This window comes from Bos mutus, chromosome 28 (genome assembly GCF_027580195.1).
Source record: "Bos mutus isolate GX-2022 chromosome 28, NWIPB_WYAK_1.1, whole genome shotgun sequence".
Taxonomy (NCBI): Eukaryota; Metazoa; Chordata; class Mammalia; order Artiodactyla; family Bovidae; genus Bos; species Bos mutus.
The window spans coordinates 41,283,044-41,355,132 of record NC_091644.1 but is presented as its reverse complement, the minus strand read 5'-3'; the positions used below and the strand labels follow the sequence as shown (position 1 = coordinate 41,355,132).

Here is a 72,089-nt window from a genome sequence, read left to right as displayed (position 1 = left end):
AAGGGCCCCCACCCCTCCCACCCAGGATCTAAATACGGAAAGCTGGAGGCGTGCCTGGGGGTCACTGACACATGTGCTTAAGCAGAACAAAGGAGTACCTATACATCAAGCCCAGGACAGGAATGTGCATTCCCTCACAAGGCTGAGAGCCCAGAAGTGAGGGCTTTCATCTCCCAGTAAGGAAGTGTTCGGGACCACGGGCCATTCTTAGGCAGCTGAGCAGAAGCTGGCAGACTGTATGTACATGACTGCCTTTCTAAATAAAACTGACAGAATTACAAGGAGAAATAGGCAACTCCATAATATTAGACAGATTTTCATACACTTTTATCAGTAACTGATAAAATAAGTAGATTCTAAAAAATCAGTAAGGATGTATAGAAGATTTGAACAATATAATGAACAAACTTGGCTTAATTTACATTACAGATCATTGTACTTAACACTTACAGAACACGGCTTCTATTCAAAAACACAAGATGAAGCAAAAATTCTAATGTGTGTTCAGTTGCTCAGTCGTGTTCAACTCTTTGTGACCCCCCTGGATCGTAGCCCACCAGGCTCCTTTGTCCAAGAAATTTTCCAGGCAAGAATACTGGAGTGGGTTGCCATTTCCTCTTCCAGGGGATCCTCCCAACCCAGAGATTGAACCTGTGTCTCCTGGAATGCAGATGGATTCTTTACCACTTCATAATTATTAAAGAAATTCAATCCAAAATTTAAAACCTTCACATACACACACAAGCAAACACGGAACTCATGGACTAATTATTTCAGTGTAAATTCCAATATTTAGAGAATAAATCATGCCAATATTAAGTGAATTCTTTCAGAGAAATAAAACAGGAGAAGAACGACTTCCTAATTTTGTTTTATGAAGACAGCATCATCTTGATACCAAAACCTAACAAGGATGTCATAAAAAAAAAGTTGAAGGACAATCTTTCTCATAAAGATAGATGTGAAAATCCTAAACAAAACAATAGCAAAGAAAATTCACCTTTGTCTAGAAGGATAACGAATTCCAATAAACGTGTACTTACTTTTTTAGTGAGAGCTTGGTTTGACATTTGCTATAGCAACGGAGAAGTCAATGGCACCCCACTCCAGTACTCTTGCCTGGAAAATCCCACGGACGGAGGAGCCTGGTAGGCTGCAGTCCATGGGGTTGCACAGAGTTGGACACGACTGAAGTGACTTAGCAGCATAGCTTCCTAGGGTGGCGCTAGTGGTAAAGAACCTGCCTGCTAACTAAGCAGACATAACGGATTTGGGCGAGTTGGGACGATCTCCTGGAGGAGGGCATAGCAATCTACTCCAGTATTCTTGCCTGGAGAATCCCGTGGACAGAGATGCCTGGCAGGCTATGGCCCTTTGGGTTGTAAAGAGTCAGACATGATTGAAGTGACTTGGCACACATGCACACACATAGCTTCCTAGGTGGCACAATGGTAAAGAATCCACCTGCCAATGCGGAAGATGGAACAGATGTGGATTTGATCCCTGGGTTGTAAGATCTCCTGGCGGGGAAATGGCAACCTACTCCAATGTTCTTGGCTGGAAAACTCCATGGACAGAGGAGCCTGGTAGGCTATAGTCCACGGAGTTGCAAAGAGTCACAATTGAGCAACTGAACACACACATACATGCTAAATATTAAGACTTCATATAGGGCTTCCCTGGTAGTATAGTGGATAAAAATCCTCTTGCCAATGCAAGAGACACGGGTTCAATCCCTGATCTGGGAGGATTCCACATGCTGTGGTGCAACTAAGCCCGTAGCCACAACTACTGAAGCCTGTGTGCCTAGAGCCCGTGCTCCACAAGAGAGGCCACTGAATGAGAAGCCCACGCACTGCAGCAAAGAGTAGCCCCTGCTCGCCACAACTAGGAAAAGCCGGGATGCAGCAACAAAGACTCAGGACAGCCAAAATAAATAAATCAATAAAAATTTTAAAACGTCATGTATAGTTATGATAATTTAGACAGTGTAGTATATGGATGGTTACATAATTTATGACAAAGGTGACACCGTAGAGCAGTAGGGAAAATGAATTTTTAACAAATTATACTTAATTTGGATAGAAAATGAAATGTGACTCTTACGTTATACTCAGTAATCAGTTCTAAGTGGAGTGTAGCTTTAAGTTGAAAGGCAGAATAATAAAGCTTCTGATAGTTGATATAGGAAAATATCTTCATTACTTTGGGATAGGGAAACACTTCTTAAAGGTGAAAAAAAACTTAGCCATAGAAAAATAGACTTTAAAAATAAAGACTTCTATTCTTTAAAAGACACAGTTGAGAGAGTAAAAATTCAGCCCAAGACTTGAAGAAAGTACTTTAATACATATAACTGGCAAAGAATTTGTGTGCAGAATATACTCCCCCCCAAAAAAAAATTCTACAGAGTGATAAAAAATTACAAGCATTACGCAAACCAAAAACTTCCAGACTTCCAAGCTGGATTTAGAAAAGGCAGAGGAACCAGAGAGACCAAATAGCCAACATTTGTTGAATCATAGCGAAAGCAAGGGAATTCCAGAAAAACATCTAGCTCTGATTCATCGACTACACTAAAGCCTTTGACTGTGTGGAATCATGACAAACTGTGGAAAGCTCTTAAGGAGATGGGAATACCAGACGACCTTACCTGTCTCCTGAGAAACCTGTATGCAGATCAAGAGGCAACAGTTAGAACCCTGTATGGAAAAACTGATTGGTTCAAGACTGAGAAAGAAAGGAGTACAACAGGGCTGTCTGCTGTCATCCTGTTTGTTTAACCTATACGCTGAGCACATCATGAGAAATGCCGGGCTGGGTGTGTTCATATAGGCCTTCCCTGGTAGTACAGAGGGTAAAAGCTGGACTCAAGATAGGTGGGAGAAAGCAACAACCTCAGATATGCAGATGATCCCATTCTAATGGCAGAAAGCCAAGAGGAACTGAAGAACCTCTTAATGATCGTGAAGGAGACTGAAAGAGCCGGCTTAAAACTAAATATTAAAAAAACTAAATATTAAAAAAACTAAGATCATGGCATCCAGTCCCGTTACTTCATGGCAAATAGAAGGGAAACAGGTGGAAGCAGTGACAGACTTCCTCTTCTTGGGCTCTAAAATCACTGCGGATGGTGACTGCCGCCACGAAGTCAGAAGATGATTGCTTCTTGGCAGGAAAGCTATGACAAACCTAGATAGTGTGTTGAAAAGCAGAGATATCACTCTGCTGGCAAAGGTCCGTGTAGTCAAGGCTACGGTCTTTCCAGTGGTCATGTATGGTTGTGAGAGTCGGGCTGTAAAGAAGGCAGAGCACCAAAGAACTGATGCCTTCTAACTGTGGTGTTGGAGAAGACTCCTGAGAGTCCCTTGGACTGCAAGGAGATCCAACCGGTCAGTCTTAAAGGAAACCAACCCTGAATACTCATTGGAAAGACTGAAACTGAAGCTCCAGTATTTTGGTCACTTGATGCTAATAGCTGACTTTGGAAAAGTCCCTGATGCTGAGAAAGATTGAGGGCAGAAGGAGAATCTGGCATCAGAGAATAAGATGGCCGATGACATCACTGACGCAATGGACATGAACTTGGGCAAACTTTGGGAGATGGTGAGGGACAGGGCAGTCTGGCGTGCTGCAGCCCGTGAAATAAAGGACTCAAATTCTCGTGAACAATAGACTGGATAAGCAAATTCTCAGTAATGAAAATGAACAAACTATGGCTACTTTCATCAATATGGATGAATTTCACGAATATAATGTTGAATGAAACAAAGCCATACATAAAAGAATAAATACTCTTTTATAGAAAATTTGAAACACAAAAACTAAGCTAGAAACATTGTGAGTCAGTTAAGTGTTTACATTTGAGAGGAAAGACGGTGACTGGGGAAGGCAGCAGGGAGGGAGGGCTTCTGAGGTGCTGCTGATGCTCTATTGCTAGACTGAATCGGAGGCACATTGAATGGATATTACACCGGATGTTATACAGGATGCTACAGTGGATTCATGGGGAATGTATCATGTTTTGTGTATTTTCCTCTGTATGTGAGTTATATTTTGCAATTTAACAGAGTTTTTTTTGAAGGAAGAAAATGATCTCACAAGGAAAATCTAAGATTAAGGAAGATATGAAGAGAAAAGAAAGTGGTAACAAACAATGAATAAACTGATGGTATATAAGAAGAATCTAAATTGTAGGCATTAGAAAAATAGTAGACAATGTAGGAGACACGATGTAATGCAATTCAACCGAATACAATACAATGCATGTAAGTCTGGAAGAAAGACTTGGGATTAATATGATGTATTTCTTACAGATGAAGGATACACTTTCTTGGTATTGTTAAGTATAAATATTACAATTTCAAGGAAGACCACCAGATATAGATATATATATTTTCCAATCCAGTGGGAAAGAAAGGTTCAATAAGAAACAAAACCCACAATCAATTTTTTAATAATGGAAGTAAAGACGGAAGATTAGAAAAAGTTAGAAAAATAGAAAACAAAACACTTTGGTGGAAATAAATCATCAGTAATCATAATCAATATCAATGTATTTAATTGTCCAGTTAAAATGCATGTTGTTAGAGTCGATTAAAAATAAAAACTCCTTGTTGTTTATAGGAGATGCTTCTAAAACGTAGTGCAGGGAAAATGATGAAAAGTGCATGACGAAAAGAATATTCCAAGCAAATCAAAAGAAAGATGATATAACTCTCTTAATTTTTGACAAGTAGAGTTCAAGACAAAAAGGATAACTCAGTATAAAGAGCATGTATTCAATTTTGTTGTTCGCTGTTCAGCTACTCAGTCATGTCCAAGTCTTTGTGGCCCCATGGACTGCAGCATGCCAGGCTTCCCTGTCCGTCACCATCTCCGGAAGTTTGTTCAAACTCACGTCCATTGAGTTGGTGATGCCGTCCAACCATCTTGTCCTCTGTCATCCCCTTCTCCTCCTGCCTGCTATCTTTCCCAGCATCAGGTTCATCTAAATGCTTATATAAAGAGTATTTATATAATAATTTAATATATATTAGATAATTACAAAAGGCAATTTACCAAGAGGACATAACAATTCCAATTTTTTTCATACTCAATGATGTATCTTAAAAAAATCAATAAAATACATTTTGTCAAAAGTGGAAAAATGAAAAAGTGATATATCTATCATTACAGGAGAAGATTTTCATACACTTTCCCCAGTAATGGGAATGCCAAGTAATCAAACAAGCAGTAAGGAAGATGGCACTAGTGATGAAGAATCAGCCTGCCAGTGCAAGAGACGCAAGAGACGCGGGTTTGATCCCTAGGTCAGGAAGGCCCCTTGGAGTAGGAAGTGGCAACCACTCCAATATTCTTGCCTGGAAACTTCCATGTACAGAGAAGCCTGGTAGGCACCAGTCCATGGGGTCTTGAAGAGTTGGACACAACTGAGTATACACACACACAAGTACAGAAGAGTTGAGCAGGACAGTCAACAAGTTAACTATAATGAACCCTGTAGAACTCTCACCCAACAGTTGTAAAAGGTGTAAAACATTTATAAAGACAGAAGATATATTAATTATAAAATATATCTCAACAAATTTTAGATTTGGTATGAAAAAGACCACCTTTTCTGACCAGAATGCAGTTAAATGTAGAAAGTAATATCAAAAGGTAGCTAAACCCCACAAAAGATAGCATACATTTGGAAATTTAAAAGTGCTTTTAAAATAAATAACCTACAGGTCAAAAAAGAAGTCACACTGGAAATTTAAACTGCATCAACAGAAAGAAATGAAAAATTACAATGAAATTCGGGGGATGCAACTAAAGTGATGTTTAGTAGGATAAATGATTCATTGAATTCAAAACATTGTAAAAGAAGTAAGGCTGAATTTTTGTGAGCTAAACAGGTGGTTTCTTTGAAAAAGAAAAAAAAGGGTCACTTGCTCAAAGAAGTTCGATTTTCAGGCGTGGCACTGTGACTTTCCTGTTGTGAGTTTCAACAACTTCTTAAGAGCATCGAAGTCAACTCAGTTCTTTGAGAAGCAGCAGGTCTGCTGAGGCAAAAGGCACGAGTGCCAGAATTATTTGTATTGTAGCCTGGAGAGCCAGAGAAGTCAAACCTGGCAGCTTTCTTAGTCACTTGGTGAGTGTATTGAAGCAAGAAAACAAGAAATTATAAATGCTGCCTCCAGGATTCAAGGAGGCTCAGCAAAGGGACTTCCCTGGTAGTTCAATGGTTAAGAATCCACCTGGCAATGCAGGGGACACGGGTTCGATCCCTGGGTGGGGAACTAAGATCCCACGTGCCTTGGAGCAATTAAGCCCATGTGCCACAACTAGAGAGTCTGTGCGCCACGAGGAAAGAGCCTGAGTTCCGCAACCAAGACCTGATGCGACCTAAAAAATACATATTTTTAAAAAAGAGGTCCGGCGAATATTGTACCACCTTCCCTGCTTGTGAGTGAAAGATATTAGAGTAGAATATCTTTTTGTGACATGGGTGAAAATAGCTTGACACATTCTAACCTACTAAAGGTGTAATTTCTATGATGTAGCAGAATCTTATATTTTCATGGATTTTTGTTTTCAAATCCTGTAAATATGAGTCATGCATTGCGTCTTGGGTCCTGCTATTATTAGCTGTCTGGATCCTATTGGCATGCTTTCCTCGGTGTAGTGAATTAATGTTCTGTCTTGAAGAAGAAGAAGGCAGTCAGTCAGTCACATGTGGCAATGAACAAGAGCTACTATCTTGAGTCAGGATAGTAGAGGTGTACTGCTGTCCATATCAAATGCAAGCAAATTCGTCTACTGTTATTTTTAAGTTACTCACAACCATTAAAAACAACCAAACTACCCTTCATGATTCCTACTTCTACATTCCCTTTGAATTGGCTCATTGCGGTACCTACGTGGTCCCCTAGAACTCCGGGGTCAGAGGGCACACAGTCCCAGATGGCCACAAGTAATAACATTTCACCACAGTGTATTATGAGCTGCTGCCTTCCCATCCTGCAATGTAAAATATGATTCTCTTCTGCTTCTTCTTACCCTTATAACCAATACTGCGTTCCCCACAGTTTCCTGCAATCTGGGCTGTGGTTATGACTTTTGAATCAATTAAAGGTTTTAATGTGGCAAGCAATGCAAGATAACTATAATTTAAACAAGATGAAAGAATTTATTTGAGATTCTGGAGAACAACCAGCATTGAAAGAAAAGATGGACAATGGCTCTTTGGGGAGAATAGGAATCAGAGCAGTTTCAGGGATCGTATTCTTGGGAAGTCCTGGATCTGCAAATGACTCAGCTAAAATCATCTATCCTCCTAGGGTGTGTCTGTTTCAAAGTCAAATTCTGGGAGAGAGAACAGATTTATTTAGGATTATATGTCATAGAGAAGAACAAATGCATAAAGGAAGTGATATTGGGCAGGGCAAAAGCAACATGTTATATAATACCATAATATAATAATATAACAATACATTCAAATCCAAGCCCATTTTTGGAAATATGAAAAATGTAGGAAATCAAGGCATGGGAACCTACTATGCTTCAATAACCAAAGATATTCACGGTTATTATTTTTCTAACTATTATTTTCTTTAATAGAGTAGGAAAAACACTATAAATAATTTGAAATAATTAAAATGTATACAAAACATTAAAATTGCCAATAAACATGCAAATACATTACATTTTGATGGTATTCGTTAAAAATTTTAAAATCAAAAGATTTTTTAAATTACAAACATAATACATGCTGGTTACATTGCAGAAATTATGCAAGGTGAAGCAAATGTCTCCTATAATTCTGACACCCTGAGATAATCACTGTTAAAAGTTTGAGATTTTTCCTCATTATTTCTACATGTGCACATATTAATTTAATGAAAATTGAATTCTGTTGTTTCTTTGCTAAATCTTGTCATTAAATATTTCATTAAATTCCACTTAACTCTGTATCTTGGAAAGTATTTCCATGTTAGTATATTTACTCTAACCTTATTAAACAGACCTATATTATTCTATTAAATAGGTATACCATAATTTATTGAACTAATCCTATTGATAAACATTTAAGTCATTTCAGATATTTTACTATTACAAATAGGCTTCATTGTAAAAATCCTTGACCTATGCTGATTCAGGTTTCTGGGTCGGTTTTTCTATAGAAATAAACATATTTAATAGATTGACATCATATTAATAGTATATGTAAATGTATATCAAGCTTTATTAGTTAGCATATCACTGATTATTAAAATAGTATCAAAATGTGAGCTAAATGTAATCTTTATGTAAAATTCCATTTCATATAGGTGTCATAATTTAATTAACGTAATAGTTCCTATATTTTAGAGTTTTAATTTGTTTCCAAGGTTGGGTAATAGAAGTAATTCTTCATTGAACATTTGTGTTTCTAAAGCTTTAGTTGCAGTTCTGAATAATTTTAGAGGATATTCCTGGAAGTGAAATCTTTGGAACAAATAATATGAACATTATTTAAGGTTCTTGATGTATATTGACAAATTATTTTTCCAAAAAGTTGTGGAATTTACATCAACAATATGACTAGGATTACTTGACTCTTAACCATTGATTGTATTGTTAATAACTTTTTCTGTGCATAGTTACATTGTATCATTTATTCACTTAGTATAAACAACTTATCAAGGCATTTCAAACTCTTGGTAAATTTCTTTTCATAATATATTACGTAAGTGAAGCACGGTTTGGTTTATGGCCTTGTTGTTGGATATTTTGACAATTTCTTGACTTACTCTTGTAAACGATGGAACTCAGAACACCTGAAATCATTTAAAAATGTTCTTTAGGTCCCACTGGCATGATGATTCTCTCAAAGGGCAGACCAGAGCCACATCTTATGTGAGACAGTGAGATGAGCAAGATCTCTGCAGACTGGATTCTTTCACAGACACGATCTTGAAGTAAGAAAGGGAGTGTGCTCTGGTGTCCCTGTGAGGCAAAAGTAAATAGTCAGATCAATGGGCATAATTTCAGATTCTGGGAGTGGTTTTGATTTGTCTTAGAAGAGAGACCGTATTTGAAATAGCAGCTGCAATTTGAGTCACTACCTAATTACACTTAGGATAATCCACTCTAATTACCCAAGACTCATTTTGCTCTAGAAAAAGAGGGAAGTTAAACAGGGTTGTGCTAAGAATAATCAGGTCTCTGATGGTGACACAGTCTCTGATTTCCCTAGAAATGTGGTGTTGCTCTGGCTTTGTATTTTGGTAGGAAAGTCTTCAGACTTCCACTTGGCCCTTCCTATAGCCACAGTATATACGTCATAGATCAGAAGGTCAGTGTGAAAATTCTTCCAGATTTCAGTACTTGTATTCCAACTATCCACTTCTTTATTCAAGAAACAATTATGGAATGGGCTAGGAATGCCTTTGAACCCACCACGAGCGTGCCTCAGATAAAAGCTTTATTAATCATCTAGTGTCAATAAGCCCCACACTTACCAGTAGACCATAGTAACCCTCTGGTTTCTAGCTAGTCTTTGCCATAATTATCCCAGTAAGTGAACACAAGTCCTTTAGGGAAGACTAGGGGGTTAATTTATAGAATGCATTGGTGATGTTATTGCTGGTATCTTCTTCCAGAGTATCTCACCTCCTGTTTTCTCCAAGACAGTCTAAGTCAATAAACTTACTCCGTAAGGGAATTAGGTGAGCGGCAGTGATATTTGATTACGGACACTTGAGTAAAGCCTTATTTGCAGGGAATTTTGTGGGCAGTTTGGTTCTGGGGTCTGTGTGACCTACAGCCATTCTGATTATTGCCCCTACAGTGCTGTCTATTATAGTAATCATGGCCACTTTGACTTTTTAAGATTGATTTTTTTTTAAGTTTTAGTTTTGGGTGTGGTGGGGCTTTGTTTCTGCATTTGGGCTTTTTCTAGTTGTGGTAAGTGGGGGCTGTTCTCTAGTTGAACTCCCGTAGGCTTCTTGTTGACTTGGCTTCTCTTGTTATGGAACACAGGCTCTAGGCTCATGGGTTTTAGTAGTTCTGGCTCAAGGGCTCTAGAGTCCAGGCTCAGTAGTTGTGGCTTATGGGCTTAGTTGCTTGGCAGCGTGTGGGATCTTCCTTGACCAGGGATTGAACCAGTGTCCCTTGCCTTGCAAGGTGGACTCACTGAACCACCAGGGAAGCCCCCTCCCCCACCACCCACCATTTTTATTTTTAACTGTTTCTTCTGGCCACTGACTAGGATTCCATTAACCTCGTCGAAATTAAAAAGCCCATTTCAATGGCAGAGTCACCTACCTGCATCCCCAGATTATTGAAAACAGTTACTAGAGCACTTTGAAAATATGATACATCCTTCACCATTGTACTTCTCAAGCTGTAATGAAGAGAGTGTATTCAAAGTCCTGTTACTGGAAATAAGGAAAGGGTGAGTGAGTAGATAGATATGATAAATCCATTCTAGCATTCCTGTCTCCCCTCCTCTATTTTATAAAAAGGAATTTCTTGCAACTTATTCCATTTAGTGCTGGCCACCATTGAGTCCAAGTTTAGTTCAGTTCATTTCAGTTGCTCAGTCGTGTCCGACTCTTTGCGACCCCATGGACTGCAGCACTCCAGGCCTCCCTGTCCATCACCAACTCCTGGAGTTTACTTAAACTCATGCCTGTTGAGTCGGTGATGCCATCCAACCATCTTATCTTCTGTCATCTCCTTCTCCTCCTGCCTTCAATCTTAACCAGCATCACAAGTAAGTAAACAAACTATTAGAATCCCTCCCATCTACTTGAGTTGTTGTTCAGTCTCTAAGTCGTGTCTGACTCTTTGCAACCCCATGCACTGCAGCATGCCATGCCCCCTTGTCCTTCACTATCTCCTGGAATTTTCTCAAATTCATGTCCACTGAGCCAGTGATGCTCTCTAACCATCTCATCCTCTGTCGCCCCCCTTCTCTTTTTGCCTTCAATCTTTTCCAGCATCAAGGTCTTTTCCAATGAGTCAGCTCTTCACATCAAGTGGCCATTGTATTGGAGCTTCAGCTTCAGCAACTGTCCTTCCAGTGAATATTCAGAGTTGATATCCTTTAGGATTGACTGGTTTGATCTCCTTTTTGTCCAAGGGACTTTCAAGAGTTTTCTCCAGCACCACAATTCGAAAGGATCAATTCTTCAGCACTCAGCCTTCTTTACAGCCCAGCTCTCCAATCTGTACATGACTACTGGAAAAATCTGCTTGAGTACCTTTCAATAAATTTGTTTCTACCTAAAAGTAATCCTCTTGCCCTAGCCTAAGACTTACCAAATGCATTGTCATTATATTCTTTAGGTTTTTACCATGTAAATGAACAAAAGTTCTTGTTGTGTGAGGGCTTCTCCATTCGAGTTTGGCTTTGTAGCTGGCTTCTGGATGCCTGCTCGGATTTGACCCTGTTAGTAGACACAGGGGTAAATGAGAGGCCATGAGAAGGAAGAATAAGGAAGAATGATTCTTAAAGGCAAGATCATTAAAAAATTTCCAGGCAAAGCAGGAACATCTCCATCAGATATGTGGGGTGGGAGATTGCACTTCTACTTACAAGAAATGCTCAGTGAAGTGTGGAGGAGCCTAAGTTATCCCAATACTCCCCTGTTTTCCCATTTTAGTTATTGGAGTCTTCCATTCTATCTCAGTGAATGCCTGAATTTTGCATGCAGTCTGCTGATGCTGTAAATACAACTGAACTTTGCAATTTTGCAATCCACAGGTTCAAGAGTTTTTTATTTTATTGAGGTACAATGTTGTGTTGGTTTCCGGTGTGCAGCAATGTGATTCAAGTGTATATATATACACATACGTATGTATACACATGCTACCCAGCTGAACCTTGTTGCTTATCCCAGGTGTCGGTCTTTGGTGCAGGTTGGAAAAGAATTTCCAGATGTGAGGCAGAATGAGAGGAGAATAGAGTTTATTAGAGTGGGAGACACTGTTAGAACAGCAGGGTGGCTCAAGAGAGGGCGGACCCCTTTCATAAGCCAGTTTCTATAGCCTCCAGACAAAGAAAACTTCTGCTGGAAGGGTGGCATTAGATGACTGGTTAGGATGCTGAAAGGTGGGCATTTTACCTAACATGGGGTCAGCGAGCTGGCTGGTTTAAGTCGGGGGGGATCAGGGGAACAGTTGCTATGGGAATGAGTCAGTTCTGGAGGTGGCCTTGCTACAGGGCTCCACATCTGTGGCCTTGGTACAAGGCTTTACACCGATGACTTTGGTGTAGGACTCCACAACAGAATCAAATTTGATCCTGATTTTATGCTACCTCAGTACCTAAAGTTCTCATAGCACAAAGACAGCTCCTGGTTCTCTACTCTTGGTCAAGAATTTTATCTTAGGCCTGTCATCATCTTTCTGTTTGCTCCAAACATTGCAAAATGCATTTATGATGTAAAGTCTATTCTTCATTAACAATTTTCTGAAAGTGTAAAATACTCCTGCTTGATTTGGGCTTTATTAACATTAATTTTTTTTCTGTGAAAGTTATCAATGAGATTCTTAATTCTCTGTGTTTATCGACCTGCAGATACCATTTTTTTCATTTTCTGTTATTTTTCCTTTTCCCTGCAGAGTCCTAACCATTGGACCACCAGGGAATTTTTGTCCTCTATTCCACCCAAAGTTTATGATTTCTATTCTTAGGCATCTAGAGAGATTCAACTTCTCAGGAAATTCTTATTTTGAATTTAATTTTTGTGACACTTATAAGACCAGTTCAGTTAAGTCGCTCAGTCGTGTCCGACTCTTTGCGACCCCATGAACCGCAGTATGCCAGGCCTCCCTGTCCATCACCAACTCCTGGAGTCTACCCAAACCCATGTCCATTGAGTTTGTGATGCCATCCAACCATCTCATCCTCTGTCGTCCCCTTCTCCTCCTGCCCTCAAACTTCCGCAGCATCAGGGTCTTTTCAAATGAGTCAGCTCTTTGCATCAGGTGGCCAAAGTATTAGAGTTCCAGCTTCAACATCAGTCCTTCCGATGAACACCCAGGACGGATCTCCTTTAGGATGGACTGGTTGGATCTCCTTGCAGTCCAAGGGACTCTCAAGAGCCTTCTCCAACACCACATTCAAAAGCATCAAGTCTTCGGTCCTCAGCAGCTTTCTTTATAGTCCAACTCTCACATCCAGACATGACTACTGGAAAAACCACAGCGTTGACTAGACAGACCTTTGTTGGCAAAGTAATGTCTCTGCTTTTGAATATGCTGTCTAGGTTGGTCATAACTTTCCTTCCAAGAAGTAAGAGTCTTTTAATTTCTTGGCTGCAGTCACCATCTGCAGTGATTTTGGAGCCCCAGAAAATAAAGTCTGACACTGTTTCCACTGTTTCTCCATCTATTTCCCATGAAGTGATGGGACCAGATGCCATGATCTTCGTTTTCTAAATGTTGAGCTTTAAGCCAACTTTTTCACTCTCCTCTTTCATTTTAATCAAGAGGCTCTTTAGTTCTTCTTCACTTTCTGCCATAGAGTGGTGTCATCTGCATATCTGAGGTTATTGATATTTCTCTCAGCAATCTTGACTCCAATTTGTGCTTCCTCTAGCCCAGTGTTTCTCATGATGTACTCTGCATAAAAGTTAAATAAGCAGGGTGACAATATACAGCCTTGATGTACTCCTTTCCTGATTTGGAGCCAGTCTGTTGTTCCATGTCCAATTCTAACTGTTGCTTCCTGACCTGCATACAGGTTTCTCAAGAGGCAGGTCAGGTGGTCTGGTATTCCCATCTCTTGAAGAATTTTCCACAGTTTATTGTGATCCACACAGTCAAAGGCTTTGGCATAGTCAATAAAGCAGAAATAGATGTTTTTCTGGAACTCTCTTGCTTTTTCCATGATCCGGTGGATGTTGGCAATTTGATGTCTGGTTCCTCTGCCTTTTCTAAAACCAGCTTGAACATCTGGAAGTTCATGGTTCACGTATTGCTGAAGCCTGGCTTGGAGAATTTTGAGCATTACTTTACTAGCGTGTGAGATGAGTGCAATTGTGCAGTAGTTTGAGCATTCTTTGGCATTGCCTTTGTTTGGGATTGGAATGAAAACTGACCTTTTCCAGTCCTGTGGCCACTGCTAAGTTTTCAAATTTGCTGGCATATTGAGTGCAGCACTTTCACAGCATCATCTTTTAGGATTTGAAATAGCTCAACTGGAATTCCATCACCTCCACTAGCTTTGTTCGTAGTGATGCTTTCAAAGGCCCACTTGACTTCACATTCCGTGTTTGGAATGTCTCCACTTCACAAGTCTGGCTCTAGGTGAGTGATGACACCATCGTGATTACCTGGGTTGTGAAGATCTTTTTTGTACAGTTCTTCTGTGTATTCTTGCCACCTCTTCTTAATATCTTCTGCTTCTGTTAGGTCCATACCATTTCTGTCCTTTACTGAGCCCATCTTTGCATGAAATGTTCCCTTGGTATCTCTAATTTTGTTAGACCAGGGATAAAAAGTATCCCACGTAACACTGTGGGCCACTGCTCTCTAAGTTCAGGGGCCTCCTACAGTTCATTTCTACCATAGTGTGTGGTCAGTTCCTTCTCCATACATGTGGGAAAATGGTAAATGCAGTCACCATTACACTGTAGATGTGATGGCATGGGTAAAGGAAAGGAAAGAAAATATTTTTTATATAATTACAGCAAGCCGGGAGATAGAACCTATAGTTCTTGTTTCTGCTAGTCCTGAGACTGTAACTGGCATTTTCATCCCCTGACACCGTTACAGGAAGAGTCAACTATGACTCCGTGTTGGATCTGTTGTTTTTCACTTTAACCTCCACTTCCTCTTGCTTTTGTTCACTAAAAAATACTGTTTATACTTAATGAGCTGCCTTGGGGAACCCTGCCCTTCTACCTAAATATTAAACCAAAATGGCTTTGTTCAGGACCCTGTCCACCTGTGGGTGGCTACAGGAAGGAAGAAATTAACACATCTCCTCCCTGAGGCTAGCCATTTGAGGAGATATTTGCAAAATTAATGGCCTTTTAACTTCATTTCCTTACCTCCCCCTACTCTGTTTTATAAAAGAACCTGGCATCCAGACCCAGCAATAAGATGGTTAATTTGAGACATTGGTCTGCCATCTTCTAGGTCAGCTGGTTTTCTGAATAAAGTTGTATTCCTTGCCTTAACCTCTTGTATTCCTTGCCCCAACACCTGGTCTTTCGGATTTATTGGCCTGTTGTATGGCGAGCAGAGTGAGCTTGGACTCGGTCATACCTCTGATTCCATGTTTTTCCTGTCTTTGGCTCACACTATAGTTGGCTTAAGTACTCTGCCAAATGGGGCAACCAAAACCTTAATTTCTGTGGGGCTTAAGTTCCTAGTGGTCCTGCCTATAAATTTAGTCTGCTGATAATTTTGACCCTTGCACACAATATACAATAAAGGACCCCTGGGATCTCCTGTGTTGCAGCTGTACTTTCCCAGCATCTATTGTGAAAGAGCAACCTTATTTCCTTTTCATAGTCAAGGTCAGTTAGTTAGTGCCCCTCCTAACTTCCCCCTGCACCTGTTTGTTTAGTGCTGAGTTTCTCAACCTCTGTGCTATTGACATTTTAGACCAGATAATTCTTTGTTGTGGGGAGCTGTTCTGTGTATTGGAAAATGTTTAGCTGTATCCCTGGCCTCTACCCACTGCTGCTGCTGCTGCTGCTAAGTCGTTTCAGTCTTGTCCGACTCTGTGTGACCCCATGGACTGCAGCCTACCAGGATCCTCCTTCCATGGGATTTTCCAGGCAAGAGTACTAGAGTGGGTTGCCACTGCCTTCTCCTGTAACTGCATAGTGATACACCAATTCAAATTCCTGCTATGGGGGAAACACACCATTTAATGAGACGTGAAGACAAAGCACAAACCCGACTAAGGGGACACACGCTGTGGACCACAGCACGGCTATGACCAGAGCAAGTGGGGGGACGGGGGAGGGGAGATGGATGGGTAAACTACGATGCCAGTAATAACCCTCCTCCCACCGTCCCAGGTGTGACAACCAAAAATGTCTCCAGACATTGTCAAATGTTTCGTAGGAGGAAAATCATCTTTTATTGAGAACCATTGGTTCAGTTGTTTGAAGAGTCCCCAAGGGACAGGGGAGAGTCTTAGTCTTAATGATGACCAGTCTCCCTCTGAGAGTATTCTTCTCTGGTTACTACCACTGCTGACCAGCAAAATCTATACTTGGAATGTGAAGATCTCCAAACAGCAGCCACACGGGCAGAGCTGGAGGGCCATTTACCACTAGAGTAAAGGGGTAATGTGTGTAAAGTGTGCTGGGCAGAACAAAGGGATAGAAGTTCATTGCATTCATTTTACATTAAGCAATGACCTTGTTACAGAAAATTTTAAATAAACAGAGAGAAGGGGGAAAAAAATCTCCATATACCAACATTTGAAGCCAAGTACTATTAATACTTTAGAAATAACATTCTCCCTTACTATAAATACAATGTAGATTTGCCGTAGAGAGTTTGAAAAATGAAAATGAAACTTCCCATAATCATATTATTCAGAGAAAAACTCCACATTTAACACTGAAATATATTTGCTTCAGTCTTTACAACAAAATTTAAAACCTATATTTTTTTATAACATCTAAGCATTATAGGACTTTGTACTTTACAGAGTGAAAGTTCTCCATATTTCTGACTCCAGATATAACCACTGTGAACATCTGGAATATTCTTTCTCATATTTTTTTTCTATATGGCAACATAAATTACATTTTAAAAAAATTATGAAATAAGATCTCACTCTAAGTACTGTTTTGCAACTTGCCTTTTTTACCAAGTGATATATCTTGACTATCTGTTAATGTAAATAACATCTTATTCTTTTAAAAGTCAATATAGTATTCTGTTGTATAAGTGTATACAAATTTAGCTAACGAATGTACTCAGTTCAGTTCAGTTCAGTTCAGTCACTCAGTTGTGTCCGACTCTTTGCAACCCCATGAATTGCAGCACGCCAGGCCTCCCTGTCCATCACCAACTCCTGGAGTTCACTCAGACTCGTGTCCATCGAGTCAGTGATGCCATCCAGCCATCTCATCCTCTGTCGTCCCCTTCTCCTCCTGCCCCCAATCCCTCCCATCATCAGAGTCTTTTCCAATGAGTCAACTCTTCAATTGAGGTGGCCAAAGTATTGGAGTTTCAGCTTCAGCATCAGTCCTTCCAATGAACACCCAGGACTGATCTCCTTTAGAATGGACTGGTTGGATCTCCTTGTAGTCCAAGGGACTCTCAAGAGTCTTCTCCAACACCACAGTTCAAAAGCATCAATTCTTTGGCACTCAGCTTTCTTCACAGTCCAACTCTCACATCCATACATGACCACTGGAAAAACCATAGCCTTGACTAGATGAACCTTTGCTGGCAAAGTAATGTCTCTGCTTTTGAATATGCCATCTAGGTTGGTTATATCTTTCCTTCCAAGGAGTAAGTGTCTTTTAATTTCATGGTTGCAATCACCATCTGCAGTGATTTTGGAACCCCCAAAAATAAAGTCTGACACTGTTTCCACTGTTTCTCCATCTATTTCCCATGAAGTGATGGGACCAGATGCCATGATCTTTGTTTTCTGAAGGTTGAGCTTTAAGCCAACTTTTTCACTCTCCACTTTTACTTTCATCAAGAGGCTTTTTAGTTCCTCTTCACTTTCTGTCATAAGAGTGGTGTCATCTGCATATCTGAGGTTATTGATATTTTTCTCAGCAATCTTGATTCCAGCTTGTGCTTCTTCCTGCCCAGAGTTTCTCATGATGTACTCTGCATAGAAGTTAAATAAGCAGGGTGACAATATATAGCCTTGACGTACTCCTTTTCCTATTTGGAACCAGTCTGTTGTTCCATGTCCAGTTCTAACTGTTGCTTCCTGATGTACTAGTGGACATTAATTTCCAAGTTATTTTATTTTTTACTGAAGTATGAATGAAAGTTGCTCAGTCGTGTCTGGCTCTTTTCGACCCCATGCAGTAGACAGTCCATGGAATTCTCCAGGCCAGAATACTGGAGTGGGTAGCCATTCCCTTCTCTAGGGGATTTTCCCAATCCAGGAATTGAACCCAGGCCTCCCGACATTGCAGGTGGATTCTTTACCACCTGAGCCACAAGGGAAGCCCAAGAATACTGGAGTGGATAGCCTATCCGTTCTCCAGCAGATCTCCTCACCCAGTAACTGAACTGGGGTCTCCTGCGTTGCAGGCGGATTCTTTACCAACTGAGCTATTTTTTTTTAATTGAAGTATAGTTGATGTTTAATACTATATGTTACAGATGTATAATATAGTGATTCACAATTTTTAAAGGTTATACTCCATTTATAGTTTTTAAAATAAATATTGGTTATATTCCTTGTGTTGTACATTATATCTTTATAACTTATTTTACACATAATATATGAAGTTTGTACCTGTTTGTGTCCTGCCCCTATATACTCCTTCCCCTTCCTATTTTAACATACTATAAACAGTGATGCCAGGAGCATCTTGCATGTATGCACGTGTACATGTGTACGTGTGCATACACACACAAATATTTGCACAAATCCTGGTGGTTCTTAACTAGCCTTTATAAACATAAAAACATATTACATCAGTCACCTGTTTTTCTGGGTTGTGTTTGCAGTGAGTAAACTTGAGAGATGATGTAACATCTCTAAGAATAAAGCAAGCTTGAAAGTAAGTGAATGTGTTAGTCATGTCCCACTCTTTCGACCCCATGGACTGTAGCCTGGCAGACTCCTCTGTCCATTGAATTCTCCAGGCAAGAATACTGGAGTGGGTAGCCATTCCCTTCTCCAGGGGATCTTCCTGATCCACAGATTGAACCCAGGGATTAAATCTGCAGGCAGGATTCTTTACCGTTTGAGTCATCAGGGAAGGCCCAAACACTTAGTGTGCCAAAACTACTTACTGCTGCTGCTAAGTCACTTCAGTCGTGTCCAACTCTGTGTGACCCCATAGATGGCAGCCCACCAGACTCCCTTGTCCCTGGGATTCTCCAGGCAAGAACACTGGAGTGGGTTGCCATTTCCTTCTCCAGTAAACTACTTACTGCTTACTATAAAAGCAGTGGAGCCTCTAGTTCAGTGTCCTTCATCTGTGACAAAAATTTGCTGTGTGCACGGAATTCATCTGGGCTCCTTTGCATTTCTCCTGTGAAAATTGGGAAGCAAAGGAAACCAATGCTACATGATACATTGCTTGTTGTGAGTAATTCAGTTTTTTATCTCTGCCCACAATTCTAACCTTCTCTGTTAGCATCTGTGAAATAGTAAAAGGCTAATGTTGTTAAAGTGCTACACTCAATATGCCAGTAAATTTGGAAAACTCAGCTAGTGACCACGGGACTGAAAAAGGTGTTTTCATTCCAATTCCAAAGAAAGGCAATGCCAAAGAATGCTCAAAGTACTGTACAATTGCACTCATTTCACATGCCTAGCAAGGTAATGCTCAAAATCCTCTAAGTTAGGCTTCAACAGCACTAGAACTGAAAACTTTCAGATGTACAAGCTGGATTTAGGAAAGACAGAGGAATAAGAGATCAAATTGCCAACATCTGTTGGATCATACAGAGAAGGCAATGGCACCCCACTCCAGTACTCTTGCCTGGAAAACCCCATGGATGGAGGAGCCTGGTAGGCTGCAGTCCATGGGGTTACTAAGAGTCAGACACGACTGAGCAACTTCACTTTCACTTTTCACTTTTGTGCACTGGAGAAGGAAATGGCAACCCACACCAGCGTTCTTGCCTGGAGAATCCCAGGGACGGGGGATCCTGGTGGGCTGCCGTCTATGGGGTTGCACAGAGTTGGACATGACTGAAGGGACTTAGCAGCACCAGCAGCAGCTGGATCATAGAAAAAGCAAGGGAATTCCAGAAAAACATTTACTTTTGTTTTCTTGACTACATTAAAGCCTTTGTCTGTGTGGATCACAATGAACTGTGGAAAATTCATCAAGACATGAGAGCACCAGACCATATTACCTGTCTCCTGAGAAACCTGTATGCAGGACAAAAAGAAACAGTTAGACCAGACATGGAACAATGGACTGGCTCAAAATCAGGAAAGGAGTGCGTCAAGGCTGTTTATTGTCACCCTGCTTATTTAATTTCTATGCAGAGCACATCATGCGAAATGCCAGGCTGAATGAATCACTAGCCGGAATCAAGATGCTGGGAGAAATATCAACTACCTCAGATATGCAGATGATACCACTCTAATGGCAGAAAATGAAGAGGAATAAAAGAGGCTCTGGAAGAGGGTGAAAGAGGTCAGTGAAAAAGCTGGCCTAAAACTCAGCATTCAAAAAACTAAGATCATGGCATCCAGTCCCATCACTTCATGGCAAGTAGGTGGGGAAAATGTGGAAAACAGTGGCAGGCTATTTTCTTGGGCTCCAAAATCACTGCGGATGATGACTGCAGCCACAAAATTAAAAGATGCTTGCTCCTTGGAAGGAAAGCTATGACAAACCTAAACATGAATTGAAAAGCAGAGACATCACTTTGCTGACAAAGATCCATATAGTCAAGGCTATGGTTCTCCCAGTAGTCAAGTACAATGTGAGAGCGGGGCCGGAAAAAGGCTAAAAGCCAAAGAACCGATGCTTTCAAATTGTGCTGTTAGAGAACACTCTTGAGACTCCTTTGGACAGCAAGGAGATCGAACCACTGAATCCTAAATGAAATCAACCCTGAATATTCACTGGAAGGACTAATGCTGAAGCTAAAGCTCCAATAATTTGGCCACGTGATGTGAAGAGCCGACTCATTGGAAAAGACCCTGATGCTGGGAAAGATAGAGGGCAAGAGGAGAAGGGGGTGACAGAGGATGAGATGGTTGGATGGCATCACTGACTCAGTGGCCATGAGTTTGAGCAAACTCTGGAAAATAGAAGGGCAGGGAAGCCTGGCATGCTACAGTCCATAGGGTCACAAAGATTCAGACAGGACTTAGCAACTGAACAACAACAACTTATTAGCTTTTGTAAGTAATGTAAAATTTCATAGCTTGACAAAAGTATTATATTATAACTCTGTGATAAAAACACTGAAGTGTTTTTGTCAAACGTGTTTATAATGGTTACATAATTACCATTCCGATGGATACATCATAATTTATACAACTAACCCTTGCTTATTCTTACACAGAAAACTGTTTCCAAATTTAGCTAGTCTCTAGTACGTTGAATCCATATCTAAGTCTTTGTTTACATTTCTGAGTAGCTGCCTAGGATAAATTTTAAAAAGTGTAATTGCTCAGGTCAACTGGTATAAACATTTTTAAAAGTCTCTTTTTTAATTGAAGAATTGTTGATTTACAATATTATAGTGGTTCAGGTGTGCCGCTGGTGCTGCTGCTGCTAAGTCACTTCAGTTGTGTCCGATTCTGTGTGACCCCATAGACGGCAGCACCCCGTCCCTGGGATTCTCCAGGCAGGAACACTGGAGTGGGTTGCCATTTCCTTCTCCAATGCATGAAAGTGAAAAGTGAAATAACTGAGAAGTTATTTCTGAGAAGTCACTCAGTTATGTCTGACCCTCAGCAACCCCATGGACCGCAGCCTTCCAGGCTCCTCCGTCCATGGAATTTTCCAGACAAGAGAACTGGAGTGGGGTGCCATTGCCTTCTCTGAGTAATTCAGGTGTACAACATAGTAATTCAATATTTATAGATTACATTTCACTTAAAGTTTTACAAATTAATTTCTATCTTTCTTTGTGCTGTACAATATATCCTTGCATCTTATTTATTTTATACATAGTATATTTTAACCCCCTCCCTCATCTTGCCCCTCCTTCTGACTCTCTCCCTATTGGTAACCAATAATTCTTTTTTAATTGGGGAATAGTGAATTTACAATGTTGTGTTAGTTTCAAGTGTACAGCAAAGTGATTCAGTTAAATATTTTGTTCTTTATATCTGTCTGTTGCTGTTTCATTGTATTGATTTCTCTTTTAGATTCCACATATGCGACAACATACATTTCTCTGTGTGATTTATTCCATTTAGCAAATACCTTCCAGGTCCATCCATGTTGTTGCAAATAGCAAAAAAAAAAAGATGCTGGGAGAAATATCAACTACCTCAGATATGCAGATGATAGCACTCTAATGGCAGAAAGTGAAGAGGAATACCTTCATTTCATTATATCACATTTATGTATCTATTCATCTATTTTCTGTGTTGATGGGCATTTGGGTTGCTTCCATATCTAGGCTATTGTAGATAATGCTGCTATGAATGCTGGGGTGCATGTATCTTTTTGAATTGGTGTTTTTTTTTTTGTTTTGTTTTCTTTGGGTATATACTGAGGAATGACATTGCTGGATCATAAGCTCATTCTATTTTTGGTTTTTCTGAGGACTGTGTTTACTGTTCTACACAGTGGCTTCTCCAATTTACATTCTCACTAATAGTGTATGCGGGCTTCACATCATTTTAAAAAGTCTTAGTACCAATTGCCAAAGTGCTTTCTAGAAGAGTTGCTCCAAAATGTATTCTCATCAACTTTGTCTCCAACTCATTATACACATGTGAGCAAAACACATTAACATGTTTTTCTGTGTATTTTTTAATACCGCTTGAACTTTTTTTCACTTAACTAATATACACTTTTCTGTGTTACAATACCTTAATATCATTTCCAAATTCTCACTTCAGTCTTTCATTTATTATTAGACACTCGTTTCCCCTCTGTTATACTGCAGCTATAAATATCTTAAACATCTTAAAAGTGTACCTTTGTGCATAACACTGCCCTCGATACTGCACAAGATAACTACACAGACTTAGTATTCAAGCTTTGCTGACTCAGAATAATGTCTACCTACTAGTCAGATAACCAGTTTAATATAAAAAAAAACCCCACTCATAGCACTTCAAAACTGTAAAGTTCATCAGCTCAGTTGCTCAGTCGTGTCCGACACTTTGCAACCCCATGGACTGCAGCACACCAGGCTTCCCTGTCCATCACCAACTCCTGCAGCTTGCTCAAACTCATGTCCATCCAACCAGCTCATCCTCTGTCGTCCCCTTCTCCTCCTGCCTTCGATCTTTCCCAGCATCAGGTTCTTTCCCAATGAGTCAGTTCTTTGCATCAGGTGGCCTAAGTATTGGAGTTTCAGCTTCAACATCAGTCCTTCCAATGAATATTCAGGGTTGATTTCCTTATGATTGATTGGTTTGATCTCCTTGCAGTCCAAGGAACTCTCAAGAGTCTTCTGCAGCACCACAGTTCAAAAGCATCAATTCTTCGGTACTCAGCCTTCTTTATAGTCCAACTCTCACATCCATACATGACTACTGGAAAAACCATAGCTTTGACTAGATGGACCTTTGTTGGCAAAGTAATGTCTCTGCTTTTTAATATGCTGTCTAAGTTGGTCACAGCTTTTCTTCCAAGGAGCAAGTGTTTTTTAATTTCATGGCTGTAGTCACCATCTGCAGTGATTTTGGAGCTCCATAAAACAAAGTCTCTCACTGTTTTCATTGTTTCCCTATCTATTTGCCATGAAGTGATGGGACCAGATGCCATGATCTTCGTTTCCTGAATGCTGAATTTTAAGCCAACTTTTTCACTCTCCTCTTTCACTTTCAAGAGGTTCTTTAGTTCTTCACTTTCTGCCATAAGGGTGGTGTCATCTGCATATCTGCAGTTATTGATATTTCTACGAGCAATCCAGTTTGTGCTTCATCCAGTCCAGCATTTCGCATGATATACTCTGCATATAAGTTAAATAAGCAGGGTGACAATATACAACATTGACATACTCCTTTCCCTATTTGGAACCAGTCTGTTGTTCCATGTCCAGTTCTAACTTTGCTTCTTGACCTGTATACAGATTTCTCAGAAGGCAGATCAAGTGGTCTGGTATTCCCATCTCTTTAAGAATTTTTCACATAGCATAAAGCTAATAAAAATATAATGAACCTAGGAATCAGATCAGATCAGTCGCTCAGTCATGTCCGACTCTTTGAGACCCCATGAATCGCAGCACGCCAGTCCTCCCTGTCCATCACCAACCCCCGGAGTTCACTCAGACTCACGTCCATCGAGTCAGTGATGCCATCCAGCCATCTCATCCTCTGTTGTCCCCTTCTCCTCTTGCCCCCAATCCGTCCCAGCATCAGAGTCTTTTCCAACGAGTCAACTCTTCGCATGAGTTGGCCAAAGTACTGGAGTTTCAGCTTCAGCATCATTCCTTCCAAAGAAATCCCAGGGCTCATCTCCTTCAGTATGGACTGGTTGGATCTCCTTGCAGTCCAAGGGACTCTCAAGAGTCTTCTCTGACACCACAGTTCAAAAGCATCAATTCTTCAGCGCTCAGCCTTCTTCACAGTCCAACTCTCACATCCATACCTGACCACAGGAAAAACCATAGCCTTGACTAGACGGACCTTTGTTGGCAAAGTAATGTCTCTGCTTTTGAATATGCCATCTAGGTTGGTCATAACTTTCCTTCCAAGGAGTAAGTGTCTTTTACTTTCATGGCTGCAGTCACCATCTGTAGTGATTTTGGAGTCCAGAAAAATAAAGTCTGACACGGTTTCCACTGTTTCCCCATCTATTTGCCATGAAGTGATGGGACTGGATGCCATGATCTTCGTTTTCTGAATGTTGAGCTTTAAGCCAACTTTTTCACTCTCCACTTTCACTTTCATCAAGAGGCTTTTGAGTTCTTCTTCACTTTCTGCCATAAGGGTGGTGTCATCTGCATATCTGAGGTTATTGATATTTCTCCCGGCAATCTTGATTCCCAGTTTGTGTTTCTTCCAGTCCAGCGTTTCTCATGATGTACTCTGCATATAAGTTAAATAAACAGGGTGACAATATACAGCCTTGACGAACTCCTTTTCCTATTTGGAACCAGTCTGTTGTTCCATGTCCAGTTCTAACTGTTGCTTCCTGACCTGCATACAAATTTCTCAAGAGGCAGATCAGGTGGTCTGGTACTCCCATCTCTTTCAGAATTTTCCACAGTTTCTTGTGATCCACACAGTCAAAGGCTTTGGCATAGTCAATAAAGCAGAAATAGATGTTTTTCTGGAACTCTCTTGCTTTTTCCATGATCCAGCGGATGTTGGCAATTTGATCTAGGAATAAATATAATCAAAGTTAAGCAAAACTCAATCAGTGAAGGACTTTAAAAAAAGAAATAAATCAGGAGAAATTACCATAGTTAATAGAGTTAACTCATTGCCATAAATTCTCCCCCAATTACTCTATATACCCAGTGCATTTTAATTAATAGATTGACAAGGTTTTTCATAGACCTTGGAAAGCCAGTTTCAAAATAAGTAGGAACCATACGATTTAGCAGTTCTGTTCCTAGGTCCATACCCAAGAGAACTGAAAGCGTATGTTCACACACAGACTTGCAGGCAAATGTTCACAGCAGTAGTACTCATAATAGCCAAAAAGTGGAAACAACCCAAATATCTATTATCTGATAAACAGATAAAGCATAGCACATATATATATATTACATATACACATCTTTACAAATGAATATTATTCAGCCATGAAAAGATTGAAGTACTGACATATAGTATGAGGTAGATGAATTTGCAAACATTTTGCTGTGTGAGAGAAGCTAGACACGAGAAGGCACATATTGTATGATTCCATTTGTATGAAATATCCGGAATAGGCAACTCCACAGAGACAGAAAGTAGATTAGTGCTTTCCAGGCACTGAAGAGGGAGGATGGGAAATGACTGCAAATGTGCCACTGGTATACAGACAGACAGACCAGTGGGACAGAATAAGAAACTCGAGACAGAGCCAAGCATGTATGCAATACTGATGACCTCTGTGTTGCTCTAAATCAGTGGAGAAACGATAAAACATCAATATGTGGTCGTAAGATAATCATTTATCAATATATACACTTATTTCAGGTAGAATAAAAACATAAATGGAAATGCAAGTTTTATACTTTTATAAGAAAATATAGGGTGATATTTTCATAACCTAATGTGAAAAGTGAAAGTGTTAGCCACTCAGTTGTGTCCAGCTCTTTGTGACCAAATGGACTGTAGCCTGCCAGGCTCCTCTGTCCATGGAATTCTCCAGGCAAGAATACCTGGAGTGGGTAGCCATTTCCTTCTCAGAGGATCTTCTTCACCCAGGGATTGAACCCAAGTCCCTGTTTTGCTTCTTTACTATCTGAGCCACCAGGGAAGCCCCCAACCTGATATAGGAAAGACTTCATTAAACAAGGCATCCAATACACAAATACAAAGGAAAAAATTGATAAATTTGACTACATTAAAATTTAAAGCTTCTTTTCAACTAGTTACTATAACAAAACTGCTATCATCACAAAAGATGATCTACAGATGGGGGCCATGTAGCTGCATATCATTTGCTCATTCTTTCAACAAATATTGAATGTGCATGCTGTACCAGATACTATATGACAGCCAGTTTGTCTGGTGGTGGGAATGATGCAGAAGAAAATGAACAAAAAGTATACATAGGAGAGAAAGGGAAGAATTCCTGGCACACAGAGCAGGGCAAATACCCCAGATATTTGCATGGCCCATTTGTTCTGCTCCTTCAGACCTATGGCACATGCCCCCTTCCCATGAAGGCCTTTTCTGACCATCCTCTCGCAGTTGCAACTCTTAACCCCATCTCAGGAAACCTTCATCTCTTCTTTTCTTCACTTTTTCTTTATAGCCGTTATCACTTCCTAGTGCCAAATACTTTATTTATTTTGTCCTTCACTCGTCTCCTTTCACTAGAAAATAAACTTTATAAGACCAGGGATCACCAGTACTTAGAACAGCATCTAATAGGTTGGTACAAAGGTAATTGTGGTTTTTGCATTGTTGAAATTTGCCATTTGATATTGGAATACTTTCTGTATAAATTTGGTTTGATATACATCATTTTAATGTGCATTTCTCACTTTATGTTTTTTTCCTAATGACTTACTTATTTGCTGTTTATTTTATATTTATTTTAGATTATGGAAATGTTGTTAGACAAAAAGCAAATTCAAGCAATTTTCTGATTTGAGTTCAAAATGGGTCGTAAAGCAGCAGAGACAGCTTGCAATACCAACTACGCATCTCACTTAGGAAATGCTAAGGAACATACAGTGCAGTGGTGGCTCAAGTTTTGCAAAGGAGACAAGAGCCTTGAAGTTGAAGGAGCACAATGGCAGTGGCTGGCCATTGGAAGTTGACAATGATAATTGAGAGCCATCATCGAAGATGATCCTCTTACAACTACATGAGAAGTTTCGGCAGAATTCAACATCAACCACAGTTGATGTTGTGGTTTACAGTTGTTCAGTATTTGAAGCAAATTGGAAAGTTTAAAAAGTTCCATAATTGGGTGCCTCATGAGCTGACCAGAAATTAAAAAAAAAATCATTTTGAAGTGTCATCTTTCCTTATTCAACATAATACAATGAACAATTTCTGGATCAGACTGTGATATGTGACAAAAAGTAGATTGTGTATGACAACCAGAGATGACCAGCTCAGTTGCTGGACTGAGAAGAAGCTCCAAAGCACTTCCCAAAGCCAAACTTAGACCAAAAAATCATGGTCACCCTTTGGTGGTCTGCTGCCGAGCCACTGCTGGTGCTCCTCCGCAGCCTGCTGAACCCCAGTAAAACCATCAGGTCTGAGAGGTATGTTCAGCAAATTGATGAGATGCACTGAGAACTACAATGCGTGCAGCGGCACCGGTCAACAGAGGGGCCCGATTCTCCGCAGCAGTGCCCGACTGCACACTGAACCACCACCACTTCAAAAGTGGAACATTAAGGTTTTCCTTCATCCACTGTATTCACCTGACCTCTGGTCAATTAACTACCACTTCTTCAAGCATCTCAACAATGTTTTTCAGGGAAAATGTTTTCATAAAGAGCAGGAGGCAGAAAAATGCTTTCCAAGTGTTTGTTGAATCCTGAATCATGGATTTTTATGCTATAGGGATAAGCAAACTTATTTCTCATTGGCAACAATATGTTGATTGTAATGGTTCCTATTTTGATATAAGATGTGTTTGAGCCTAGTCATAATGATTCAAAATTCATGATCCAAAGCCACAATTATGTTTGCACCAACCTAATATAATATGGTAGGTGCTCAACAAATACTTATTGAATAAATAAGAAAATACTTGTGTCCTTAATGGCACAAATCATATTGCTAGGAATAAGCTATGCACAGAAATAGTTGTTGAAGATTACCTGATCCTTAAAGGAAAAATATTTTATATATATTTTATTACAATTATAACTGTGGTGTTGGAGAAGACTCTTGAGAGTCCCTGGACAGCAAGGCAATCAAACCAGTCAATCCTAAAGGAAATCAACCCTGAATATTCATTGGAAGGACAGTTGCTGAAGCTGAAGCTCCAATACTTTGGCCACCTGGTGTGAAGAACTGACTCATTGGGAAAGACCCTGATGCTGGGAAAGATTGAAGGTAGGAGGAGAAGGGGACAACAGATGATGAGCTGGTCGGATGGCTTCACTAACTCGATGGATGTGAGTCTGAGCAATCTTTGGGAGTTGGTGATGCACAGGAAAGCCTGGCATGCTACAGTCCATGGGGTTGCAAAGAGTCAGACATGACTGAGAGACTGAAAAACAACAACTAATAACATTGAAGTATGTCTACATATCTACGTGTATATATTTACAGAATTTGAACAGATTGTTTCTCTTCACTTTTCTAAAAAACTTTTCATAGCTTTATTGAAATATAATTCACCTATTTACAGTTCATCCAATACAAATGTTTTTACTATATTCACAGATATGTGCAAGCATCATTAGTCAATTTTAGAACATTTTCATTACCTCAAAAAGAGATCCAATGCCCTTTAGCTATGATTCTTCTATCCCCTGCTCCCCACTTCTCTCAGTCCTAAGCAATGAATTTTCTGTCCCTATGGATTTGTCTGTTCTAAACATTACAAATGAATGGAATCATATGTATGGGCTTCTGTGACTGACTTCTTTCACTTAGTATAATGTATCTGTGTAGTAGCATGGATAATATTTCATTTCTGTTTGTTGCCAAATAATATTCCATTGTATTGCTGTTGTGCAGACACTAAGTCATGTCTGACTCTTTGTGACCTCATGGACTGCAGCACACCAGGCTTTCCTGTCCTTCACTATAACCAAGAGTTTGCTCAAACTCATGTCCACTGAGTCAGTGATGCCATCCAACCATCATATTCTGTTACCCCCTTCTCCTTCTGCCTTCAATCTTTCCCAGTATCAGGGCCTTTTCTAATGAGTTAGCTCTTTGCATCAGGTGGCCATGGTATTGGAGCTTCAGCTTTAGCATCAGTCCTTCCAATTCAGGGTTGATTTCCTTTAGGATTGACTGATTTGATCCGCTTGCTGTCCAAGGGACTCTCAAGAGTCTTCTCCAATACCACAATTCAAAAGCTCAATTCTTAGGTGCTCAGCCTTCTTTACAGTCCAATTCTCACATCCCTACATGACTACTGGAAAAACCATAGCTTTGACTACATGGACCTTTATTGGCAAAGTTATGTCTCTGCTTTTTAATACACTGTCTAGGTTTGTCATAGCTTTCCTTCCAAGGAGCAAGTGTCTTTTAATTTCATGGCTACAGTCACAGTATGCAGTGATTTTGGGGCCCAAGAAAATAAAGTCTGTCACTGTTTCCCCTTTTCCCCCATCTATTTGTTATGAACTGATGGGACCAGATACCATAATCTTAGTTTTTTGAATGTTGAGTTTTAAGCCAGCTTTTTCACTCTCTTCCTTCACCCTCATCAAGAGACTTTAGATCCTCTTCACTTTCTGCCACTGGAGTGCATCTGCATATCTGAGGCTGATATTTCTTCCAGCAATCTTGATTCCAGCTTGTAATTCATCCAGCCCAGCGTTTCTCATGATGTACTCTGCATAGAAGTTAAATAAGCAGGGGACAATATACAGCCTTAATGTACTCCTTTCCCAATTTGGAACCAGTCTGTTGTTTCAGGTCCAGTTCAAACTGTCGCTTCTTGTCCTGCATACAGGTTTCTCAGGAGACAAGTAAGCTGGTCTGGTATTCCCATCTCTTGAAGAATTTTCCATAGTTTGTTGTGATCCACACAGTCAAAGGCTTTAGCATAGTCAATGCAGCAGAAGTAGATGTTTTTCAGGAATTCCTTTGCTTTTTTGATAATCCAACAGATGTTGCAATTTGGTCTCTGGTTTCTTTACCTTTTCCAAATCCAGCTTGTACATCTGGAAGTTCTCAGTTCATGTACCGTTGAAGCCTAACTTGTACATTTTGAGCATTACCTTGCTAGGCATGTGAAATGAGTGCAATTGTCCAGTAGTCTGAACATTCTTTGGCATTGCCCTTCTTTGGGACTGGAATGAAAACTGACCTTTTCCAGTTCTGTGGCCACTGCTGCATTTTCCAAGTTCACTGACATCTTGAGTGCAGCACTTTAACAGCATTATCTTTAAGGATTTGAAATAGCTCAGCTGCAAATCTAACGCCTCCACTAGCTTTATTCATAGTAATGCTTCCTAAGCCCCACTTGACTTCACCCTCCAGGATGTCTTGCTGTAGGTGAGTGACCACACCATCACAGTTATCAGGGTCATTAAGACCTTTTTTTGCATATTTCTTCTGTATTCTTACCATTTCTTCTTAATCTCTTCTGCTTCTGTTAGGTCCTTGCTGCTTCTGTCCTTTATTGTGCCCACCTTGTATGAAATTTTCCCTTGGTATCTTCAACTCCATTGTTCTGATATACCATATTTTGTTTCTCCAGTCATGTGCTGATGTAAATGTGGGTAGTTTCCACCTTTTGCTTATTATGAGGAGTGCTGCTATGATCATTTGTGCACAAGGTACACACCTAGAAGTAGAATTATTGGGTCATATGCCAACTCCACGTTTAAGTTTTGAGACTGCCAAACTGTGTTCTATAGTGATTGCACCTTTTTACATCCTTCCTACCAACATATGAGACTTCTAATTTCTCTGTATCCCCACTAATACTTGTTATTTTCTGTAATTTTTTTTATTATAGCCATCCTAGTGGGATGTGAAGTGGTATCTCATTGTGGTTTTGCCCATCCCTATTACTCCCTCTAATATCAACTTCCTTCTTCAGTAAAGATCTAGAACATTAATTTCCTATTACTTTCTAGCATTGCTTGAAAAATATATCTGTGAAATGGTATGTGTACACTTCACGATACCACTTTAGATCCTACAAGTATCTTTTAAATATTGTAGTTATCATTTTCGAAATGGTCACTCAAGTTTCTGGCAGTTTCTCACAGCTCCCTGTCCCACCTCGTTCCCTGGTCCCCCGCCCCCCGTGCTTTATGTAATAAACACACAATAATGTAAACGCGGAAGCGCAGACCCTTGTGCTGGCCTGCGTTTCATCTTTTACTTGACTTTGTGCTTTCTTAAGTAACCAAAACCAGTTTTTGCATGCAGTACTTTTTCCTGTAAAGGTGACAACATGTGAGGATTTATGGACTGAATAAAAACAGGTGCATTTAAAAGGTGTAGGACTTTATTCAGAGTCAAATATGGCCAGATAGAATGCAATATGAGGAGGAAAGAACACCATTCCAGATGTGGACTCCTACTGAAAATCTTTTACCTTCCTTTCCCCAACTTAGGGTGGTAGCTTTCCCTTAAAAACAAAAGAAAATATGTCCCACTAAGTACCAAAACTATGTTTATGCATTTGAAACAATAAAACAAGGAGACACGGTGGAGATGCCTTCTGCAGGTGCCACACAGGTTGAGAGGCATTTCCTGCCAAAGGAGTAGCTACAGTTGGGACACCTGGGGTAACGACATATGCAAATGAGTACTGGGAAAGTATTCCTGGGATTCACCTCCATTAAGTATTATACTCTGAGGCATCATTATAGGTTATGAAACATTATAGGTTAGAAACTAAGTTTCTAATGAGAAAGAAGTGAAAAGCAGTTCAATGAAACCCTGCTGTAGTTGAACAGATGAACAGGAGTGGTGGTTGGAGAAAGGAAAGGATATGATAGATCCAGGTTTTGGAAAGTTGAGGTCTTGTGAGCTGCTATACCAGTGGAGTGGGGAAAAATACCTTTTCCCACTATGTAGTTCAAGTAAGCACTGACTCTTAATAATGTTGTAAATAACTGGCTTCCTTAGATGTAGAAGGAGTCACGTTAAAATGATTACAATTACATGAAAGTTGTCTCTCTCTCTCTCTCTCTTTTTGTCATGGTCAAGTAGAAGACCACTGGCAGATAAGGGTCAGTAGGATCAGACTTCACACAAATTCGAAATTTTATGACCAACATCATCAGCAAAGCAGTTCAGTACATCAGCAAAGCAGTTCAGTCCAGGTCTTCAGGAGCCTACTTTATTCACAAGGAATCTGGCTAATTGATGCTGCTGCTGCTGCTGCTAAGGCGCTTCAGTCGTGTCCGACTCTGTGCGCCCCCATAGATGGCAGCCCACCAGGCTCCCCTGTCCCTGGGATTCTCCAGGCAAGAACACTGGAGTGGGTTGCCATTTCCTTCTCCAATGCATGCAAGTGAAAAGTGAAAGTGAAGTCACTCAGTCGTTTCTGACTCTTAGCGACCCCAAGGACTGCAGCCCACCAGGCTCCTCCATCCATGGGCTTTTCCAGGCAAGAGTACTGGAGTGGGGTGCCATCGCCTTCTCCGTGGCTAATTGATACATGTATTCAAAGCTGCAGAGAGAAATGAGTGTGTTTCCCAAGCATCTTGCTCCAGAGCTGAAGAGACCCTAGAGATGAGCTAGAACAGAAAATCTTCCTATGACACAGGTCTGTCAGGTGCTTGAAATCACTGCCAAGTTATTTCATTTCAATCACTGTTCCTTTTGTTAGGTAGGTAGAATAGGGAAAAGGAGTCCAAAATGGCGGTGGCTAAAAGACAAAGGGAAAAGCCCGCGAAAATAGATCAAAAGAAGGTCCGAGGACCTGAGTGAGGACCTCAGGTAAAACAAATAACACTCCTGGCTGGCCCAATTTACATAGGACAGACCCAGGGAGAGAAAAACATATAAAAAGAGGAGCCAAAGCTAGCTCTCTCTCTCCCACACGCTGGGTGCTCTTCTCTTCGGGTCTTTGGATCTACATGCCCTCACGCCTCAAAGACGGATTTTCCTGCTATCTTCTAAATAGAGCTGTAACACTGAGCTGTAACACTGATTTGTCTAAGAGCTATAACATGGCCCTTTTGAGACCTGAGAGCTATTAATGTCGGTCATTCCAAATCTTTGTTGTGATGAGACAAAGAACCGAGGAACATACACTCGCGTGACACTTTGTTACTAAATAAACAAGGAGCAAAGACTGTGTATATAAAGTGTCTACAATAAAGAGGTTATTTAGGGAAAACGTACTAAAATATAGTACTTGTGTTTTCCCAATCAGCCCCAGGCCGTCCAGCCTCAGCCTGAGTCCTACCCTAGAGGATGCTGTAGCACATGTTCCTTTTGGAAAGCGACGGTGGGAGAAGGGTATCAAAGCTAATCTTTAACTGAGACTTTACTATGTGAGAAACTCTTCTGCGGTTCTTAGTGGTAACTCATTTAAGGGTCAAATAATCCTACGAGGCGGGTCCAAATTTACCCCTATTTTTCAGATGAAGAAATTGAGCTAGAGATGAATTACTTCCTTAAGGTCACACAGTCACTCAGCGACGGAGACCACTGCGAAAGCAGGCATTCCGGAGAGGAGCATAACCGAGGCCACAAGAAGAGGGAGGGAAAGGGGGAGAGGAAGGGGCGGGAGGGGGACACACAGGGGAGAAATAACCAGCAACGTCTTGCACTGATTGATATGCATATTTTCATCACTTTAGCTTCTGGCGTCACCTCCCGAAACGGAAAAGACTTCTATCTCTGCAAGGTTCAGCCTCGATAACAAAACCCTTGCAGAGGAGACGCGGGGAAGCTCCTTTCCTCATCCGCAGGTTCCCCGGCGCCGCAGAGCGGCCTCCAGCGGCGAACTACAACCCCCACTATGCACCGCGCGGGGGCCAGGGGCCCATGCGGGTGCGCACGCGAGGGTGTTCCAAAGGCGCCTTGAGAAAAAGAAAAAAAGCATACATCTTCCGTTCGCCTCCAGCCTTCACACTGCTCTCACTCTCAGAGGGCTGCAGTCGTCTTTTTTATGATTAGTTAATACGGAAAAGCGTGTAAAGTCGCTTCTGTTTTCAGGCACAACAGAGGGCAGCTGCGACAACAGCACCCGGGAGCGAGGTCCTCGGGCCAAGCGCGGGGCAGAGCCAGCGGAGGCGGGGCGGGAACGCGGCCGGAAGTGTGCGCGGGCGGAGAGAGAAGCCTGAGTGGTTGCTGGCGCGCGCTTCCGGCTAGTGCGTTAGACGTCGGCCGGCTGTACAGGGTGCCGCTGAGGGCTCTTCGGCCGCCGCCGCGCGTACCGTGCTGTCCCCCAGGCGCTTAGTCTCCTCTCTTCTCGCCGTAGGCCGTGACGACATGAGCAGCAAAGAAGGTGGCATCCTCAACAGCTTTGGGCGTGATTTATTTATTTAATCCAGGCTTTTTGTCGCATTTTCCACTTCCCACCCTTGAAAGATGCTTTCTCCCCGCGCAGACTCGGGGGGCGGCGGCCCTGGTGATTTCCCCGGCCACATGGGCCCTATTTACCTCTTTTCCTTAATCCTCGAGCCATTTTTATCTTAGTTCGGTAATTGCCCCACCTTGTTCCAGATCAGGGAACCTATTATGGGAGGTTTGGATGAGCTTAAGGTTTGGGAGGTGGTGGGGGACGGTAGGGCTGCTTTTCTGTCCGTTTGCTGAGAAAGTCTCTGCGATGACGGCCCAGGGGAGGTCTGGTTTTAAGGAAGAAAGGGGTTTACCTCTATTATGTGTTGTCAAGTCCTGGCGATGGGAGAGCCCTGTCCAACCTTTTTTTCCTTCTCTATGTAAGGATCAGGAGGGTTCAGGAAAAGGAAGCATGACAATTTCCCACATAACCAGAGAAGAGAAGGGAAGGATGTTAATTCATCTTCACCTGTGATGTTGGCCTTCAAATGTAAGTTCTCTATCATGTACACTGGTGAAGGGAAGAGAACTAAAGACGTTGTAAAAAGGATCACTTAACTATGTTATGCTTCAGTCTCAATTTTCCCGGAGGTTTTGCAGTGGTGCTCGGTGTGTCATGAAAAATTGAGATTACAAAAGTCTTGACTTTATTTTTCCCTTTTAAGTTTCACAGGTAAACATTAACATCAGACCTGCCACATAACTGAAAATTACTGTGCACCTGATACAGAAGCATACATATCAACTATATATGTACGGATATTTTAACGTGTATTGGTTTTCTTTTCTCCGCTAGGCTTTTGGAGACTTTTTGGGTTGTTTTTTTTTTTAAGATTTTTTTTAATCTGGAACATTTTTAAAGTTTTTATTGAATTCGTTATAATAACTGCTTCTATTTTATGTTTTGATCATGAGGCATGTGGGATCTCCGACCAGGCATCGACCTCACACCCTCTTCATTGCATGGTGAAGTCTCAACCACTGAACCAGGAGGGAAATGCTGTATTTTTGTTTTCACTGTATCTCTTTGCAGAGAGTGGGCACTCAAGTGCATGTAAATTATACGTGTATATTTATTCCCAGATTCTCTTTTCTCAGTATATTAACTTGGGAAAATTGTTCCTCGTTGCAAAACAAAGTATAAAACAAAATTCACATAACTCTTGTCTTCTGTCCAGCATCCTATTTTTTTTGGACACATCGTGTGGCAGGCAAGATCTTAGTTCCCCTACCTGGGATTGAATCCATGCTCCTCTGCAGTGAAATTGCAGAGACCTAACCACTGGACCAGCAGAGAATTCTCCCAGCATCCTATTCTTTATAGTTTCTGTAGTTCAGGAATCCAAGACAGGCTTAGTTACCTGTTGGTTCAGATAACTTGGAGTCATCTGAAGACATGACTTGAGTTGGAGGATCCACAACTATCAGTCACTTAGGCCTTCTGCTAGCAGCCAGCTCTGTGTTCCCCCATGTGGACCCCTCCATAGTACTACCTGAGTGTCCTTGTGTTACAGAGTTTGGCTTCCCCAGATAGAGGGAGGGAGAAGACCACAGTGCTCTTATGTCCTAATCTTGGATATCATACACGTCACTTTTGCTATAGTTTATTAGTTAGAAAAGAGGCAGTTTTAAAACTCAGCCTCACGTTTGAGAGAGAGGGAATTAGGTGCCATTTTTTGAAAGGAGGAGTATTAAGTAAATTGTGGACATATTCGAAGATTTTCATAGCACATAACAGTGATCTTAAGTGGTGTAAGACCACTACTTGTGACTGAGGAAAGAGTGTATTGATAGAGCTATATGCACAGTGGAGAAGCTGCACTGGGTCAAGTGCTCCCTGTCATGGGCTCATGCACTCCATTGCTTGTTTCCAAGCATGTTTTGCGGTCTTATGTTTCTTCCTGCCTTTGTCTTTGTAGCTCGTTAGGCCTGGAATAGCTTGTAGCTTGGTGCCCCATTGCCCCGCTGATGTACTGCTCTTCAGGCCTGGAATAGCTTCTAGCTTGGAGAAGGCAATGGCAACCCACTCCAGTACTCTTGCCTGGCATATCCCATGGACAGAAGAGCCTGGTAGGCTGCAGTCCATGGGGTTACTAGGAGTCGGACACAACTGAGTGACTTCACTGTCACTTTTCACTTTCATACATTGGAGAAGGAAATGGCAACCCACTCCAGTGTTCTTGCCTGGAGGATCCCAGGGACGGGGGAGCTTGGTGGGCTTCCGTCTATGGGGTCGCACAGAGTTGGACACGACTGAAGCGACTTAGCAGCAGCAGCAGCAGCAGCAGCTTCTAGGTTGGTGCTCCATTGCCCTGCTGATGTACTGTAGTTTTTTTAAAGACCCATTCCAAGTAGCTTCTTCCTGCTTTCCTGATTTTTTTCTATTTTTTCTCCCAAGCAAATTTGGTGACAGACATTACATTTATTGAACATCCATCCATTTACTCAAGATGTGTTTATTGAACATCTGTGTTCTAGCAAGGGCTTCCCAGGCGGTGCTAGTGGTAAAGAATCTGCCAGCCTAGGCAGGAGATGCAAGAGACATAGGTTTGATCCCTGGGTCGGGAAGATTCCCTGGAGTAGGAAATGGCAACCCTCTCAGGTGTTCTTTCCTGTAAAATCCCATAGACAGAAGATCCTGTGGGGCTACAGTCCATGGGGTCTCAAAGAGTCAGGACTGAGTGACTGAACACTACTAATACTGTGTTTTCACATATGTTGATAGTGAACAAGAAAGACATAATTCCTCCTTTACTGAACCTTTTCTATATATTTATTATAGCATGATCACATTCAATTCTTTCTTTCCATCTGTCTCATACTGGACTGAGCTTGAGGATAGAAACTGCATTATTTAACTTTTTATTCAGAGTATCTAATTCACAGTGGTCATTAATATAGTCAAAATGTGAATGCATTTGATTGTCTTCAAATATTAGGCAAAATCCTAGCCTAACTATGATCTCAGTAATAAACGACCGGATGTATTTAGGCCTTTGTCAGCTGCTAATTTGGTTAATAGTTCATTTACGTTCTGAATACACTTTTGTATTCAGGTTCAAAGTATGTCTGTGGACTGCCAGACAACTTGCTAGTTCTTTGGAATGATAATTCTTCTAAAATAAAGTGATTATTAAGTAAGTGCTTTATGGGTATTTCAACAGCTAGGGCTTGAGAATTCAGAAAGTTGATGTTATGAAGGTTTAAAGCATAATTTGAAAATCCTGGTTAATTTTTTGTGAATATTTACATTGTACATGGTAAGATAATTAAAAATAACTTTACATAATTTAGTGAAGTAGTTGAAAGTATTTTTTGTAAGTAGTTATATGTGATAACAATCTCTTTATTAGAACAGATAATTTGTTACACTATATATACATCTCATTGTGAGGCTCTTGAGTGGTAAAATCTAGTTAAGGCATACCTGTATTTAAAGAAAGAATATCTTGGTTAGTAGCAGAGTTTTTGATTTCCAAGTATTTTAAAAGTAAATAAGTTGATTTTTCTCCTATATACTGACAATATTGTTTCATTATACTTTCAAATGTAGAACAAGCATGCTTATGGTCATAATAATGTGTTTTTAGCATTTCAACAGGAACTTGATGCAAGACATGACAAATACGAGAGACTTGTGAAACTTAGTCGAGATATAACTGTTGAAAGCAAAAGGACGATTTTTCTCCTCCATAGAATTACAAGGTAAGTAAATATCTTTAAATTTGTTACAGTTGGATACAGGTTGATATGTATTTTATATTTATCAGGAAGTCAGTGGGCAGTAACTAGCTGATTTTTTTTGAACACCAGGATCAAGAGGATGTTAGTAGCAGGTGGATTTTATTTTAAGAATAAACATTTTTTAAAAAATAGGAAATTTTTCTTATTTTCAGAACAGCTAAGGATTTGTCTTGTTAAGATTATTCACAGAGATAGAACTATTATTTATGAACATATTTAAACTTTAATGGTTTATTAGAGCCTATTAACATTAAAGCTTTTCTTGGATGATATGTGCAAAAATTTTAGTATTGGGTAAACATTGCATTCTGCTTATCTTCCCATTCATTTTTCAGTTCATTGGACATTGGGCTTTCTGCCTCACCGAACTGAAATTGAAATTGCCTTTGTTCACTCATATTGATAAATCTAGTATATACTCTTCTAGTGTTTTCTTATTTAATTTTTGCAGCCTGTGATAGTGTTGACTGTTTAAGTCTTTGGGGGAATTCTGAAGTTCTTCCACCTTCAGCTCTGTGATGTTCTTAAACTATGACTTGACTGTTTTTCTAGGTGAAAGTATTAATTGCTCAGTCCTGTTTGACTCTTTGTGACCTCACGGACTGTAACCCACCAGGCTCCCCAGGCAAGAACACTGGAGTAGGTTGCCGTGTCCTCTTCCAGGGGATCTTTCCAACTCAGGGATCGAACCCCGGTCTCCTGCATTGCAGGCAGATTCTTTACCGTCTAAGCCACCAGGGAAGCTTAAATTCTTTGCAAGTTCCCCCACCTTCAGCTCTGTGACATTCTTTCTGTAGGACTTTATTGTTTTTCTAGGGAGCTCTGTATATTTGATAGATTTCTTTGTTGCAAATAAAAGAAGCGAACTTAAACTAGCCTAGATTAAGAGGAGGGAAGTGGAATATTTTATGAATGCAGCTGGGTATCTCCATTTTCTCATCTTGGTTTTTGTATTTCATTTGACTAGCTTTCTTTGCTTTTCTGTTCTTCATTGAGGTAGAAATCATCCATCCTGTAGCTCACAAAGAGAGATTTTTGTTATATTGCCAATTCCAAATGCCTCCAGAGGGCTAGCAAGGATTGGCTCCCCACTATGTGTCTGACAAAGTATTTAAGCAAGTCCAAGTGTAATTTATGAGCTTTTTATTATTAAAGTAGTATTGAAGTATTCTGTTCACGCACAGCTTTTAAGGTAACTCTGAAATACTTGAATTTTTATTCCATTAAGTGGAAACAATTTGCCATATGTAGATTAGTGGAGTGTGGCACTATTAACCTTTTCTTTTTTATACTTGGTTCTAAAATTAGTTTTTTGCTTGTTTTTTGAACCAGTTTTCAGGTAACTTATACACACTTGAGCTTGTATTATGAAAAAAAGCAACACTGATCTGGTGAATTATGAACACTTTTTTCAATAGAATTTTCAGTTCTAAAACAATTGGCAATATTCAGCAGTTTAAAGAAATAGTAGAGCTGTAACAGGAGAATTTCATATTTTGGAGAAAACCATATTACTGTGTAACGTCATCTTATGGTTGTCTACCAAAAAATAATAAATATTCATTATAGTAAACTTAGAAAATAATAATCTTTAGAAATATTAAAAATGACAGAGAAGTTAAGGTACTGAGTGAAAGAAGTCTGAATGAAATACACTGACAGCCATTATCAGTAAGCAGATTTCGTATGTTATACTTTTTTATCCGAATTGTTTCCATATTGTCCATAACGTTTTTTGATTAGTAAACTAATAGTAAACTTCAGAAAAATTATAAACTAGAGAAAGTAAAACACTTCATGAAAGAAATCAGACAGAGTACATAAAGATAACTAAATGAGTACTTTTCATATTTTAACTATACTTTCATTTTCTTTAATAGATAAAGGCTAAAATAAATAGATAAAGGTAGATTCCACTTTCATGCATTGGAGAAGGAAATGGCAACCCACTCCAGTGTTCTTGCCTGGAGAATCCCATGGACGGAGAAGCCTGGTAGGCTGCAGTCCTTGGGGTCGCACAGAGTCGGACATGACTGAAGCGACTTAGTAGTAGTAGTAGAATAAGATATCTCTTAACCAGTGAGCTTTGGTATTTTGATCTTTTAAAAACAATTTTCCATTTTGTTTCATAATATTCTTTTATTTCTGTAGAATCTGTTATAATATTCTCTCTCATTCCTGAAGTTGTAATTTGTATCCTCTCTTTTTCCTGATCTCTCTGGCTAGAGGTTTATCAATTTTATTGATCTTAAAGGACTACTGTTGATTTCATTGATATTCTGTATGGTTTTCTGACATACTGATTTCTACTATTTCCTTCTTTGTGTGTACTTTGGATTCATTTGCTCCTTTTCTGAAGCATTTCTTAAGGTGGAAGCTGGGATCAAAGAAGAAACTGAGATCATTTCTTATTTTCTAATACAGTGCTGTCCGTTTCCCTTTTTACATCTCTAAGTACATTTTAGCCACATTCCACAAATTTTGATAAGTTGTTTTTCATTTTCATTCAGTTCAACATACTTTCTAATTTTCATTTTCATCTTTGATTTCATCTTGGGTTGTTTAGATGTTGTTTTGTTTCCAAATACTTGCGAATTTTCCAAGCGTAAATTTTTATGATTTGAATTCTTTTAAATTTACTGAAACTTGATTTTGACCGAGAATATGGTCTCTCTGGACCTTGTACACTTGAAAAGTATATGTACTCTGCTGCTGTTGGGTGTAGTGTTCTATCGTGTCAGCTAAGTCAAGTTGGTTGATGATATTGTTCAATCATCTATGACGTTTCTGATTTTTATTAACATATACTTGTTCTGTCAATTATTGAGCGATATTGAAATCTCTTGACTAATTGTGAATTTGTCTGTTTCTTTTTGCAGTTCTATCAGTTCTTGCTTGATGTATTTAAGTTCTTTCATTTGATGTATTAAATGACATTTAGGATTGTTCTGCTGGCTTGACGTGATGAATTGACCCATTATTATCATGATTATATCCCTGGAAATATTCTTTGTTTTGAAATCTGCTTTGTTATTAATAACTACTCTCATTTTCTTTCGATTACTGTTAACGGGGTATATCTTTATTCATCCTTTTATTTTTAATCTATTTATGTCTGGACTTCCCTGGTGACTTAGACAGTAAAGAATCTGCCTGCAATGCTGGAGACTGGGTTCGATCCCAAGGTCAGGAAGGTCCCTTGGAGAAGGGAATGGCAACCCACTCCAGTATTCTTGCCTGGAGAATTCCATGGACAGAAGAGCCTTGTGGCTTCAGTCCATGGGGTCACAGAATCAGGCATGACTGAGTGGCTAACACTTTAACACTGTATATATTTAAAAAGGCTTTCTTATCTTTCTTGCTTTTTAATCCATTTATCAATTTTATCTAATCTCTACCTTTTACAGAGGTGTTCAGACCATTTATATTTAATGTGATTATTGACATGGTTGGAATTCAACCTGTGATCCGTTTTCCTTTTTTTTTTTTTGCCTTATTTTGGATTGAGTATTTTTTATAATTCCATTTTTTATCTTCTTTGTTGGCTTATTAGTTGTACCTTTTTTTGTTTTTGTAGTGGTTGTTTTATGGTTTATATGACTTGTCACAGCCTGCTGTCCTTACTTTGTACAATACCATGTTAACTGAAACTTGTGCATTTCCGAAAATCATGTCTTTCCTTTGCATGGTTCTGTGGTAATAGTTACTTTGTAAATTGAGGTCACAGTGTTGATATGCACAGACTTCAGTTAACATGATGCTGTGCAGAGTAAGGACGGCTTGCATATCACTTTGCCTGTAATATATGAACCCTATATAATTCTGTTCTTTCTTTTCCATTTCACTTTTACAAGCTTGGCTGGCCTTTGTAATACTTCTGAAATACAGCTACTTCTATCTTATTTATAATCCCTATGAGTGTATACTCAGTCATGTCTGACTCTTTGTGGCCCTATGGACTGTAGCCCTCTGTGCATGGAATTTTCCAAGCAAGAATACTGGATCGGGTTGCCATTTCCTACTCAGAGGGATTTTCCCAACCCAGGGGTGGAACCTGCACTCCTGCATTGGCAGGCAGATTCATTACTACAGTGCCACCTGGCTTAGCCTATAATCCCCGTAGTATACCAGAAATGGTAAATATCTGGAAAAAGATAACTTTTTAATGAAAAAATCATATTGTTTAAGTAAAAAATAATAATTATTTTGGGGATTATTATTTTTTGGAGAAGGCAGTGGCACCCCACTCCAGTACTCTTGCCTGGAAAACCCCATGGACAGAGGAACCTGGTAGGCTGCAGTCCATGGGGTCACTAAGAGTTGGACACGACTGAGCGCCTTCACTTTCACTTTTCACTTTCATGCATTGGAGAAGGAAATGGCAACTTACTCCAGTGTTTTTGCCCGGAGAATCCCAGGGACAAGGGAGCCTGGTGGGCTGCTGTCTATGGGGTCACACAGAGTTGGACACGACTGAAGTGACTTAGCAGCAGCATTTTTACTTAAAATTTAAAAATAATATTCTTTAAATAAAAGTACTAATCCCCATAATACATTATTATTTTTAAACAGTATGATTTTTCAAGTTAAAGTTATCTTTTTCTATATATTTACCATTTCTGGTGTCCCTTATTCCTTTATTAATAGAACCATGTTTTCATCTGGCATTATTTTTCTTTTGCCTAAAGAACTTCCTTTAACACATTTTGTAGTGTCAGTGTGCCAGTGATGAATCAACTATTTCTGGTCTTGTATGGGCTCTTGAGATTATTTTGTGTGTTCACTTAGAGTGGGCCTTTTTTCAGCCTCACAAGTTCACGCTAATCGAAATTCAGCTGAAGACATGAGTAGTCCCCTTCTGTAGATCTCTGAAACTCTCTGCATGTGTGTTCTCCTTTGTTTCTTTGCCTTGCAAGTTTTAGCCATCTTGACCACTGTGAACTCCCATCTCCTCCACCTCCACTGCAGGAGACTCCCAGGGTCACCTAAGTTTCTCATGCCTACACTGTCACTTGGAAACTCTGCAGGCAGTCAGATGCAACAGTCATAGGGCACATGTCCTTTTTTTCACTCATGTCTCATGCTGTCCTATGCTGCTTGTTTCACAATGTCTGAAAACCTTTTTATTTGTTTATTTTTTACATGTTTGTTTCTCTTTAGTTGTTTATGGTGGGATGACAAATCCTGTTCATGTGCCATCTGACTAAAAGTAGACCTCTCTAGATGTCTTGTTGGTGAGGATAACTGCTTTACAATGTTGTGTTAGTTTCTGTTGTACAATAGCGTGAATCAGCTGTGAGTATACATACATCCTCTTGCTCTTGAGCCTCACTCCCACCCAACCCCAACCCACCTGTCTAGGTTGTCACAGAGCACCAAGCTGAGCTCCCTGTGCTATACAGTAGCTTCCCATTAGTTATCTCTTTTAAACATAGAAGGAAATCAGTCCTGAATATTCATTGGAAGGACTGATGCTGAAAGCTGAAGCTCCGATACTTTGGCCACTTGATGCGAAGAACGGACTTATTGGAAAAGACTGTGATGCTGGGAAAGATCGAAGGCAGGAGGAGAATGGGATGACAGAGGATGAGGTGGTTAGCATCACCAACTCAATGGGCATGAGTTTCAGCAAGCTCCGGGAGTTGGTGATGGACAGGGAAGCCTGGCATGCTGTAGTCTGTGTGGTCCCAAAGAGTTGACATGACTGAGCAACTGATCTGAACTGAGTATATATATGTTAATGCTACTCTCTCAGTTTGTCCCACCATCTCCTTCCCCTGCAGCGTCCACAGTCTGTCCTCTACGTCTGCATCTCTATTCCTGCCCCGCAGATAGGTTCAGCGGTACCACTTTTCTGTACTCCATGTATATGCATTAATATACAGTATTTTTCTCTTTCTCACTCACTTTCTCACTCTGTATGACAGACTCTAGGTCCATCCACATCACTGCAAACAACCTTATTTCATTCCTTCTTATGGCTAAGTAATATGTACCACAACTTCTTTATCCCTTCATCCATATATCATTTTTATGAACATAATTTCTCTTGTAGTTATGGTTATGTTATAAATACAGCTTCTTATACTTCTTTACACTGAATATTGCGGTAAAGCATTTTCCATTTTTTAACCTATTTTTAGTAAATTATAGTTGTACTTTTGAGTTAGAAGTTTCAAGATACATAGGATATTTATTTAGCTGTGCATTTGTTGATATGTATTTTATTTCAGTTTTTCACTATCAAAACATCTGACTGATATTTTAAAAGTTCCCAATATCTTGATTGTAGTGCTCCTGATATGGAAGAAATATTGACTGAATCAGAAGTTAAATTGGATGGTGTCAGACAAAAGATATTGCAGGTAGCCCAAGAGCTCTCAGTAGAAGACATGCATCAATTCCACAGAGCCATTACTACAGGTGAGTCTAGGTTTACTTTAGTGGTAACATTTAAAAGAAAATAGTATGTTCAATGATTTATGTATGCATTGCATGAATTATAATTAACACTTAGTGAAATACTATTGGCTTTAAAAAATTGGGACTTCCGAGTAGTAATATAAAGATAATTTCTTGCTTGGCTTTATTTTCCTATGTAGTGATGATTATTGATAGATTTTGATAAAGTAATTGAGGAGACACTCTTAATAGAGAAACTTTATTCTTGAATGAGTAGAGTGTATTCAGACAGCGTGTATCTCATTCCCCACTGAGTATATTTCACTTGGGGCTCTAAGTTTCAGTCACAAAAGGTTCATGAAAAGAGGATGTATCACCTAGCCAGATGGACCAAAACATCTCATAGTGCGACTCCATATTGGGAATTCTAGGATAATACTGCTGCTGCTGCTGCTGCTGCTGCTAAGTCACCTCAGTCGTGTCCGACTCTGTGCGACCCCATAGAGGGCAGCCCACTAGGCTCCTCTGTCCCTGGGATTCTCCAGGCAAGAATACTGGAGTGGGTTGCCATTTCCTTCTCCAATGCATGAAAGTGAAAAGTGAAAGTGAAGTCGCTCAGTCGTGCCCGACTCTGGGTTTTATATATTCATTTAAAAAGTTTCATGGAGTATTGGATCTTGGTGATTATCACTATTTATAAATCAGTTGCACAAATGTTTAAAGTACTCTATCTGATCCTCTTCATCCTTTTCTTGTTGTGAGTTCACTGATAGGAGAGAGAACTGTATAATTCAGGCATACCCTAAAATTGGCAGAAAGACAAAGTCAAAGTTTGATTCATATTTACAGAAGTAAATGTTAAGTTGCTTTCTATCAAAGAGCTGATTCCATTGAGCTCAGGTCAGTTCAGTAGTAAGAAATGAGTTCATTTGGTATCTGTTCAATATATGTTCAGGTTTAATCTGAATATTTATCGTTTCAGCACTTGTTTTTCAGATGTCAACCTGTGGTTGTTGAAATGTCTTAATATTAGAGAAAGTGCCTGCATACATCAGTTAAAGTTGAAGATATGTTATTATAAGCTAAAGTGATAAAATAGTTTTATGAAGAGTCATTATGGTATCTTCTGAAAGGAGATACATTTCCATCCTCATAATTTATTATTTACTATCAGGGATTTATTTGATTTTTAAATTAATAGCACACATAATTTAAAAGGCTTTATGAATTCCGTTTATGTTGTCAGGCCGCACATCCTTGCATATGACAAATTTGGAAGGATTGGGAGAGAAGATCAGAGGTCATGATAGGAAGAAAGGTGAAGTGAAAGTTAAACAAGCCTCTCGAAGAAAACATATGAGAATGTCTTTATGACCTTGTAGTAGGAAAGATTTATTTTTTAAATGACAGAAGAAAGTATTAACTACTAACGGAAATTTGGATCAATTGAATTTTGTTAAAATTAAGAAATTCTCTTTATCAAAAGACATCATTAAGGAAGCAAAAAGGCAAATTGAAGTCTGAGAGATGACGTTTAAATACATACTTTAGATAGAGAACTCATATAGACTATGTGGAGAATTCCTACAAATCAATAAGAAGTCAATTTTAAAAATGGACAAAAAAAGTTGAATAGGGGCCTCAGAATGTGAATATTCAGATGACTATGAATATTCACGAAAAAGTGCTCAGCATCATTATTCACTAGAGTAGTGTAAAATGAAACCAAATGAGGTACCATTCAATCACCAGCATAACTAAATTGTAAATACTGACCATACCATTTAAAAAAACAGTTTGGCAGCATCCAGCCAAAAACCTGCGTCTACCGTATGATTACTTCTGAGTATGTACCTGAGAAAAGTGAGGATTATATCACCAAAAAACATGTGCAGGAGACCTCAGAACAGCTATAATCATAATATCCTGAAAGTGAAAGATCAGCAGGTCAGTGGGTACGCTGTGGTGTAGTTGTCCAGTGCAGTACTAGGTAGCATTAGAAATGGTTAAAGGTGTGCAGCATCAAATACGGATTTCTCATTCTGTTGGACAAAATAAGCAGACACAAAAGAGTATCTAACTGTATAATTCCATTTATGTGAAGTTCAGAGAGGTGTAATTAATCTAGAGATGTTGATTTGCTTCATTTGGCCCAGTAGGTCCTTCATTGATCAATGAGTAAAGTATGAGGAAAGGCTTTAAATAAGAGCAAGGACCACATGGATAGTGACACACAGAATGTTACTTAAGAAGTCATGCTTGGCTTTGAGAACAAAACCGAGGAATGGGGGGAAAAGGCAAAGGGGACATTTCATTGGATCAGTAGAGTGTTTCTTAAATCAGGAAGGAAGCACTAATTCTTGGGAAAAGTTTAGTTGGGGCATTAGTAAGAATGGAGGAATCTTTCTTCAGATAGTCCCACTTCAAGATCACTGAGGATTATGAATTATTAAATCATAGTCATAGGATTATGAATTTTATGACGATTAGTGCTTATAAGCACTATATTTCATTTAGGGCTTCCCTAGTGGCTGCCCACAATGTGGGAGACCTGGGTTCAGTCCCTGGATTGGGAAGATCCCCTGGAGGAGGGCGTGGCAACCTACTCCAGTATTCTTTCCTGGAGAATCCCGTGGATAGAGGAGCCTGGTGGGCTACAGTTCATGGGGTCACAAAGAGTCAGACACGACTGAGTGACTAAGTACATATTCCATTTAAGACCTTTGTTTATGATTTGTATGTTTTGAGATTACCTACTCATGAATTAAATATCTAAGGATTCTCTGTATCTCACTTTTCTTTAGGAAGTCTTTAAAATAAAATGAGGTCCTTTAAATTGATGCAGTAAAGATTTATTTCCTTAAAGTTAAGGAATAAAACAGTCAAGAGAAGTGTCTGGGACTTAAAAATTTGCTCATAGATATTTTACTTGATAAAATAAGTTTATTTCTAATTAGAGTAGCAGTAACAATGTGATGCTTATGAATAGCTTGCTGCTTGTAATTGTTAAATGCTTGTTTTGGTGTTACTCCAAATAGTTGTTCTTTTGACTTGAAGATAAAACAATTCTGGCATTGAACTAAAGGAGTTCCGTGCTTTTCCTCATTAAGAATAGTGCTAATGGCACGCAGAACATTTCCCTGAGGGATACTTGTGTGAGCTCAAGCATTGAGTATCCTACTAATAACTGAACAACAACAAAAAGTTAGGTCTGTTTTCTACACATTTCTTATCAGAGTACATTACAGATTGTCCCAAGGGATTGTTAAACAAATGACAAATAATTAGTTACTTGAAATAAATCACTTAAAACTTTTTGGTGCCCTGTCATATTTTTAGTTTTTTTTTTTTTTTTTTTTCCTCTTGTTGAAAAATTAACAGTTGGGGGAAATGTCCTCCATCTCAAAGAAAAAAATATTTTTTTGGTTTAATTTATATCATTGTGATAATATTAAAAATTGTCATTTAATTTTGAGACCATCCTAGTGCAGAAAACTTAAGTTCAGACACTAACTAATATTTCAGTTCTCTTATCCGAGAATGCGAATGATGGGTTGAGTGAGTGTTTTGGGCCAGCTACAGATATTTTTTAAAACTGTTGTTCTTTATATATTAAATATTTATGTTTATGTGACCTTTACAGTATCCCTGAGTCATAAATATTTTTACCACTTCATAAGTGGGGAAATTGAGACTTATAAGAGTTAAGCAACTTGTTCAAGGTCATAAGCTAGTAAGTGGTACCACTGCTTGCGTATTGTGTGGATTTAATTTACCTGTTGAACTTGAGAACCTTACCCCAACTAAAGGCTTTATATTGCTTAAATTTCTCTTTGCCCAAATATGAAGGTTTTTCTTAAATAAACCAGGACACATTATAACTCTTGTGTTGCTATTTTTCCCCCATAGCACTTAACAACTTTGACATACTCTCTAATCTCCTTATTTATTATGTTTCTTTATTGTTTCTCTTCCTCTACTAGAATGTGGACTCTTAGTTTCTACAAAAAGTTTCTTGTTATTGTTAACTGATGTATCCCAGACACTTAATAGCTGTTTGATAAATGTTGACAGAATGAAGAGCAAAAGTATTTTAAAAGGGCTTTTTTGTTCTTGTTGTTCAGCCAAATCTTTTATCTAATGATTTGCTTTTGCAGATTTTTGTTTGACTGTTTTTTGTTGCTTCCAAAAGGAAACATGTTTCCAGGGGCTGTTGCTTAGATATAATACAAAAATAGGATCAATATTAGTCTTTGCAGACATTCTAAAGCTTATATCAGTGCAGAAAAATTTGATATCGTTTCAGTATATTAGCACAATTGAGACAGCTTAGTGAAAAAGCAAACATGAAGACATGAAGATCTGCAAGCTTTTGGAATAAATAATGGAAGAATTAGTGAAGGGAGAGAGATACAGCTACACATTGCATTTTTCTTTTTGTGAGATTTTTGTATGCAGAGATGTTAGTTCAGGTCCTTTACCTGAACTAATGGGAATGAAGCGTCCCATTCATTCACGGGAAACAAATGGATAAACTTACGGTATTTTGGTGGCTTAACAAAATAGGAATCATTTCTTTCTCATATGAAGTCCAGGCTTTGCAATGGTGGTTTGAGTGTGCTCTGCCTACTTAGTCATTCATAGACCCAGGATCTTGGGGCTCTGATATTACCAGTATGTGGTTTCCAAGATGAGCCAGGACATCAACATACAGCTGGCAGGTTGTGGAAAGGATGAGTACAGAGTCATGCCTGAGGTTTTTATGGCCAGCTCTTGAAATGGCATCCATCACTGGTGCCCACATTTTATTGGCCAGTTACATGTCCACACCTAACTTCAAGGAAGAATGGGAAATATGCCCTCTGTGCCAAAGACAATGAAATATGTTTGATGGATAGTTAATTTTTCTTTGCCCAGTTCAATAATTTGATGTCCATTTGGTTTAGTGGGAAATCCAGGCATATGCATGTTGATAGATTTATGTTTTTTTTTTCATGTATTTTAATTTGGTTTGAAAGCATTCATTTGCCTAATGTGAAAATAATTTTAAAACTGAAAGAGACATTGGAAGACATCTTGTGCTACCACCTCATTTTGTAAATGAGCTTAGAGATGGTATTGGAATTGGCATCTGACTTGTTTATTTACCCTGATAAACTTTTTATACTAACTCACTTTGCTAATTAGTATTTGGTACTTTACACTGTAATTGTTTTCTGCAAAGCCAGCAGCTTTTATTTGATGATCTTAGATCCTATATCTGGTTAAAGAGTCTCACTTCCTTTTGTTTTACATAGATAAAATATTTTAATATTAATACATTTTATTACATTTATTTAATAAAAAGTTTTAATTACATAAAAATACGTAGTTTAAATTTGCATTAAAATGTGAGATGATTCAGGGTACATTTCTTGTGACTACTTTGATTACAATTGTTTATATCATACTACAAACTTTCAGCGGTGAGTCCTGTGACCGTGAGAAAATCTCTCATAGGCATTTTCTGGGTCAGAGACTGTTTGTGACCATTCTTTTAAGGTAGATGTTGGATGCACACTACTTAGACTGTCCAAGTGTAGGCAGGTCTTTTCACCTAGTTTCTCTTTTCATCTCTGAACATTCTTACTGCTTTTCTGAAATCCTGTTTCATCAAGTTACTCTTAACATCTATCAGTTGGTAAGGCTTGGGGTGGGAATGCTAAGTAGGAAGCATGGATGAGACAACTTCCTACTCAGTTTGAACATGCATGCACCAAGTCAGAGATGTCCTTATTCCAACAATAGTGTCCCTTAAAGTAATTTATTATTACTTCTTAATATGATAGTGCACATTGAGCTAGGGTAACATTTTGAAAGAACAGTGGCCTCTAAACTATGAGCTAATGCATTGGAAGGAAGAAAGAAAAACCCTGAAAACCATTGCTTTGTTTAAGGAAGTTTTAAATATTGTCTTATACAGTCAGGAAAAGCAAGACTTGGAGCTGACTGTGGCTCAGATCATGAGCTCCATATTGCAAAACTCAGGCTTAAATCGAAGAAAGTAGGAAAAATCCCTGGACCATTCAGGAATGACTTAGATGAACTCCCTCATGACTAACAATGGAGGTGACAAATAGATTCAAGGGATTAGATCTGGTCAACAAAGAGCCTGAAGAACTGCAGATGGAGGTTCATGACACTGTGCAGGAGGCAGCGACCAAAACCGTCCCAAAGCCACAGAAATACGAGAAAGCAGAGTGGTGGTCTGGGGAGGCTTTACATATAACTGAGGAAGAAGGAGAAGCAAAAGGCAAGGGAAAAAGGAAGAAATACACCCAACTGAATGCGGAGGTCCAGAGAATAGCATGGCGAGATAAGGCCTTCTTTTTTAATTTAATTTTATTTTAGTTTTTAACTTACTTTACAATATTGTATTGGTTTTGCCATACATCAACATGAATCTGCCACGGGTGTACACATGTTCCCCCTCCTGACCCCCCTTCCTAACAAGGCCTTCTTAAATGAACAATGCATAGAAATAGAAGAAAACAATAGAATGGAAAAGACTAGAGATCTCTTCAAGAAAATTGGAGATAACAAGGGAATATTTCATGCAAGGATGGGCATGATAAAGGATAGAAACAGTAAGGATCTAACAAAAGCATAAGAAATAAGAAGAGATGGCAAGAATACACAGAACTATACAAAAAAAGTCTTAATGACCCTAATGTGTGGTCACTCATCTAGAGCTGGACATCATGGAGTGTGTGAAGACAAGTGAGCCCTAGGAAGCATTACTATGAGCAAATCTAGTGGAGGTGATGGAATTCCAGCTGAGCTATTTAAATCCTAAAAGATGATGCTGTTAAAGTGCTGCACACCATACACAAAAATAAACTCAAAATGGATTAAAGATCTAAACGTAAGACCAGAAACTATAAAACTCCTAGAGGAGAACATAGGCAAAACACTCTCTGACATACATCACAGCAGGATCCTCTATGACCCACCTCCCAGAATATTGGAAATAAAAGCAAAAATAAACAAATGGGACCTAATTAAACTTAAAAGCTTCTGCACATCAAAGGAAACTATAAGCAAGGTGAAAAGACAGCCTTCAGAATGGGAGAAAATAATAGCAAATGAAGCAACTGACAAACCACTAATCTCAAAAATATACAAGCAACTCCTACAGCTCAATTCCAGAAAAATAAACAACCCAATCAAAAAATGGGCCAAAGAACTAAATAGACATTTCTCCAAAGAAGACGTACAGATGGCTAACAAACACATGAAAAGATGCTCAACATCACTCATTATCAGAGAAATGCAAATCAAAACCAGTATGAGGTACCATTTCACGTCAGTCAGAATGGCTGCGATCCAAAAGTCTACAAGCAATAAATGCTGGAGAGGGTGTGGAGAAAAGGGAACCCTCTTACACTGTTGGTGGGAATGCAAACTAGTACAGCCACTATGGAGAACAGTGTGGAGATTCCTTAAAAAACTGGAAATGGAACTGCCTTATGACCCAGCAATCCCACTACTGGGCATACACACTGAGGAAACCAGAATTGAAAGAGACACGTGTACCCCAGTGTTCATCGCAGCACTGTTTATAATAGCCAGGACATGGAAGCAACCTAGATGTCCATCAGCAGATGAATGGATAAGAAAGCTGTGGTACATATACACAGTGGAGTATTATTCAGCCATTAAAAAGAATGCATTTGAATCAGTTCTAATGAGGTGGATGAAACTGGAGCCTATTATACAGAGTGAAGTAAGCCAGAAAGAAAAACACCAATACAGTATACTAACGCATATATATGGAATTTAGAAAGATGGTAACAATAACCGTGTATACGAGACAGCAAAAGAGACACTGATGTCTAGAACAGTCTTTTGGACTCTGTGGGAGAGGGAGAGGGTGGGATGATTTGGGAGAGAGGCATTGAAACATGTATAATATCATATGAAACGAGTCACCAGTCCAGGTTCGATGCACGATACTGGATGCTTGGGGCTGGTGCACTGGTTCGACCCAGAGGGATGGTATGGGGAGGGAGGAGGAGGGGGGGTCAGGATGGGGAACACGTGTATACCTGTGGCAGATTCATGTTGATATATGGCAAAACCAATACAATATTGTAAAGTTATAAAATAAAATAAATTAAAAGAAAAAATAAAGTGCTGCACTCAAGGTATCAGCAAATTTGGAAAACCCAGAAGTGGCCACAGAATGGAAAAGGTCAGTTTTCATTCCAGTCCCAAAGAAGGGCAACGCCAAGGAATGTTAAAACTACTATAATGTCATTTCATATGCTAGTAAGGTTATGCTCAAAATCCTTCAAGCTAGACTTCAACAGTTCATAAACCAAGAACTCCGGATGTACAAGCTGAGTTTTTGAAGAGGCAGAGGAACCAGAGATCAAATTGCCAACATGCGTTGGATCGTGGAGGAAAAAGGGGAGCTCCAGAAAAACATCTGCTTCATTGACTAAAGCCTTTGACTGTGTGGATCACAACAAACTGTGGAGAATTCTTTAAGAAATGAGAGTACCAGACCACCTTACCTGTCCATTGAGCAACCTGTATGTGGGTCAAGAAGCATCAGTGAGAATCGAACATGGAACAACTGACTGGTTCCAAATTGGGAAAGGAGTGCAATGAGGATGTATATTGTCTCCCTGCTTATTTAACTTCTGTGTACAGAGTGCATCGTGTGAAATGCCAGTCTGGGTGAATTGCAAGCTGGAATCAAGATTGCCAGCAGAAATATCAACAAACTCAGATAATGCAGATGATACCACCCTAATGACAGAAGGTGGCAGAGAGTGAAGAGGAACTAAAGAGCCCCTTGATGAAGGTGAAAGAAGAGACTGAAAAAGCTGGCTTAAAACAACATTCAAAAGACTAAGATCATGGTATCCAGTCCCATCACTTAATGGCAAATAGATAGGGAAGAAGTAGGAATAGTGACAGATTTTATTTTCTTGAGCTCCAGAATCACTGCAGATGGTGACTACAGCCATGAAATTAAAAGACGCTTGCTCCTTGGAAGGATAGCTATGACAAACCTAGACAGCATATTAAAAAACAGAGACGTCACTTTGCTGGTGGAGGTCCGTATAGTCAAAGGAATGGGTTTTCCACTAGTCATGTATGGATACGAGAGCTGGAGCATGAAGAAGGCTGAGTGCCAAAGAATTGATGCTTTTGAACTGTGGTACTGGAGAAGACTCTTGAGAGTCCCATTGTCAGCAAGAAGATCAAACCAGTCAATCCTAAAGGAAATCTACCCTGAACACTCATTGCTGAAGCTGAAGCTCCAAAAGACCCTGATACTGAGAAAGATTGAAGGAAAAAGGGAGAGGGGACGGTAGAGGATGAAATAGTCAGATAGCATCATTGACTCAGTGGAAATGAATTTGAGCAAACTCTGGGAGATAGTGGAGGAAAGAGGAGCCTGGTGGGCTGTAGTCCGTGAGGTCACAGAGTCAGACACGACTTAGAGACTGAACAGTAACGGCAACAACAAAATATTGTTCTAACAAAAGTTAATGCCCAGCATTCTTATTTTAATAATTCCCACTTCAGTTTAATTCGGTAGTTACAGAGGGCTCTTGTGCCAGACACTGACATACTATTTCATATAAAACCTACAATGTAGGTAGATGTTTGTATTTTACAATGAGGGAATTGAAGTGCAGCAACTTACTAGGCTTCCAGTAGTTTATACACCTGGTAAGAGACCAGTTTGACTTTTGGACCTCAGATATCCTCACTGCAAGTCTGCTTTCCCTTATGATTTTATCATATTTATTTGGGAGGAAGGCTGGAGGCAGGGAGGTGAGTCAGGAGGCTCTGGCAGTCATTCCTGGTGTGGAGTTAGGACGTCTCCATTTTGTCTTAGCAGTGGGGAGGAAGAGGAAAGGGCATGTTCTTAGAATATGGCCTTTTTAAAAAGTACAAAGAAAAGGGAATAAACTAGGAAAACCTTTAGGTTTCTGGTTTGGCCAGCTGGTTAAGCACGGATGTTATTTATTAAGAGATGGAAGACAAATTGAGTTTTGGATGTAGTTAATATGGCACCCAAACAGTTTCCTAATGGGTTTAGAGACTCGGGGTGCAGTCACAGCCATGGAGGTATCAGTTATAAGCTATACTTGCATTTATAGACAAGGATAAAATGGTCCAAAGTAAGCGTAGAGTCAGAAGAAAGCCAAAGACCTATGGAGTCTTAACTGAAGGAAATAGAATAGAATATTTGATGGACTAGGATCCCAGTAGCAGAAGCCTGTCTCCTCAGGTTGCAGTAACAGGTTGTGAGGTCAGTTCAGGGAACCTTGGTTTGTGTGAGACACACTCCTGGAGGAGAGGGGAGCAGCTGTTTCACACAGAGGAAGGGGTCTGGGGAGGGGACTCTGCCCTGGGTCCTAGCAGACAATCAAAGGACACACACCCAAATGACATCATGTGCTTCCTTTCTTTTCTCCTCTGCTCTCTTCATCCTCCAGTGGTTAAAAGAGAGTGAATGATGAGAACGGAGCAGAGGTTTGATGACCGATAGGGAGATATAGCGGACATGGAGGCAGGCCTGGAAGTCCCACATGGGCAGGATCCCCAGTCACCTAGTGACCATCATTTTAGTGGAAGAAGTCATGGGAAAAGTTTGATGATGTTCCCAATATCAATCATGGCTCATTTAGCTGAAAGACAAATCAAATGAAAGATCACCCTAACAACATCTGAAAATCAAGAAATGACTGAAGAATTATCAGGATGGTTTGATGGATTGTTTATGATGTATCTTAAATCACTTGAGAAGCAGGTTTTATAATACATGTATTTTAATATTGTAAGGGAATAAAAGAATATATTTAAAATTCTAGGTTTATATTGATAATAATTTATACTCCTGTTAAAATATTTTGACTATCACTCCAAAGGACAAGTGAGTTCAAAGTGCTGACAAGAATTGTTGCAGGGAGTATTATAGCGATTGCAATAGGAAAAGGGTCTGATCCTCTCCCAGGATCCCAGAGTCCGCTCTAGGGGATTCAGAAGCTCTCAAGATTGCTATTAACTTTTCTGTTCATTCAGATTTGCTTTTAACAGATAAAATTTACTCAGTGAGGTGAAGCAGAGAAAGAGACTTTGCTGCAAAAGCGACCTGGGCTTCTTTGTTGGGGAACTGTAACAGCTGCATGGACTGCTTTGAAAATTAAATGGTATATGTTCGTGGAAAGCATTTTTTACTCTGGGACATAACTGTTAACAAAAGTTCTCTCTCTTCCCTGTGGAATTTAGCAAAATTAATCTGTAATAGTATGCTAAATCCTAAAATTTATTTTCATTTTAGGTAAAAACTCAGTAATACCAATTTGCCCAACATACACTCTTCAGTGCTAAAGTAAAAGCCTTGCTCAGATAGACAAAAATCCCAATTAGTGGATTTGCATTTGTTTTACTGTTGGTAGTACATATTTATTATCTGTATACAAGTTACATGTTTGAGAATACATTTTATTAGCAGAGTGGCCTGTGAATCAAACTTAGATGTAATTTTACTTTAATGTTTCAGTGATCTGGTAAAGGTAACTTTTGAAAAAACTCAGGTTGTACTCTTTAAAATAGCTATAAGTGCCATTTTAAAGATTGAGATATAATTTGTGTATCATAAAATTAACCTTTTTAAATTGTACAGTTCAGTGATCTTTAGCGTAACCACAAGGTTGTGCAGCTATCATCACTAGCTAATACCAGAATATTTTCATCATCCCTAAAGGACACCCCTTACCCATTGGCAGTCATTCCCTATCTACCTTTCCTCACCCCAAGGCAAGCACTAATCTGCTTTCTGTCTACATGGATTTGCCTGTTCTAGACATCTCATAGAAACAGAATCATACGGTGTGTGGCCTTCTGTGTCTGAATTCTTCACTTAGCATAATGTTTCAAGGTTAATCTATGTCATTGCCTCAATCAGCACTTTCTTTTTTATGGCTGAATAGTATTTCATTGGGCATATATACTACATTTTGTTTATCCATTCATTAGTTTTTGGACATTTGAGTTGTTTCTGCTTATGATTATTGTTAATGATACTGTTATGAATGTTCGTATAAGTCTTTGTGTGAACACGTGCTTTCAGTTCTCTTGGGCGTATACCCAAGAGGAATTGCTGGGTCAAATGTCAGTATTCTGTAACACTAGATGCTTGGAAAGAAAGTTGAGATTTGTAGTTTGAGTTATGATGAAATTACTCTATGATTTTTGATGGAGATTTGGGTGGAATGTATATTGCTTAAATATTATAAGAATAAATAAAAATAATCAGAAGCCTTTCATTGGGTTTCCTTGTACATGTTCTCATAGAAAAAGATGGAAAATAACAAATTACATAAAAGCAACCTACAGACTTCTCTCTTACTGGCAGCTGATTTTGTAAATAATTCTAATTGGATTTCATCCAAGGCAGAAGCAGAAGGGGAAGGCATTGTTTGATAGAATATGGCAGTAGATTGAAAATTTTCACCTTGGGGATTATTCACTGGAAATAGCGGATGTCCTTTTCATCAAGTTGAAACATAACTTGTTTAAACATCCTTTTACCTTGGGGCCAGACGTCCTTGAACTTTCTCTATGGTATATATTGAAATCTAATTTCTGTGGAGTAGAAGTTGGTTCCCTTATCTCTGAGGTGACTTAATCAAACACGTCACAAGGACAACTTAAATAATGACTTTAGATAAACTTGAAAATGTAATATTTGACAGCCACCCACCTTAATAGAGATTAATACCACAGATGAATTTTTAGGGCTCTTATTCCATATCCTTTTTTTCCTGTATGAAAATAAATCAGATAAGCCCTCTAATTCTGAACTTCATCGGTTTAAACTCTATACGTTTGTAAGAATATGTCTTTCTTAGTGGACTTAAATCCAAAGTACTATAGATAAAGGACAATTAGATAGTTCTAAACATTTGAATACCAAATGCCAATATTTTTGTCAAAACACTTGAGTTTCATAAAGCTATTGAGGAGGAACAGCCATTATAAATTGCATTAGAAGCAGTTTACTAAGCATTTGAGTCTGTTTTGTATATGAAGTACTATCGTGGGGAATGGAGGAAGGAGCAGAGTTGTATCAAAGGGAGGATTCTTGTCTTCATAGTTCTAGGGTGTAAAATAGGTGATCATGCAAAGCCTACTGAAGCATTTAATTGAAGTATAAGCTTTATGTAGTAGGTTTGAAGAAATGAGTGCTACCTTGATTAGAATGTATCAGAACATTTAACTCTTTTTACAGGTAAAAAAGATTTGAGAGAGAGCAACATAGGCACAGACTAGCACAGAACTGTGAAAGAATATAGTATCAGAGGCAAGAGAACAGGTAAATGAAGCATGGAGAAAAACTGACCTAGGGGTTTAGTGGGGGAAAATGTGAGAAAAAATGGGTATGTTTTACATGGAGTTGAATAAGGTAAAGTGGGAAGGGCTTGAATTTACTCCTTAAGTGGTCTGAGTGGATTTCTAGCCACAGTTAGTTCATCCATAAAGTAAGGATAGTAATACAGCCATGTAAAGTTACAGTGAGCTTTGAAAACGTGGATGTGTAGACTACCAGATACATTATCTTATATTGACACTTGACTTAGACACTACCAATGTTTTTTTTATATATTTTAAAAGATTTTTGTTGGAGACTTCTGAGTATATACCCAAAAGAATCGGAAGCAGGAATCAAGCAGATATTTGTACACTCATCATCATAGCACTGTTAGTCACCATACCTGAAAGGCGGAAGCAACTCAGGTGTCCATTGATGGGTAAATAGATAAAATTTGGTATATTCGTGCAGTAGAGTATTGTTTGGCCTTATAAATTGGAAAGGAAGGGCATTCTGACACACGCTACAACACAGCTAAATGCTCAGTGAGAGAAGCCAGTCACAAAGGGACAAATACCATTTGTTGTTTAGCTGCTCAGGCGCATCCAACGCTTTTGCGACCCCATAAACTGCAGCCTGCCAGGCTCCTCTGTCCATGGGATTTCCCAGGCAAGAATACTAGTGTGGGTAGCCATTTCTTCTCCAGGGGATCTTCCTGACCCAGGGATCCAATCTACGTCTCCTGCCTTGGCAGGCAGATTCTTTACTACTGAGCCAACAGGAAAGTCCGACAAATACCATATGATTCCATTTATATGAGGTACCCAGAGGAGCTGAATTCATAGAGACAAAGTAGAATACTGGTGGTTAGAGGCTGAAAGAGAGGGAATGAGAAGTCATTTAATGGGCATAGGGATTCAGTATTTTGTTTTTGTTTGTGTGTGTGTTTTGAGGGGCCAAACCATGTGACTTTGTGGGATCTTAGTTCACTGACCAGAGTTCGAACCTGAGCCCTCAGCAGTGAAAACATGGAATCCTAACCACTGGACCTCCAGGGAATGCCCAGTGGTGGGAATTGGTTGCAGAGCAAAGTCAGTGCACTTAATGCAGCACACCTGTACACTTAAAAATGGTTGAAATGTTTAATTTTATGTTCTTTACCCTGTTTGGTGAATTATATTTTTTTATGTGCATTTATTCATAAAATGGCAAAATTTTAGCAACATCATTCAGGGAAGTGCTTTGTTCTAGAGGCAAATGGCATTCCTGTTCAGTTGCCACATAATTTGGTTTCACTAAGATGAATTTTTTTTGATATTTCAATAGGAAGAATAGTTCATACCAGTCTAAATTTGAGAAGTACCACAAAGATCATGGTGTCTAGTACTTTTGTTTTATAGTTGAGACATAGTCCAGGAAGTTGGTTGTACTTAGTTGATTTTATTAACTACAAGTCATTTTTAAAAATCATTCATTAAAATAAATTTCCATGATTTGAATTGGCTCATGTGAATAAAACAATTCTACAACTAATGAATTCAGCCAGGTATCTTTTTCTATTCATAAAGAAGTGATGTTCTACCAATATGTTCTCTATACTAACTATATAGTTAGTATCTTTTTTAAAGTTCATTCAGTATTAGGAATGGTATTAAAAATATTAATTTGCTTTTTCATGCTTGTTTTCTTTTCTTTTTAAAAATTCTTATTCCTTTCCCACTGCTGAACTTTGAAACTTGAAATATTTCTCTTCAGGTATGGAGGCCGTTTCACCTCTGTGGTTCTTGCCCTGAATTGAGCTCCACTTCTCCCCTTGCACATCCAAACATTCCTGAAAGGACATTTACTCTGGGATGCCGTTCTTAAGCATTGTGGTAGATAGGTCCTGGAATTTCAGTCCTTGAACAGAATCAAATTCCTGGACATAATTTTCCCCCAGTGATTTCTGTAAGCAGACTGTCTCAATGTAACAGTATTTCCTCTAGGATGATTTAAACCCCCTTACTTAGAGAGCCAAGATGGTAAGAGTTCTTGTGACGTTAAGTCACAAATTTTTCCTGTTTCCTTCTGTCTTTATAATCATAGTGTATATATTGTGTTTTAATTTTTATTTATTTATTTTGTGCTTTTTTCTGACATGCACATTTTCCTATTTATTAACTGTCCCTGTAAAACATTTAAAATTTTAAATTATGGAGTAGGTCTTCAAAAATGGATCTACCTCATTTAACTATATTTTTGTACCTGTTATATCAGGCACAGAGGGTAAGTAGTGAACAAGGTAGTCATGATATTGCCCTTCCAGCAAGGGATGGAAGTGGACATTTGTTAGAGATTGTTATGTTATTTAAATATTACAGATTTGACTAATGCCACAGAGGAAGGGCTTATGGCACTAGGAGAACATATAACAAGGCCTTGACTTGGAATGTGGTGGCGTCAGGCAGTTTCTTCAGAGGTGCTATTTGATGGGACTTGAAAGGATTATTAATTCATCAGGTTGAAAAAGAGGAGAGAATGGAATGAAGGCTGAGGGAGCAGCATACAAAATCCCCCGAAGTCAGAGAGGGCACAGTGTGGGTGAGGAACTGAAAAAATCTAGCACAGAGTCAAGGAGAGAAGACAGAAATATGTGCATAAGTTATGTGCACACTTAGTTATGTGAGCATTCTATCTCACCAGACACACAATTCCTAGAATTCTCCAGGGAAGCAGAATCAATAGGACTCATGAGGTAGGGGCATGGGGCAGGTAGGTAGTAATTTATTTTAAGGGCTTGACTCACATGATTTGGGGGTTAGCAACTATGAAATTAGGAGAAGGCAATGGCAACCCACTCTAGTACTCTTGCCTGGAAAATCCCATGGACGGAGGAGCCTGGTAGGCTGCAGTCCATGGGGTTGCTAAGAGTCAGACACTACTGAGCAACTTCACTTTCACTTTCATGCATTGGAGAAGAAAATGGCAACCCACTCCAGTGTTCTTGCCTGGAGAATCCCAGGGACAGGGGAGCCTGGTGGGCTGCTGTCTATGGGGTCGCACAAAGTCGGACACGACTGAAATGACTTAGCAGCAGCAACTGTGAAATTTGTAGAGCGGGCCAGCAGCCTGGAATTTCTTTAAAGAGTTGATGCTGCAGTCTTGAATCTGAAATCGGCAAGCTGGAAACCTAGGCAGCATTTCTCTACCATAGTTTCGGGCAGAATTACTTAGTTGGGAATCCTCATGCTTCAGCAGGTTGGATGGGTGTTCCCTCCACCCCCACCCCTCACCATCTTGGAAGGGTATCTGCTTCACCCAGAGTCTTGATTTAAATGTTAATCACATCTTGAAAGTACTCTCATACCCACAGTTAACAGGTGTTTGGCCTGAGCACCAGATGAACCATCACATAGTGTTACCATGAGAGAGCAGGGAAGAGACTGGCTCAGTGTAAGTGGTAACCTCCCTTCTGACTGATTTCCTCTACCTTGAACTACTCACTGGGATTTGTATCCTGTCTGTCAAATCAGCTTGAGATTATAGGTGTACAGATAAAGTCATCCTTCACCTACAGGCTTACACTGGCTTATACCTATTAAACTGAGATAATGCTTGCTTGATGAAATCATTGAGCCTTAACCATAAAGCCCCAGGGAAGCTTGCTTGCACCACCTTCAACTGATAGAATCTTACATGACAAGAACTTTGCTGCTTGTATTTGCAGCATTTAACATACTATTTTTGTTCAATATGACCCTGAAATGTAAGCCAACTTTAGGAATTTGGGGGCAAGGTTATGCCTAGAAATACTGAAGAAGTAGGAAAATTCAGAGAGTGTATTCAAACAATGTACTTTTGTTAAAGGATTTGTATGGATTTACATATCCGTCTTTGAAATGTATAACTACATGAGTATAGTTATATACTATATAAATGTATAACTACCTGCCCATGGCATGAGTTGATGTAAATAGGGGTTGAAATTAAGCAGGTGCTTATAAACCATGTTAATGATTTTCCTCTGTATTCTAAGAGCCATGGAAAGCTATTTAGGCTTTAAGCAGGGTGGTGATGTGCTCATTATTATTAAGCTGTTATTAATTATAGTTATTAAATAGGCAAAAAAGACTATTTACAAGACTATTAAAAACTCTGTGGTGTGAGAATGGACGAGAAAGGGGGGAAAATAGATGGCGGTAAGGCCAGGATCCTCTTAGAATTGGCAAAACAAAGAGGGCTAGGTTTAGAAGGAATATTGTGAATTCATTGTTGATTATGTTGATTTTTGAGGTCCCTCTGATGGGATTGTCAAATATGCATTTGGATATATGTGATTCTAAACCAGAGATGTAAAGTTGGGAGATGGCAGCATTAATTGAAGCCAAGTATAGGTAATTTGCTGGAGAAGGAAATGGCAGCCCTCTCCAGTGTTCTTGCCTGGAGAATCCCAGGGACGGCAGAGCCTGGTGGGCTGCTGTCTATGGGGTCGCACAGAGTCAGACACTACTGAAGTGATTTAGCATAGGCGATTTGAGAGCCTAGGACTGGCACAGACTAAGAAGACATGGCCAGAGAGGTAGAAAAAAGGGGAACTAGGGAAAGATGCCATAAAAAGAACCAATGGGAAGCTTGTTGAAGCAAGGGAAAAAGTGGTCAAAATGCTGAATGCTGCTACATAATTAAGACTGAAAACATGTCCATTAGATTCATTAACTGGCATAATTTTATGTTAGAGCTGTTTTGGCCTAGAGATGTGCTCAAGCTGGAATGAAGTAGGCTGAGAAGTGTGAGATGTGGTTATTAAGAAATTTAACTGTGGAGGGGAGTAGAGATATCGGGCAATAGTTGCGAGGAAAGGTATGGCTTATGGATGGGAGAGATCTGAGTGAGTGTAAATGTTGACAGCATCCAGTAGAGAACATCAAGTGGAAAACCTCAAATAAGGAAGGGAGCATCTGTGTTAAGGTTCCTGCTAGGATTGCGTCTTGATTCTAAGGACAGGCACCTTGGCTGGCCTTTCACGCTGGAATACCTGTCTGTAGGGTACTAGGGGTGAAGGAGATACAGTACCACTGTTTATTTTTCTTAAGTCCCTACGGTAGTTATCAGTGTCCAAACAGGAGATAAACTGCGTTGTTGTTCAGTCGCTAAGTTGTGTCCGACTCTTTGTGACCCCATGGACTGCAGCACTCCAGGCTTCCCTGGGCTTCACTATCTCCCAGAGTTTGCTGAAACTCACATCCATTGCGTTGGATGAGATGTCCATCCAGCCATCTCATCCTGTCACTCCCTTCTCCTGCCCTCACTCTTTCCTGGCATCAGGGTCTTTTCCAATGAATAGGGAAGGTTTAATATAAAGAATTGACTGTATAGGGGACTTCTTTATAAGAGGAAACATGAACTCTATAAAGAGTACAGGAAATCAGAGGAGGAATCCACATCCATGGAAGGAACACATCTGGTGAAGTCACCCCTGCCCCCAGCTACCCCGTTAGAGTCATGGGCCATTGGATGGCTGAGATGTTGCGCTGATGCATCAGTCTCTCCACGGGGAGGTGCTGCACCATGACTCCTTGCCCATGGAGGTGGCTCACTGGGAACCGCTCTCTGGGTCACAGAGAGAACCTGCCTCCAAGGAGAGGCCTGGTGCTGCTGCCCGCCTCCAGCCGCTGGCTCCCCACGCTTAGATGGCTGCCGCAGACTGGGCACACCAGAACCAGAGCTCGTTCCTCCTGTGCTGTCCTTCCAGGGCCCTCTAGCAGCTACACTTGATGTGTGCCAGTGGGCAAAAGAGAGCCGTTTGGAGGTCCACCTCCATTGTGTGTGTTGATAAAACTGAGACAGTAAGTGGACAAGTGGCACTTCTGTTACTGATCTTGTACATTTTCCCATTTTTGTGTTTATAATGATTGTAATAATGGATATCTTTATACATAAATCTTTGTGCACATATCTTCTTTAGCTCCCATTAGTAAGAGCTAATCATGGTAAAGCTATTTAGTTATGTAATGAGTGATTCTTAAGTTTTGCTGTTTGCTTTTGTATGCCTGAAGTATTTCTGGAAGGAAATGAGAAATATAGGTTGTTGTTAGGAAAGGAAACTGGATTTTATTAACCTATTCCTAAAACTGAAATTTTACGAAAGTATTTTTATTGTAAATGTTAAAAGATGTTATCTGCTGTGTTAGACTCAACTGTGTTGCTTCATTTCGCAGCATGTTACGGTTTATTGAACAAAGTGCTCTATTGTGTCTTGCTCTGGCAGCACCTGTTTTCTGACTTTACTTCAGCATCATTTGCTGTTCAGAATGAGTCAGGATATTTTCATTTAGTTTTTTCCTTTTACTGCTGTAAGAACCAGGTCATCTATCTCCTTTTTGTCTTTGACCCTTGCGTGGCACGTGATGTGACGATACGGCAGTGGTCAGCCTTCTGACTCTGTTGCCGCCGGGCCTGGTTGTTAGTGTTAGCTACTGGGAGGTCATGTGAGCGCAGGACTCTCAGGAGAAGTGTTAGAAAGAGAACTTAAATACAGATGACCCTACCAGGTTCTGACATTTATCTGAACTTATTTTCCTCTTCCTATTTTTTACAATAAAGCCTTCAAAAAGAAGACCAAGTTTCTTAAACTGGCAGTAATGATAATAATTTTAAGAAACACTTTTTTCCCTGTAAGTACTGCCTTATAGATTAAGACATAATAAAATAATGCTGAAAAGTATGGCTATAGAATTTGGTTGTTTTAAATAGCACTATTTTTGACCTTTGCTGCTGCTGCTAAGTCACTTCAGTCGTGTCCGACTCTGTGCGACCCCACAGACGGCAGCCCACCAGGCTCTGCCGTCCCTGGGATTCTCCAGGCAAGAACACTGGAGTGGATTGCCACTGCCTTCTCCGTTGTGTGAAAGTGAAAAATGAAAGTGAAGTCGCTCAGTCGCGTCTGACTCGTAGCGACCCCATGGACTGCAGCCTACCAGGCTCCTCTATCCATGGGATTTTCTAGGCAAGAGTACTGGAGTGGCTTGCCATTGCCTTCTCCGATTTTTGACCTTTATCGATCTTTAATTCAGAGTGGACTCTGTAGGATTTACATCTGGTGCAACTGGTATTATTACTTGTTATTTTTTTTTTTTTAATTCAACTACTGAAGCAGAAAGGATTTAATTTGAAGTATGAGGAAAATGTTATTTTGAATTTTGACACTTTAACCTTCATTATTTACAGTGTTTTGGGTTTTTGACCTAGGAACATTTTAAGGAAGAGCCAAATTATCTTTAATTTTATCTCATGTGATTGTGTATTTTTGCTGCTTAAGGGAACAAAGGCTAATCTGTATAAGTTCTATTAAAGCCTACCAGAATTTTGGTAATAGCCCTTTCTTAAATCCTTTAAAAAAGTATTTTTCGGAAAATCTTTGCCATTTCTCTGTAGGAGAGAGTAGATTTGTAAGACTAAGGGACTCATGAAATACAAGGAAGACCCTGAACGCATTTCTGTCTGAGCCGCCTTACGTTCAGCCCCAGGAACGTGTGCTGTGTGCACTGCTAGTCCCCAGCGGCTATCCCCAGTGGTGTGTTCTCAGAACCCAGTCTCGGGCTGATGCAATAGATACCGTTAAGCTTCTGTTGAGCTAGATGATGATTAGTTTGAAGTTCTTTACTATGATATTCTTCCTAAGTTAGTGGTTGTTCCTTAGTAATTTTCCTGTTGGTTTTTCAGGACTGCAGGAATATGTGGAGGCTGTCTCTTTTCAACACTTCATCAAAACACGATCACTTATCAGTATGGATGAAATTAATAAACAGTTGATTTTTTCAACAGAAGACAATGGGAAAGAAAATAAGACTGTAAGAATTTAAAATCATATTTCACATTTATTACATAATTTACACAGCAGTGTGATGATTGTAGGAGATTCATTGGCTTATAATGCAAAGAATATTGCATATTGTTCTTTCTAAAGTGTGATTTCATAGATTCCCAGCTAGGGAAATGGTCTTTCTAAATACATTAGTTAGTGGCTCAACGACTGTGGGTAGGTTGGGGGGAACAGTACCCTTTTATGTAAAGCATTACGGAGTGGTTATTGCGTTAAGTTCACTTTTAGTTTTACTGTGTATTTGCTCTGTGCCCTTTATAAACACTGTGTCATTTAATCCTTTTATTAAACTTATGAGGTAAGAATTACTACCCTCATTTCACAAAAGGCTTTTACAGAGTTTAAGTAACTTATCAAGCCCTAGTCAAGCAAGTGTGACAGCTAACTTGGAAACCAGGTGTCTTGAATCCAAAGCCAGGAGTGTCCTTGTCACCCTTCCAGTGTTTCTCACCGTGTGCCACGGGGACCCCGTGCCAGGTATCTACCTCAAAGGAGTGTTTTAAAGGATTTGATTTAAAGATTTTAAATTAGGTAGTATACAGCACATGCCACATAGGTGCGCAATAGTTAGTAGTCATTATAAGAGCCAATGTAAAGTTGTTATGATATAGTGAGAGATGTTAATCTAATCACTGAGTTCATAATGCTTGTATCTGAAATAGTGTAATTCATCTTTTAAATAAATACTGTTTTTTCCCCCCTGAGTTTCAAGACATAATATTTAGGCCATGAGATAAAATTTTGAGTATTAGATAGTCTCCTAAGATATTAATACACTTAAAGGTACAATTAAACAGTTTTTTTCTTTTCTTTATTTTTCATCAGTTTTTCTTTCATTATTATTTTAAAAAATCTGTCAAGTAGGCAGAAAGTGGAAGAAGGTATGGAAATCGTATTTTCTTGAATGTTAATAAAATATTAATACTGAAAAGTGAGATAATTTGGCATGACAGGTGTAGCTTACTTCAGGGAAACCATATATTTTCTCAATTTTAAAAATTATGCGAATTTTATTGAGGAAATTCATCTTGAGAAGTAAAATTCTTTCATATTTTTAGTTCATTTAGTAAAGATTGAATTACAGAAAGAAGTAAGGGGAGCCTATGTGACCCTGCTTTTTAAATATATTCTAAGATTAGGATGTCATAATCATACACATGTGTCTTCTCAAAATGTTAAGACCACGTTCATAAATAATATTTCCTTTTAGTGCTAGAGATTCATTTTGGTGCTGAAAATTCTGGAAATACAATAGGGGAAGGTATTTTGCTCTGACTTACATATTGAGAGTAGTGTCAAACCATTTAATTCTTTAAAACTTCTTATGAAAAATTCAAATGCATAAGAAAAGTGGAGAGAATAGTCATACATATGAACACCCATGTACCCACTATCTGGGTTCAATAATTGTTAATATTTTGCCTTATTTGCTTCATCTAAATGTTTTTTGCTCAGTTAGTTTAAGTTATAGGTATCCTGATATTTTTCCCCTAAATACTTCAAGTCTATTGTGAAAAATTGCATTTTAAGTAATTTTATTTTCCCTGGTTTCTAATATATATTATCAGTAAAGCAGAATTTATTTCCTTGACAGTTTGTTGATTTTCTTAACATGCCTTTTTCTTCAAAATCAACTTTTTAATTATATTCAGGGAACTCCTAATGATGGAAACAAAGAACAGTAATGTTTTCTTAAGCAAAAATTATTTGTATAAATGACTTATAAAAACTCCAGCTGCTTCCCCACCCCCCCACCACTCCCACCATAATCTATGCTTTCCAAAAAGATATCAGTTCTCTTAACAATTAATAGAAATGAAATATAGCAGGTCAGACTATACTTGGGGAGCTGACTTTGGATACTTACCCAGTTCTAACCATTAACTAGTGATATTACCTGCATTGTTTCTGGGACCTCATTTCTTATACTCCATATTGAGAAGATTGGAACATATGGTCTCTGAAAAGTCCAACAGTGTTAGGAGTCATGTCCTGGATACAAAGCAACCAGAATCATCTATAAGACCTAAATTTCACTCTGTCATTTGCTCACTTAATTCTCAGTGTCTCTATTACCTGTAGGTAAAGTTCTAATTTCTTATCGTGGCTTTCTCCCCTTGCTCTATCCCTTGTTCTGTCTTTCTAGACTCATCCCATACTACTTCTTACTTTAAATTTTACTCTAAAGAAATACCTCACTTGTTCCTCACGTACACAGCACAGTTCTCATCTGCATGCTATTGCAGTTTCCTCTGCCTGAAATGTTGCCTTCAGTATAATTGCAACCCACCTAAGTCTCATCAGACTTTTAATAACAGTTCAGACATCGCCTCTTTCAGAAAGAATCCATTAGAGAGAAGTTGATGTGGAGAGAGGAGATTGGTGTGGTGACGGTAATGGTGATAGCAGCTAACATTTATTGAGTATTTACTTTGTGTTGGGCATTATGCCAAGAACTTGGTAAATGTTATCTCATCCTTAAAAATAAACCTCTGAGGTAGGTACTGTTATCCCATTTTACAGATGAGGAAACTGAGGTTTAGAGAGATGAAATAACTTGCCCAAGGGCATACACCTTATGAAGCAAGGTCCTGGAAGAGGTGGGAGGAGATGGGTCAAGGTCATTTGGAAGAGTTAACCTCAAACAAGAGGAGGGACAACTCATCATCTGAGACTGAAGGATAGAAGGTAAAGATGGATGTGGACATAAATAAGTTTTTTTGTTTTGTTTTATTTTGTTTTTAGGGATAAGGTAATTGAGTGAGCTTATGCCAGGGGATCTGGCAGATAACCAGGCCAGTGAAAGTAGGCAAGATTGTTTACTGAGAGTGAAGAGGTTTGGGATTGAGTAAGGGGCTGAGGAGAAAAGTAGTGAAGGTTTGAAATAGTGTTCAAAGAGATGGGCGAGAACCATCTAGGAAATAAGTAAAGGATTGGTGAGTAATTTGTAGTGGTACAAACGCTATACAGTTGTGATCGTTATTATTTTTTAGCCTAGTGGTACTCAGTACTTGAATAAAGCACTAACAAGAATAGTTTTTAATACTGATTCAGGGTGTGTTTTTGCTGGGCAGGTGCAGTAGAAAAATAGGAGTCTGAAGAAACTGAGGAGGATATAGCAAGAGAGTGTTAGTGTTAAATCATGATGGTCAGTGCTGAGTGGGGACAGAAGAGAGGCCAGAAAGGGACTAAGTGACTGAGAAAATCATGACTGGATCATAAACCTGGAGGGCTTTATGATTTGCCATTTAAATATGTAAGCCATTGTCACGTGATGAAGTCATTAGGCCTTAAGAATATCTTTATTTTATATGTCAAGTGAAGTTGGAAATGGTTGATTTTATAATGATACAATATTAGATTTCAGAATTATCTTGAAGTCGTAAATTCAACTCCTTGCTGAGGGCATGAGTTCTTCTTGTAACATCTTGATGGTCATTTAACAAAATGGATCGTTTTATTTAGAGAAGATTAGTATGGTTGACTCGCTGTTGATTTTGTGCCTTATATGTATACATAGTCACTCTTTTTCACAGTGTATTTTCTTTGTGTGTGTGTGTGTGTATTTTTTTTTACCAGCCTTCCTCTGATGCACAGGATAAGCAGTGCGGAACTTGGAGACTGAGAATCACGCCTGTTGATTACCTTCTGGGAGTGGCTGATTTAACTGGAGAGTTGATGCGAATGTGTATTAACAGTGTCGGGAACGGGGACATTGACACTCCCTTTGAAGTGAGCCAGTTTTTACGTCAGGTTTACGATGGGTTTTCATTCATTGGCAATACCGGACCTTACGAGGTTTCAAAGAAGCTGTATACTTTGAAACAAAGTCTGGCCAAAGTGGAGAACGCTTGTTATGCCTTGAAAGTAAGAGGTTCAGAAATCCCAAAACACATGCTGGCAGATGTCTTTTCAGTTAAGACAGAAATGATTGATCAAGAGGAGGGCATTTCTTAGGATAACATTACTCAGTTTTTCTCTTAAGAACTCCTAAGAGAGACCAATTTGTAAGACTGTTATTTAGTATATCATTTGACTTTATTGTGGCTTTAGAAATGTTTTCAGTTGTACTTGTTTTAAATTGTATACAGGCTGTACATAAAATTACCAAAATGAATCATTTCTTATATCTTACTCATGAAAATTTGCATACAGATGTGTTTGCATATATGCCTATTTGAATTTTTGTTGGCTAAACTTCGTCATTTATCTTTGTTAAATGTGAACATGCTTCAGAGTGCACTTTCTGCCATACCTGTTTTAATTTACTTTGTGTGAATTTTGGAGTGGTAATATTTAGTGGAAGACATTTATAGTTTAAGTTGGTGATTTTTTTAATATATAGAAAGATTTCTTAGTTACACATCTGGACTTGAGTTTCCTATTTAAATTTCTTGGTAATATTGTGCCAAGCCTCCAAAATAGGCTTATTCCATCGAATAAGAATTAAAATTATTATTAATGTACTTTAATTCTATGAGGTATTATAGTGAGAATTCATACTATATTCTGGCTAATTTTAGGTCATTTTGAATCCATATGAAACAGCCTTCCAGAAAAATTGACAGGTACCCAGATGTTAGTTTCTACATTTAATTTTTGTCCTTTATCACAGAAAGTCTGATAGAGAATTGGCACTAACATTGTAATATTGCCACTAATGTTTGAATTGAATTATATAATTGCACACACAACTGAAAAGCTAATGATTATTTAATAATTTTTCTTATTATATTTCATTAGGCATGTGTGGAGGCTTTCCTATTCTAACATCTATAAGAAATTACATCTAAATATTATAATGAAGTTTTGAAATCTTTGAAATATTAAGTTAACCCAAATCTTTATAGTTGTCCAGTTGTGTTAATTGATACATAAAAAGTTGCCAAAGAAGATTTATCACATACAATTCAGCAATAAGACAATTGTCAACACAGTTGGGAATAACAAGTAGTATCACTAGTAATAGAAGCAGCCTCACTAGTAATATTTAGAATTGGAGTTTGCCTACTAAAGTTAGTTGTAGATTATTCCCTGTGGTGTGAAACTGACTTGAGCATGGCACTGTTGGCTGACAACTAGACATTTCCTTTTGGTTTTGTGAGTTTTGAGAGTCTAGATATTGGATTTTATTTTTGGAAAGATTAGCAGCTCTGTTTGCAAGGGCTTATTCTTGGAAAGTGTAATTTTCCAAAAATTATCACCTAAAGGAAAATAAAATATATACATGCCTAATAGACTAGGTTTGTTTGTTGTTTATTCTGGTGGTAGTATGTATTTTTGGTTTCCCTATTCAAAGATACTGAAATAGTTTTATTACATATTTTTGTTTCTTTTGCCACTTGAAGTTGATGGATATCTTATAGATGTTTAAAACTGAACTCTTTGAATAAAATATTAAAATATAATAGTTTAGCTTATTTTTTGATCCGTTGAGAAATACTTCATCAAACTGTTAAGAAGTTTTAGCCTTAACAGGAAACTTGATACAGACTTGCTTAATATAGAGATTTATGATTTCTTAAAATGGGTCCAGAAGTAGTGAGAGTTTCAGGAAAGACACCCTTTCACCTCTCATTGACCCAAACTGGGTCACTTTCCTATCCCTTTAAACCAGCTGGTGGAAAGGAAGATGAGATCACCTTAATGTATCAAAGTGTCCATTATCTGAGAGAAGAGTGAACACAAGAAACTGAATTAGGGTGTTACCATCATAGGGGAAGGGGAAATGGCCTTTGGGTTCATAGTCAGCACTATCTGCTACAGGTGGATTGGTGCCATGGCTATTGATGCATTTCTGCGTTACATGTTATACTAACACAGTAGGTGTTAGGCCTGGATGGTAGAGGATCTCTAAGTATATCCTGAATGTCTCTCAGTTTTAAAACGGTTGCTCTGATACCATCACCTGTGATAATGTTTTTCATCTTTATTATAAAAAGAAGCTGGTTCTAGGTAACACCGCAAGTTCTGAAAAATTCTAAAATAAAATTGGGTATTTCTTTCATAAGTAATTGCTGCATGTATTAAATCAGTGTTTTTTCCATAATAAAGATTGCAGAACCCTAGGGCTTTTTGAAGGTGCCTCAAAGAAAGGTGTTATTTAAATGAGA

The 72,089-nt window shown here is 39.2% G+C and overlaps 1 protein-coding gene across 1 annotated transcript; it reads left to right on the top strand.

The window, feature by feature from the left end:
- Positions 1 to 34,383: 34,383 nt before the first annotated feature.
- On the top strand, positions 34,384 to 71,384 carry TSNAX (translin associated factor X). The gene is made up of 6 exons (XM_005891159.3): positions 34,384 to 34,535; positions 34,974 to 35,078; positions 38,179 to 38,293; positions 44,625 to 44,755; positions 65,817 to 65,944; positions 69,556 to 71,384. The coding sequence occupies exons 1-6, from the start codon at positions 34,520 to 34,522 to the stop codon at positions 69,931 to 69,933; spliced, it is 873 nt and encodes a 290-aa protein (XP_005891221.1). The 5' UTR covers positions 34,384 to 34,519; the 3' UTR covers positions 69,934 to 71,384.
- Positions 71,385 to 72,089: the final 705 nt, after the last annotated feature.

Coding starts and splice junctions, on each gene's coding strand:
- TSNAX (XM_005891159.3), top strand. Junction 35,079..38,178: donor TGTGATGTTGGCCTTCAAAT/GTAAGTTCTCTA, acceptor ATGTGTTTTTAG/CATTTCAACAGGAACTTGAT. Junction 38,294..44,624: donor CTCCTCCATAGAATTACAAG/GTAAGTAAATAT, acceptor TCTTGATTGTAG/TGCTCCTGATATGGAAGAAA.